Source organism: Sceloporus occidentalis, unplaced genomic scaffold (assembly GCF_023333645.1).
Source record: "Sceloporus occidentalis isolate IW3139 unplaced genomic scaffold, rSceOcc1.0.p SCAF_4, whole genome shotgun sequence".
Taxonomy (NCBI): domain Eukaryota; kingdom Metazoa; phylum Chordata; class Lepidosauria; order Squamata; family Phrynosomatidae; genus Sceloporus; species Sceloporus occidentalis.
Genome location: NW_028316984.1, coordinates 121,207,202 through 121,279,290, shown reverse-complemented (window position 1 = coordinate 121,279,290; position 72,089 = coordinate 121,207,202). Strand labels below are relative to the sequence as shown.

At 41.0% G+C, this 72,089-nt stretch overlaps 1 protein-coding gene across 1 annotated transcript; it reads left to right on the top strand.

Moving 5' to 3' along the window:
- Positions 1-37,752: 37,752 nt before the first annotated feature.
- Positions 37,753-54,494, top strand: FGF3 (fibroblast growth factor 3). The gene is made up of 3 exons (XM_089523113.1): positions 37,753-38,122; positions 47,621-47,724; positions 54,162-54,494. Exons 1-3 carry the CDS (start codon positions 37,753-37,755, stop codon positions 54,492-54,494), a joined length of 807 nt encoding a protein of 268 aa, XP_089379239.1.
- Positions 54,495-72,089: the final 17,595 nt, after the last annotated feature.

Below are 72,089 nucleotides of genomic sequence, written 5' to 3'. Positions count from 1 at the left end.
TTGTCTGTGATATAGTTGGGGCAGACTCTCTAAATCAAGACTACCTTGTTAGGAGAAAGAAGTAAAAGACGGATATGTACAAATCAGAAGAACAATTTGGATTTTGAAGATAGTAGATGTAAAGACACTGTACTCTTGAAAGTAGAAGAGAAAAACTTTACATAGGTCAGTGTAGAAGAGTGACAAAGAAGATCCTGAGCAGAAAAAGAGAGAAAGTAAAAAATCTGGAGAATTTTTGGAAAAGGCAATCATTTGCAAAGACTTTGGCCTAATACAGTGATTCTCAAATGGTGAAGCAGAACCCCAGGGGTGTGTGTGTGGGGGGGGTGGGGGTGGGAGTTGGTATGAGAGTTGCTCAACATGCGTTGAGGTAAATATTGAATTTACTTAAATAAAGCTGTTCTAATTTTGAATTATGCCATTTTCTTATAAATGTTAAAATATGAATATACATGAATGTGTGAATGAAAATATACACACTAAATAAACAAAATATTTTTATTCATATACTCTGTTGCATGTGAGGCAATCTGATGTCCACATGTAGATGTAAAGGGGAGGGTAAAGGGTAAAAAAATTCAGTACCACTAGTCTAATAGATTGTCCCTGATGGCTTCCATGAATAATGGCAAATGCTACATAAACACCTTACTATAATATATTTTGGAGGAGCCCAAATAATATGCTGAATCTTGATGTCTGAATTCTGTTGGACAAATTTGGGTGATCTTCAGTTATTATTATTATTATTATTATTATTATTATTATTATTATTAACCTTTATTTATAAAGCGCTGTAAATTTACACAGCGCTGTACATACAATCTTTTTAATTGGATGGTTCCCTGCCCTCAGGCTTACAATCTAAAAAGACACAACACAAAGGGAGTGGTGGTGGGGAAGAGGCCTCTCTAGTAGGATAATAAATATAGAATACATAGCAATATAGGAAATGATTCAATAAAACAGGCAACAAAAGAACATCAAATAGCAAGTGACAATTATGCAATGCCTGGGAACGCTGCCCTGAACAGGATGGTCTTCAACTCCGTTTTGAAGCTGGTTAAAGAAGTGATGGCTCTTGTTCGCAGGGGAAGAAGGTTCCAGGAGTGAGGGGCAGTGAGTGAAAAGGGGTGAATCCAAGATGGGGCAGAGGAAATCCTGGGCTGGGACAGCAGCCCTTGACTACCAGAACAGAGGGCCTGAGTGGGAAGGTGAGGAGAAATAAGGTCTGATAAGTAAGGAGGGGCCAGTCCATGAAGGGCTTTAAATGTCGACAGCAGGAGCTAACACTGAATGCGGAAAGGGAGGGGGAGCCAGTGAAGGGATGCCAACACAGGAGAGATGTGGTCAGAGCGGTGGGTGGAAGTGATAATGCGTGCAGCTGAATGCTGGACAGAGATTAAAGGATGGAGGTGAGAAAGAGGAAGCCCAGTCAGGAGGACGTTACAGTAATCAAGTCGTGAGATCACTAGGGCATGGACCAGGATCTTGGCAGCAGAGGCGGAGAGATATGGTCGCATTTTAGCAATATTGTACAAAAAGAATCTACAAGCCTTGGCTGTGGTCTGGATCTGAGGGATACACGACAGAGAAGTATCAAGGATAAAACCAAGACTGCGGGCTTGCTGGACTGGTTGAATAGAAATGTTGTCCACAGAGACAGAAAAGGAGTGTTGAAGGGTGGGCTTAGGAGGAAAGACAAGAAGCTCCGTCTTGGACATGTTGAGCTTCAAACGCATGGTATTTCACTTATTAATATAATATTTGTGATGGCGAAAAAAGATGGGCTAGTCTGTTGGTGAGAACCAGTGTGGGGTGTTGTGGTTTGAATGTTGGATTATGAGACCAGGGCTCAATTCCCAACTTGGCCATAAAACCCACCGGGTGACCTTGGGCAAGTCACATGCTCTCAGCCTCAGGGAAGAGCAGTGACAAACCTCCTCTGAACAAAACTTGCCAAGAATACCACATGATAGGTTCACCTTAGGGTTGCAATAAATTGATCACTTTAAGGCATGCAACAGCAAAATGTGTAGTGGTAGCTGGTGCCTGGCATGTCAGCTGCAGTGGCTTCACTTCAGTATGAACTTTAAAGGAGCTATGCCAGGGGCTGAACCTTCCACCTCTCATAGACTGAGCCTCTTGGATAGCTAAAGTTCAGACTACTTTCACCCTGGCCTAATTTTGTGCTGGTACTATACCTGTTTCTCTGACAGGAGGAAGTTTGCATCTGGCTTAACTTGACTTCTCCCTTGCCCCACTCAGTCACTGCCTCCCTTGTGGCTCTTCTGCAAGCAGACCTTAGCCACCACAGCAATTTTGTCCACAGATTCCTCTGTTGGCATATCTTTGAGACTGGCCAGTAGGAGACACTTGTCCTGCAGAAGATGTTTATGCTTAATCCTAATTCCCTACAATAGGGGTGAGAATGATGTGATCTTCCAGATGTTGTTGGATTGCAGCTCCCAGCAGCTTCAGCCAACATGGCCAAGAGTTCTAGGAGTACGGTGCAACAACATATGGAGGGCCATATTATTCCCACTCCTGTCCTACAGCCAGCATAGCAAGGAGTTATGCTTGTAATGTTCATCTTGCTATTTTGTTTGTGATCTAACAGTACATAATTTTAGGAAAAGGGTGAGCTATAATGTACAAACATAAGCTTGCATCCTGTCATGATGTTGTAAATTACACTTAGGTCTTAGCACAAGAGATTTCAGCTAAACATTAAGAACTTCTTGACAGTAAGAACACGCTTCCTCAGAGAGTGGCAATCAGAGATTGGGCTGCCATTTGTTGTGGGTGCTTTGACTGTGTATTCCTGCATGGCAGGAGGGGTTGGACTGGATGGCCCTTGTGTGGCATGACCAGTCATCCTTCTTTTCCTTATGTGCCTGGGAAGAATATCAAAATGTCCTCCATTTTAGGCATGACTAAGAAGCATGAATTTAAATTTATATGAGTGTTTCTAGCTTTTATTTGGGCATGTCTAACATTTTTCTTGAATGTCCTACATTTTACAGTGCCTTGTGCTCCTTTGAGGTCACCCTTCTTTTGTAATCTCTTCCAACTCTATGATTCTATAATATCATAACTGCTTTGTATTCTCATTTGCACTCGTGGTACTATTGCCATGACCACAAATGACCCTGAAACCCACCTTAAAAGCCAATAAGCCATCTGGAGTGATGAAATTTGTGTTGCTGCCAAGCAGAGCACTGCAGAATGATGTGACCAGGCCCATCAGAGAGTGATACTGTGAGGAGCAGGAGCAGGGACCCTTATGGAGACCAGTCACAACCCTTCTTCCCAGTGCCACTCTCTGGTGGAAGGGGAGTGATCACATCCTGCAGCCCCCACTCAACAGCAGCACTGACCTCTGTCACTCCAGATGGCTGACTGGCTTTATGGAGGGTTTTAGGAGCTGGGAGGGATGATAAACACATACAACATTATGGGCTATGTATTTGATGGTGGATCTTGGCAAACATGTTTCACACTGTATATGCAATATAATGAGAACCTGCTCTTAGTATGTTTTGTTTTACACTGGGAATCACAGTTTCATGTTGGTTATTCTATGGTAAGATTACACTACATGTTATTCCCACTTTTAACTATCAGGAATGGTGGTCATAGCCTGTTTTATTTCATCTATTGCCAGCCCCTGTGTTAGCAATGTTTGCATATAATAAATGAATTAATATTAAATTAAAGGATTGTGAAATTGTGACCATCTCCTTCAAATCCATTCATTTGTCTAACCTGCAGAAATAGACCCTTTGCACAGGTGGTTTCATTCTCTGTAAAGTATTTGGATATTATTGTTGGTTGGCAGAGCATTTTTAATGTGTTGTATGCCTTCAAGTAATTTCCAAATTATATGCCCACAAGAGGAACCTATCACTGGGTTTTCTGGGTTGAGAGTATGTGACTCGTCCAGTGGGTTTCAAAACCTGAATGGGGTCATAGTCCAGTGTTCAAACCACTACACCACACTAGCTCAGTTCTTATTCATATTGCTCCCAAAGGGAGTGTGTTATTCCTGCTGTTGTTATCATCATTTTACACTGGTGATGAACTAATCAGACCAGATTGATCTGTTCAGTGTCACACACTGAATCTGTGGTAGAACAGCTATTTAAACCCAGTTCCTGCAAGTCCAACACACTTCCAGATGTCCTGATCCTTCTGTGAGAGAGCAATGAATGGTAATTCTTCAAGGGATCTGCTTCAAAGTTGTATGAATGATCATACAATAAAACACTATTGATGCAGTTCATCAAGAAAAGGTTTTCAGAACCTTTGGTAAACAAGAAATGTGTCCACATCAAAGAGATTATGAACTGTTTGATGGAAAGTAATTGACAAAGCAAAGCAAAACAAATGAAAAATTGTAGTCTCTATGGCTTGGCTTCTTCACATACGGAACTAAATCACTGGTTATATTGGTCAAAATTAAAGGCCTTCATTGCATGCTCACATGATATCAATTATTAGGTACAAAATAAATTATTTTGCTTTAAACCCTGTATTGGTGCTAGTAAACTACAGAATGCATGAGACAAAATAAAATATGCACCTTTTTCATGAATTGGAATTCAACATGTGAAAGTTCTTTTTCAAAGAGCACCAATAGTTGTGGTATTACTACTCAAGAATAATGGTTGCCAACATCTCTTTTATTCCTGCCACAAAATGGCATACCATTTACCCCACTAGAAGTGAGCAATGTAAAGGGATAACCTGTTTATTTGTTAAAACATTTACATGTTTCTTTTGTTTCCAAAATTGGTGATCATCAGAGTAGAAAACAGATAATCATGTTCACTCATATAACATTCAGCTATTCAAACATAACAATCAAGAGACCAATAAAATAAATAAATAAGCCAGTAGTTATAAGTGAGAACCAGTGTGGGATAGTGGTTTCATAATTGGACTAGAACTCTGGAGACTAGGGTTCTATTCCCTGATTGGCCATGGAAACCTGCTGAGTGACCTTCAGTGAGTCACACCTTCTTTGTGTGTTGTCCCCATCTTCAAAAAGGGGAAAAAAGAGGATCCCAACAATTATCGTCCAGTTAGTCTGACATCAATACCAGGAAAGATTCTAGAGCAGATCATTAAACAGAGAGTCTGTGAACATCTAGAAAACAATGCCATAATCACAAAAAGTCAACATGGGTTTCAGAGAAACAAGTCATGCCAGACAAATCTGATCTCTTTCTTTGATAAAATTACCAGCTTGGTAGATGAAGGGAATGCTGTGGATATAGTATATCTTGATTTCAGTAAGGCCTTTGACAAGGTTTCCCATGATATTCTTGCAAACAAGCTTGTAAAATGTGGGCTAGACAAAGTAACTGTTAAATGGATCTGTAATTGGTTGACCGGCCGAACCCAAAGGGTGCTCAACAATGGCTCTTTTTCCTCCTGGAGGGAAGTGACCAGTGGGGTCCCACAGGGCTCTGTCCTGGGCCCAGTGCTATTCAACATCTTTATCAATGACCTGGATGACAGAATTGGGAGCACACTTATCAAATTTGCAGATGACACCAAATTAGGAGGAATAGTTAATACTCCAGAGGACAGGACCAACATTCAAAATGATCTGAATAGACTAGAAAGCTGGGCCAAAGCTAACAAAATAAAATTCAACACAGAGAAATGTAAGGTACTGCACTTAGGGCAGAAAAATGAAATGCACAGATATAGGATGGGAGACACATTGCTGAATGAAAGTACATGTGAAAGAGATCTAGGAGTCCAAGTAGACCATAAGTTGAACATGAGTCAACAGTGTGATGCGGCAGCTAAAAAGGCCAATGCAATTCTAGGCTGCATCAATAAAAGTATAGTGTCTAGATCAAGAGAAGTAATAGTGTCACTGTATTCTGCTCTGGTCAGGCCCCACCTGGAATATTGTGTCCAGTTCTGGGCACCACAATTCAAAAAGGACATTGAGAAACTGGAGCGTGTCCAGAGGAGGGCGACTAAAATGGTGAAAGGTCTGGAAACCTTGCCCTATGAGGAACGACTCAGGGAGCTGGGGATGTTTAGCCTGGAGAAGAGAAGGTTAAGAGGTGATATGATAGCCCTGTTTAAATATTTGAAAGGATGTCACATTGAGGAGGGAGCAAGCTTGTTTTCTGCTGCTCCAGAGAACAGGACCCGGAACAATGGATGCAAGCTACAGGAAAAGAGATTCCACCTCAACATTAGGAAGAACTTCCTGACAGTAAGGGCTGTTCGACAGTGGAACAAACTCCCCCGGAGTGTAGTGGAGTCTCCTTCCTTGGAGGTCTTTAAGCAGAGGCTAGATGGCCATCTGTTGGGAATGCTTTGATTTGGATTTCCTGCATGGCAGGGGGTTGGACTGGATGGCCCTTGTGGTCTCTTCCAACTCTATGATTCTATGATTCTATGATTCTTGGCCCCAGGAAACTCCATGATAGGATCATCTTAGGGTCTCCATGAGTTGGAAATGACTTGCAGGCACATAAGAACAAAGTTATAAAATGGCAGTAAGAGCAATCAGTTAAAAAGACAAAAAGATCCCCTCAAATTACAGAGATCTGCTATTTCTGAGAGCTATCAAGGCTGGGAGATGTATCTTCGCTTGGCACATGATGACAGAAAGAGAAAGAAAACAGTCACATCTTACAGGCACAGAAGTCAACAGATTGGACAGCAGCACTGAAAAGACCCTGGCCAAGATCACACATCCAGCAGGTGCAATGTAATGCCCCCCCCCCCCCGGCACCCGGTGTCCTCCCCTTACCCTAGCAGCTGTCAAGCCCTGTGAGAGGCCACCACTGCTTACCAGCGGTGAGGATAGGTTAGAGAAGGTGGCAAGTCAGGCAATGAAGAAGCAGCTGGACTTAGTTTAGAGTTGGGAAGAAACTTGGGTCTGCTCACAGATGGATTATGGTGAGATGTACTCTATTTCTGTTTAAAAAACAATAAACTAGAATAAGAAAATTTTATGCAAATCTGTCTACTTTTATCCTTTTCTTGGTGATGCATATCCTTTTTTGGGGTGGGGGGATCTGCACATCACTAGCTAAGTACTACTTTAGTTAAGGATCTTACCATTTGGGAATGCTTCCACTGGAGATGTTTTGTGTTTAGCCCATGTTTGACTGACTGACCAATATGTTCAGCAATCTGACAGAGAAGGCTAAATATCTCAGAAAACTACAAATCCCAGAATTCCATAGCACTGAGTCATAGCTGTTAAAGCAGTGTCAAACTGCATTAATTCTATAGTGCAGATTAGACCATAGGAAAGAATCCCCCATTGCTTCAGTCACTGTCCCAGTAGGCACCATGCTAGCTATAGTTTTGAATGTCTGCTAGAACTGAGGAAATGTGGGAAGGAAGACTGAAAAAATTGTATGTGCCATTGCACACGATATATTCCTGTTTCTCCTTTCCACAGTGCCTTTGCTGAGCATGCATTCAATACAAGAGCTGGGCACTTTCACTCTTGAGCCAAATACATATAAATTGAGCAATGCTGTATGTACATGTACATAAACCCTGAAGGCAACTCCTCCTCTGTTCACTGAAACTTCTTCCCTTGTAAGTATTTTACAGGTTGCAATATTAAAACAAGAAGTCTAAATTGGCTGTGCACTGCTGGCAAAGCAATAAATGAGAAATTATTTGACAAGCTTTAGATAACACCAGGTTGTGACAGGGAGGCTGCGTCTAGGTTACATGACTGAAAATGCTTTTTCTATTCTGCCTTTTGTTCTCATTCTTTTGATTTATTAACATAGGCTTCTTTTTGATCAGGCCATACCTTGTCAGTCACTGAGGTCCCACCCATGGACTTTTGATTTCTTTTTCATCGAGTGGCCTTGGCAGAGGACTCTTAAAAAGACAGGGGGAAAGGATTTGGGGCTGTCATATAAAACCTGCGTTTCTTAGCTTTCAATATCTCATTGAGTCTCTCACAGCTTTGATATTTTAAGTAGGGATCACAATAAAGGGACAACAAATGACTGAAAAGGTAATGCAGTATACTGGGCTGGTTAATGGCTCAGTATGTCTCAGGGAAACCTGTTGAAAGAAGTCTCCCTTCCCGGGAGTGCTATTTAATTTCGGCATAAGGGTTTCCCTGATGAATTTAAATTAATATCTGGCCTATGGTTTTAGCATCATTCCTTTGCTTCGTTCTGCTTAGTAAACCACATAGAACTTCAATCCTAGTCTAGGTTTGACACTCTATTTAATTATGTGGATCAAATATAGTGAAAAATACATATTAAAGCATAGTGTGTCTGTGTGCTTGTGTGTGCCTCTCTGTGTGTGCATGTGTGTGTATGTACATAATACCTTATCTTTATAGCTCTATTGTATGCCTCCTCCTTTATATGGCAACTAGTTCAGTCAAGACAAGAGGAAATGACATACTCTATTGCACAACTGCTGTCCCCTGACAGTAATGATATTCTTCCAATTTGTCTCTTTGGTAATGATATACTAAGCCTGGTAAGTATTTTAAATAGTGAATTCCTAATTGCAACATGAAACCTAGAGCACAGCCAGCATTTGCTACTGAGAGTGGTGAAGTGAGGCATTTGTTGGGGCCCTGGGATCAACAGAAGGCTTGCTACATGATAGTACTGACTTTTTTGTTTTGCACAAAACATCACAAGAAACTCAAGGGCACAAAAATACACATGCCTTGGTTTGCATGCATGTCTAATTGCAAATCTGAGGCTCACTCACTGGGGAGGCTTTATCAGAGGGCTCCCAGGACGTTGGAGATAGTACCAGATCTTAGAAATGTTTTTCCAGAAACCCCAGTAGCTATGCTGGCTGGGGGGCTCTGGAAGTTGTATTCCAAGGGCTACTTTTCCCAACTTCAAGTCAATATTGTTCAAATCTTTAAACAACATGACCGTTCACTAATATTCATGCTGTTAGATAAGCACATAATGTTACTTTTTAGGAAATGTACATCTCTCTGTTTTCATACACAAATAGGCTTGTCAAAGCATCAAATAAAAGAAACAGCAATGATCTAATAAAAGATCAGAAATAGTCAAAACATTTTTTTAAAAAACCCAACTGAAATCCAGCCCCTCAAATTATCATCAAAATTACAGAAGTGAGCCACGTTGATGGAATTATCAACAAGATGGACAAAATGGCATTTCACTTGTTGCTGTGTACCTTCAAGACATTTTCCACTTATGGCAACCCTATCACATGGTTTTCTTGGCAGGATTTGTTTAACTCCTCTGAAGTTGACTTAGCTTTCATAAAAAGAAGTGTTGAACGTTATTCCAAATTTCCAGAGATCTAGTTCCATGACAAAGAGGGTGACATCAGTTCCAAATACATGTTATTCAAAGAAGTAGTCATGTTATTCTCTTGCAACACAAAAAAGAGGAAAGGAGAGATGAGGGGGAAATATGGCAGCAAGTTTAAGACTTTATTTAATGGGCATTTGGCCTGTTACAGACTGCCAAAATAAAGCTGCTTCGGGTCTCTTTGGAGGTATGCTATTTAAATGAAGCATGGGTCCTAAGAGTCCAGAGGTCGCGCCAAAGCCACACTCCATTCCTAAGCACAGGAGTGCAGCTTTGGTGCAGCTTCCGGATTCTTAGGGTGCATGCATCATTTAAACAGCATACCTCCAAAGAGACCCGAAGCAGCTTTATTTTGGCAGTCTGGAACAGGCCCTACTTCTTCAGATACAGTACTGAATGATATTAAGATATAAGACATATTTCTACACTTGTGGGGGGGGGATCAGAATGTAATTAGATCCAGAAAGATAGAAATCGTGACCCTTGCCTTAAATTTTCAAAGAGCTGGGCAAAATGATACAAGTCTTTCAGATCTTTACAGTGGTCAATTAGTATTGATGTGTGAAAGCAATAAATAAGCAGATGCATGTTATGGTAGGGTAAGTGAGCACTTAACACATTTTCACATTCATCCTAAATGTCAGGTTGAGCTTATATTTTTTAAAAGATATAAATGTAAGTATATTCATGTTGGAATTGCCAAAGACTCTTAAGAAGCCTATTCCTACCCCAAATGCAAACACTGATATGAGCTATATCTGATAAAAGCTTCATAGGATTGGAATGGCTTTGGTTTAACTGACAGAACTGTGGACTCTAGAATAAAATCCACCAGTCTTACTGAAGCCTCTGGGAACTTTACAGGCACCTTTAGCATCATGAGGAATCAATGAAGCTGCCACCTGTGTTGTTTCATCTGAGACAAGATTGCTCAATTAAGGCACAAAGAGGTGTTTTTCACTTCTATTTTTAAGTGAAAGGGCAAGAAGGGCAAGATGGAGGATAATAGAAATGAGATGGCCTGAGAGATAGATGGCTTAAGATCATATAAATTTTATGCATAAATCTAAGGAAAGGATTCAAAGAAGTGAGTGAAGTCACTGGTGGGTGGCACTATTTCCAGTTGTATGCTTCATAACTTAAGGAAACATCAAGCCATGACTGGCATATCAGCTCTCACCACTCTAAGCACAGTTGTTTTTAGTAAATTCAGTTTAACAGGTTCAGCTGCAGCTCATCATTCACTGAATAACCAAGGAGCCAAATATACATACAGAGAACTCAAGGTATTAGTAGGCAATAAAAAGATTTGGGCTCAGGACACAAATCTTCTTTAAATTTGTTTTTGTGAGGTCCTGTACAAACCAACCTAAAAGGCTGGCCTAGGGACAGAGTCGGGGCGTCATGTCCAAATGATGCATGCCTCGACTCTGCCCACAGGGTGCCATGATGCTGCATGGTGCTCCACATGGTCCATGGCATCATGGCACTCCTCCAGTGCTGTGTCCAGATGATGCAGTGCTGAAAGAGCGCCGTATAGCTGCACTGCCCTTGGACAGGGCCACAAGCTAAAGTTCTGACTTTAGTGATTAGTTGTATGTCTTTGCTCTTCAGTATCTTTTCCACTTCCTTCATAGCTGCCCTTCCCATTCCTAGTCTTCTTCTTATTTGCTAACTGCAGTCTCTATTCTGGTCAATGTTTGATCCTAGATATGAGAAATCTTTAACTATTTCAATTTCTTTAACTTCAATTTCTTTAACTTCAATTTTTAAATACCCCTTCCTAAAATACAAATTCCAGGATTCCATAGACTGTTGTAATGTGTAATTGTGTCAGAGGCCACTTGGACAAATGCTGGGAAACTACCAAACAATTGAATCATGGGAAAGTGTGTGTGGCCATCTGGGACTACAGGAAGGCCAGGACTTGAGGGTTGTCACTTCTGTTCTAAGCGATGATTGACATTTTAAGGAAATGTACGTGGTATGCTGTGATCACAGTGCTTAGCCATGGTATATCATTTGCAGAAATGGCCATCACTCTGGAGGTTTACAGCTTCAGCTGTGCACATTAATCCACCTACAGTGTGCATTAGTGTCATGGCAATGAGAATCATCACCAGCGCTTGATTAATAGAGTATGGAATTTCAGAAATGGAATTTGAACATGCTGCCAGAGTCCAAAACATTAGCTGCCTTATCAAAGCCAAGGGTTTGTTTTTTTAAAATGAGATCTCACAGATCTCTTTCTTTAATGTGATCACTCTATGGAATAATGCATAATAGACAATTTCCAATGGTAACTAGAGACACCAGCTATGTAAAGATCTGAGCAACTTGAGACACTTGCTTAATGCAATGAGATCTTCATCTCCAAAACACCTGTCTAGCCTGTGACTGACAAACAATCATGTCATCATTCATCTCTGAATTTGTCAGGCTAAATTCCAGGAGGTTGATAAGCCAACTACAACACAGGTGTCAGGTTTGGTTAAATAGTTAAACATGTTCTCATATGGAACTCAATTAATTATTCGGTGATGTCACCATCTTTTCCTTGTTGCCCTGTCACTTAGAAATAGAGATTGGAATTTATCATGGTGCAAAGTGAATGTTAAGATTAATTTCTGGTATTAAAGAACCACCATGTGCCTTTGATGCATTCTCTGCTTTCAATCTCCTATCTTTAATTTAAAATGCCAGTGTTTATTAAGATATAATTGGAAATATCCAGAATTCTGTAGAAAATGTATGTATTATGTCCTTCCAGTAATAAAAGATACTCTGAGCACCTTACAATAAGAGAAAATCAATAGCATAAAGTGATTTTTTAAAAATAAAAACCATTATCATGAAGTTTAAATAAAAGATAAAAACTGCCAGCAAAAATAATAAAACAGTTACATACCTTCTGATATTTTTTCACATGAAAATCACGATATGTGTGGCTGAGCAACATCAAACTGTGGTGGAAAGAGGGCTAAGGTTATTAATAAGAGTTTGGCCCAAAACAGATGGGCCAAAAAAAAAAAAAAATGCAGTGGGTCTGCGCTGGTGCTATTTGCACCAGGGCTGCAGCAACTGCATACTCCCAGACCTAATATGGGGAGCTGCCACAGTTTTGAACCAGACTGGCAAAAGAAGCTGTATTGTACTACTCCTTTTTGGCCCAGTTTCCTTTAGAAAGAAGCAGCATTGTCACAGTTTCTAGTTGCACTGAGGGCATGTGTCATCTAAATGCTATGCCCTGATGCCACAGGAAATTGCGTCATTTCGCCCATCTGTTTCAGGCCTTACACAACCAACATTAAATTTAAAATATTATTGTAAAATTAAACTATCTCAGTCACAAAGTGAATTAGTAAATTATGAAAACCAGTAAAACCAAGCCTTAATATATATGGTGTATTTAATAATCCATTAAATGTTGGGGGCAATCTGTGTGTGTGTGTGTGTGTGTGTGTGTGTGTGTGTGTGTGAGAGAGAGAGAGAGAGAGAGAGAGAGAGAGAGAGAGAGAGAGAGAGAGAGAGAGAGAGAGATTTAAAACTTCATGCATAGTTCTAGGAGTGCTATAATTCCAAGGAATCTCAAACAAAGTCCCACTTATCCTGTTTTTTAGAAGGTGTTTTTGTTATTTTTGTTGTTGTGTGCCTTCTGGTCATTTCTGATCGGTGTTGACTCTAATGTGACACTATGAAGGTGGTGACTGGCAGAATTTGATTGTGATTTCTTCTGAGGCTGAGAGAGTGTGACTTGCCCAAAGTCACCCAGTGGGTGTCCATGGCAGAACAGATGGTCTTCCATTGTCCTCATCCAACACTCAAACCATTACACCACACAGACTTTTTGAAAAGGTGTATTTATTCCTTTTCCTTATCAGAAGCAATTAAAGTATGTGATCACACAGCATAGACCTTCCATTTCAAAGTTCTGAGATAGTTGTACTAGCAGCAGTAGCTCTTGCTTTTGTTCGTACGCTATTGCAAAGGCACCCTCTTCTCCCTGAAATGTTGGCTGTTTTCTGCTGACTTGAGAAAGAGGGACATTTTGAAACCAGCAGAGAAACCAGGAAGGAAGTGTGATCATCCCACCAGAACAGCAGTGCATGCTGTTATAACAAATTAATTTGTTTTTAATTTGTTAACACGTTTTTAGCTGTACCAGAGCTTCAGATTTTATACCACATTAAAGAATATTATGATTTAGGTTAAAAATACTGAGACGATGCTGACATGGAAAAGGCCAAGCTCTAGAAGTGGGGAGGTTTCGTGTGGAGGACATTGCATAGTTGGGGAGCCACTGCTGAAAATACTGTGCACCTGCTGTACCTCATTATTTAAGTAAATTACTTGCTTTTCATATATGTTCTTGCATGTATTATGACTATAAATAATTACGGATAGGTGAACAAATTTGTTTACAAAGCAACACTTGGAAAGAACAAAAGAGTAGTCAATAAGAAAAAACAAAAACCTCAGCAAGAATAACAACAGTGCATCATGGCAGCCTGAAAAAATTATATGTGACAAATATTTTGGCCTTCTTGTAGATGTTCCTTTTGACAAGAGTAGGAGGTGAATCTATGGAAACTTAGTAAATCAGCACTTGTGGAAGTTGGGAATTGTGCAGCCCTGGCTGTTTCATTTCACATGTGCATATTGTTTGTTTTGAATAAGAAGTTTTGTGACACATGCTGAACTGCTCTACTTTTTGTGGTGTAAGAATCTATCCCAATCTTTTTAATGTAATTTCTGCCCCTAGAACCAAATTTTCTGTTAAAGAAGTAATATCTATTAATGTCTACTTCATTTAATGAGGTATACCCTTTCCTACATGAACAGGGCTTGGTGTTCTGAGAGAGGGGACTACAACAATCCCACTCAGCTGTGGAAACCCATTGGGTGACCTTGGGCATGTTACACTCGCTCACCTCAGAGGAATGCAAAGGTAAACCCTGTGAACAAATCCTGCCTAGAAAACTCTGCTACAATAAGTCAGAACCAACTTCAAGGCACACAACAACAACAATAACAACACTAAACTATTGCCATGCATTCTAGGGAGTGGCTAATTGCCCCAATAATCTGTTTTCTGAGGACACAAAATGTGTTTTTAATTTGAATAGGGGGTAAAAGATTATGATCTTTTCTTATTACTGTCATGCAGTCTGTGCAAACATGCTCAGATCTGGAATCAAATAAAGATTCTGGAGCATTAAAAAAAAAGGAAAGGGGAAGGCTAGAGAGAAGGAACTGAGCACTAGCTTTAAGACTGATTTGTTTTGGAATAAGTCTTTGTGGATTTCAGTCCACTTCTTTAGTCACACTGACAAGTTGCATGCTTGTGGGAGTTGTGAGAACATAATGGGATACTGAAAGGTGCTAATTGTGACCCTGGCTATAAACCTTCAAAGTGTTGTGTAAGAAGATATAGGTCTATTAAGCTGGTCTGTGGTCCTGAAGTGTGAAAGCAATAAATCTGTTTACTATGCAGAGTCAGTTCCTTTAAGTCAGGAAAGATTCTCTTGCTATATGTGTACTTGTGAGAACATATATGCTAATAATAATAATAATAATAATAATAATAATAATAATATATGTAGCATGCAAAGAAACCATTATCTCTATTCATACCTGTTGAAACACTGGGATTTGTTAATATATCCCAATTCAACTGTTTACTTTTTTGGTCTTTCTTTGACATTTCTCTGTTCCAAAATACTTGAGTGTCATTGTTATTGTCAGGGTTATTGTCATTTCTAATAACAAAATTTGTGTCCATATGTCTTCTTAAATAGACACTGTTCTGTTTGTCTAACATAGATTGCAGACAGGCATTGCGACAGAGGATGGCATATATCACACTGGAACTTCTACTTAAATAAAACTTATAACTACTAGGATGACAGACTGCCAATGAATAACATATGCTATATTTCAGAGGAAGGAACTGGCAAAACCACTTCCGAGTATTCCCTGCCTATGAAATTCATGGGCTCACCATACGTTGACAAGAGACTTGAAGGTGTGTGCGCACATACACATGCACACAACTTCATTGATCCAAATGATTATAATGATTCAGTTATGAAATCCAGTACTCAAAAGTGCTATTGAAGTCAGTGGAATTTACTGCCAGATAAGAGTTTACAGAATTACAACCTAACATACTTGTCTTTTTCAATACTAATTTTATTTAAACTTAAAATGATATTAAAACCAGCCTTTAAAATTCACATTCCTTCTGGACAATTCACTGATATCACACTTTGCAAATGTGTATCAAGGCTAAGATGCGCAATAAAGTTAGTTTTTCTCTATTAGTTGTATATATGGCTGAATCAAGATTACCTCTTTGCTATATTAGTCTCTGGTTTGTGAGAGAATGCTGCAGCTTTCAAAAATCAATTATCTTCAAAGCTCCAAAATGAAAAGGACTGAACAGGGGCCAGTCTCAAGAGCATCCTTTGCATGCTGGAGTTAACATTAGTTAAGTACTTTAAATGATCACTAATTAGAGCCTTCAGTGGGCACTTTAAGGACCACCCGACTGAAACATCTTATTGTGAACATAACTTATTGGGTGAAATAGCCCAAATTAACGCTTTGATATGGCATACCAAAAAAATGTCCACATTTTTGTTTCTGCTTCTTGCAAAGTCTCTACAAGTTGGTTAAAAACCTTTATTAGTTGCTTCTCAGCAAAACAAGAAAGCATATTATTGAATAAAATTGTAATTCACTTCAGCATTTAAAAGAAGAGAAAAATGTGCATTCTCTTTTCAGTCATTTCATCTAAATAGGAGTGCATTAAATAAATTCCTTTATGATTCTTATTGATGTCATGCTTTCAAATCTCACAGTTTAATGCCAGTACTGATTTAGTGGTTTCTTCTAATTCATCTAGTTCAGTTAAAGCTTCTGAGGACAATATTCCCCCGCCCTGCCCCATCCCTACGGATAATGTTGTATTGGATATGAAGGAAGTGATTGGCATCAGGCACCATGCGATCTCTTCCCTCCCTCCCCTTCCCAGCTGGCCCTTAGTAAAGCTCTTCCAATGGGAGATTTATATTTACTTATATTTATTTACCATGAACAGATTGTGCTATTTTTATTTGTTTGCATGATTTGGGACTCAAGGGAGCTCATGAGCTAGTTAAAAGAGAAATATAAATAAAACATAGGTAAAATTTTGAAGCCCAATGTTAAAAGTTAAAATATTAACATATTAATTAAAATATGAACATTTAATAGTAAAATGATGTTGAAACTTAAAACGTAACATTAAAACAAGTGAAGTAAAATCAATTTTAAAAGTACACCAATTACAATTAAAAGTTAATACATACCAAGTCACCTGCCCTGTCTTTAGCAACGAGTCAGTTGCCACTTGAATAGCTAGGTCTGTGCCTGAGAGCAGAAGGGTAACAGGGAAGGCAGAGCTTGGCCTTCTTTGGAAGTGAGTTCCCCAGGCCAGCCCCAGAAGCAGCTACCAAGAAGGCCATGTCTTGCCTTCTCACAAATTAAGTCTCTGGAGACAGCAGAATTGAAGGAAGGGCCTCTTCTGAAGATCTCAGAACCCTGATAGGTTGGTGTGGGAGAATACGGTCTTTAAGATAGCCAAGACACAAGCTGTGTACAACTCTATAAATCATAACCAATGCCCAGAAACAGATCAGAGGTAGAGAGGGACCCCCTCCTTCCACATGCTGAACTCAGAAGGCTGTGCAGAATGATCGTTTAGAAAAGGGTGGCTGAAATGCAGCTGCTCAGATGTTTTTGAACTCTAAGCTCTATTGTGGTGAAATGAAATATACTGTATATTGGTGTGTGAAAGTATTTTATATATATACAGAGAGAGAGAGAGAGAATGTTTTTATACACAGACATTAGTAAACAAATAAAAAAGAATGGTAAAATAATGAATTATAAGTTAATAAACATTTAATTAATAAATGTATATCAGTAAGATATACAAGATAGGCAAGATGAGATCATAGAATGAAACAATCAATATTCAAAATGAGTTTAGATATTTAAAGAGCACTGAAAAGAAAACCAGTTAGGAAGGAAGTCATATTTTTATATATTGTATATATGTATATATTTGTTATATTATGTTTTGTGTGTGTGTGTTGTTGAACAATGTTAATGTCAATATGGGGTTTTACAAAAGAGTGTGTTAAGAGTTGATATATATAGGGATAGATTATTGGTAGGTGCATATATAAATTCTGTACATATTTTCCCTTTTCTTTTTGTTAATACTCTGATTTATGACCATTGTTTTTTACAAAAAATTTGAAGTGATTCCTATCCCTTATTCCATCCTTCTTTCCATTTTCCATTTATTAACCTCATCAGTGTGTTGCATTCTATCATTTCAAGGCTTTTCCTTAACCAGTCTTCTACTGTTGGTGTTTCTTTTTCTTTCCATTTTTTTGCATATGTCAATCTGGTGGCTGTAATCATATACAGGATGAATTTCAAATGCGCTCTTTCTTCTTTGCCTTCTATTATGTTTAGCAGATAACTTTCTGGTTTAAGTTTAATTTGTATTTGTAGGATTTTTTGCATAGAGTTATGTATATTTTCCCAATATTTATTTGCTGAGGGACAGGACCACCAAATGTGATATATATATATATATATATATATATATATATGAGATCTGTAAGTTCTGTCATGTCTCTCTATTGGCTATACTAGTGAGATGCTATCCAACACACACATGTTGTACTTCATTTGTTAGTTCAAACACCTTTGTTATTCAACCTATTCCTTGCAGAAGCAAATAAGTCCCTGGTTCATCTGACAGAAGAAATCCAGTGTCATCACACTTGGGAGTGGTGATATATATTAACCAGTGACTTATACCATTTCCAGGATTCAGAGGACTCCAAATATCTGATTTTATGTAGATTGTGCCACAGCCACATTAGCTGTGGGAATTGATCTGAGGAATCCTTAAAAGTGAAATCGGTAACTTTAAGTTGAATGTCAACTTATGGTGACCTCATGAATGTCACAGAATTTTCTTAGGCAAGGAATACTCAGAAGTAGTTTGCCATTGCCTTCCTCTGAATATATAAAATGCAGCACCTGGCACTCACTGGTGGTCTCCCTTCCAAGCACTAAGCAGACTTTACACTTGTGTAAACAGTGGTGAAAGTTTTGTGAAATTCTTATATCCTACTTTATATCCCATTATATCCAATTTTCCCTCATTCTTCTGAAGTATAGTGCTATAGCTTTTTGACAGTGAATTTTAAGTACCTCACCATACAACACATGATTCTTGGCAGTCTGGCATGTATTGAGAGAATAATTTTTATACAGCAAATGCTAATACCACTGCAATTGATTTTTCCTGGAGCACTTGTGTGAAGATTCCACAGCACACCTGGTCTTAGGAACATGAATCGGTTTAAGTAGAATGCACTAAATGCAAAATCACTACACCAATAGTAAGAATGTAACTTTATATGCCAAAATGAAAACAAATAATAAAAATAAAAATTTTATTTCTACCCTGCTTTTTGTAAAAATAATCAAAGCGGCTTACAATATTAAAAGAATACACCATATATACAAAATATCCCCCCCCCCAAAAAAGAATTAAACAGTTTAAGGTTAAAATTACATGAACAATTAAAACAATAGTGGTAGGCAGAGTCATCAGACATATGTGGGGGTCGCTACATAGCCGAGTATTTTATTCTGGGAAGGCCTGCCTGAAGAGATCTGTCTTAACAGCTTTCTTGAAGCTATCCAGATTGGTGATTTGACGGATCTCATCTGGCAGGCCATTCCATAGTCTGGGTGCGGTTGCAGAAAAAGCCCTCTGGGAGGTCGCAGTCAATCTGGTCTTTATAGGCTGCAGTAAGTTCCTCCCAGAGGACCTGGGAGCATGGGGCGGATTGTATGGAAGTAGGCGCTCCTTTAAATAAGTTGGGCCCAAGCCCTGTAGGGCTTTAAAGGGTACTTTGGGTTGCCCCTAGAGTACACTGACCAGTGTAGACAGGACCCAACTCTTCAATTTCCAGATATACCACACTGCAGTGTCTTTTTTCCCCCTGTGCATTTGGGATGTGTGTTTGGCTTTTTTATATGAGGTCGGTTGGTTTCATGTCTAAATACTACAAAGGCACCAGATTCTATCTGATTTTGGAAGCTTAGCAGGGCCATCCCTGGTTAGTACTTGGATAGGAGACTGCCAATGAATATCAGATGCTATTATTAACATTTGAGGAAGGAACTGGCAAAGTCACCTCTAACTATAACTTGCCTGAGAACACTATGGGAAATTAATGGGGTCACCATAAGTCGCCAGGGCTGTCCCATAATCTTTCAAGACAATACTATTTTCACTGTTATGGCAGCAGCCATTGATGTGGCCACATCAACAGTTGCCATTAAAATTTGGCAGCAACTGCAGTTGTTGAGTGATACAGGGTGGATGCCAAAGTCTACTCTGCACCATAGAGCTCTATGAGAGTATGAGCCAGAGTGTCTCACGGTTTTGTCACAAAGACTCTGAAGCATGCAGACACTAAAAAGCATGGCATGGCCTTGGAAATGATGCTTTGCAGGGGAGAAGCTAGGTAGGAAATTATTTGAATGTCAGTCTTTTCAGAGTGTGCTTGTGGGAAGGAGAAAGGATTAATGGGATGGTTTTGGTGGCAGCTATAATTTTTTATGATTTTGGCAGCAGCAATGCAGACTTCCATGGAGCAGATTTGGTGAAAGTGGCAGAACAATTCAGCAGGAGCAACAAAAATGCCTTTTTTGGAGGAATCCTACAGATATTCAGGTGACTGTGTGTGTCTCCATCCCAAAGTGACAGGAAAAAGTGGCATACCAATATGTCATAACCAAGACTAGTTCTTGGGAAAGATTCAACAGGGGCACTAAATACATCAGTGATTATTTACAATCAGATTAGTTTCATTCATACTGGAGAATATCTATTATGTGTCCATGCTTTATACCCAATCAGCCACATTATTAGAAGGAATTTATTTGCAGCTCCACTGACACCCAACAATATTTTTTGTATTTCCCATTTTCCTCTCCCTGCCCCCAACTTTAGTTGTAGACATTTCTCCCACATGCTATTTCTTCCTATTTTATTCCCTTATCATATTGGCTCATTGCTTCCTGGCACTCTTGGATCAATGAATGGGTTAAAAAAATCTCTATCTCTATCTTGATCTCTGTTGAAATGGTGTGTATGGGAATGAAATGGTTGCCAATTTGTTTGTAATGCATTCTGACTGTACGGGAGTTCTTTTTTCTCTTGACAGGCAGGTGAGATCAAAGTGGTGCAGGACAAAAGGGGCTCAGCAGTGATTTGTCAAGGGACGAAAGGCAGTCTTGTCTGGGAAAGTGGCTGTAGCCCAGAATGAGCCTTCAGATCACTAACACACTAAAGAAATCATGGCATGAGAAAAAGTACAGCAGAAAAGGTTCAAAGGTCAGTTTTATTTGGTTTAGATTGTTGGTGCCTCCTTTTAAACCACAGACCAAGAGGGGAGAAAGAACAGGCTAATAACCACTATTATTGTCCAAGGGAGAAGGAAAACCCCTCTTTTGTACACACACTGTTCAGAGATTGTCTATAATTAAAATGCTGTTGTTCGACCAAAGGTCTGCTTCTTGAAATCTTTGTTCCCTTAAGTAATTCTTAACCACAAGTATAGTCAATTCTTCAGTGGGATTGCTTATGCAAGTCAGGGTTACTTTTACAACAAAGACTTTGCTGGCTCAAGCATTAGGTTTTCTTCTCCACTTGCATGTGTGTGTGTTCAGTCTTTCGAAAATTCATTACTATTCTCATTCTGTTATTGTTATTTAGGAACAGTATATTTTTAAAAAGCAGTCTGCAAAATCTTGGTTCTGAAATGTCTGTGAAACATTTGAATAAAATAGAAAAAAAAACCAGAATAACTTAATTCAAAGGAATTTTGGGTGGCCACACTGAACTTCACCAGGTGCCCTTGAAATGCAAACAGCAGATGCAGGGAAGTGATTTCTGTTGGGATGGAGAGAAAGAATTAAAGGTTCCCTCCCAATGACTATGGTCTGCAGGCTTCTGTATGTTTCTCTGGAGTCAGGGAAGAGCCACACTAATTTTGTGAACACATTTAATCTCCAATTTGGCCTAGGTGCTATGGTCTTTCATCACATTGTTGTTGTTATTATTATTATTATTATTATTATTAACCTTTATTTATGAAGCGCTGTAAATTTACACAGCGCTGTACATACAATCTTTGCTCTGCTTCTTTGTGTTTATTAATACTCATCACAGATTATGAAGATGGGTTGATCATTAAAAAATATATCAGATTGAAAGTAAAATTGTCATTTTTTAAAAAAAATAGTTTTGGATGATCATGAAAACATTTTTCCGAATAGTTTTAAACCAAGAGCTTTTTATTTGGTCTTAAGTTGTCTTTTAACTTAGAATGGGTGTGAATTTTGTTTCTACTCATTTTTAAAAAATCTTAAATGACAAAAAATGGACAATTTTCTTTAAAAAATCAGAATAGAAAGCACTTGAGCTTTGAAAGGTCAAATATGAGACAAAGAGCAATTGACAGATATACCCATCTATGCCTATGAATTGGACTACTTAACTCCTACAAGTGTGGTTTGGAATCTTTGTTCATCCTGGACCTGTGTTGTCCCCATTTTTTGCAACTATATGTCAAGGAGGTACAATACCTGTACCTGCTGAATTTGACTAGTACATTTAGGAAATAAATTTGTTAGAATTTGTTTTGGAAGGATATGGCAAAGTCCACAGTTTTATGGATAGAAAAAAAAAAACTTGAAATTTTAAAAACCCATCTGCAGGAGAAAGATAAACTGACAGATTTTCCCATCCCAACATCCAATAGACCAAACTACTTGTTTGCCCACCTGCTCTTGGGCAGAGGTGTTTCATATCACTCACTGCCAGATCCTTTTTACTGGAGATGGCAAGAACTGAACCTAGGACTACTTACATACAAAACATTTGTTAAAAGCTGTTGACCCTCTCTTCCCCCACTCCACTATACTGTAGTCAATAACTGTGGCCCTGTTTCTCCTATCCTGACTTAACCCCTTTCATAAATTATTAGTAAATAGAATGTCTACTGAAATGCCATATGCCCCTTGAAGACAGAAAGTGGATTATTGATACAATGACCTGGCATTTCAGCTCAGGACTCAGGAAGTATCTTGTTGAGAAGGCAATTTAATGGGGCTATAAATTAGTTATAATTGGGAATAATCAGATGAAGATGCTTAGAGATTTCTTTAAGAGCAAAACCTACACTTTCTCCTATAATTCAAACACTACTGTTTGGTAGATTTACCAACAATTCCCTGGGATCCTGGCACATAATTTCCTACAGTTTTAGAGCAGAAATGCACATTGTCTATATTTTGTTGTTAACATCCCTTCAAACTGATTCCAACTTACGGCAATCCAATTAGAGGGTTATCTTGATAAGATTTCTTCAGAAGATGTTTGTCATTGCCTTCCTCTAATGTTGAGAGAGTGTGGCTAACCCAAAGTTATTCAGTGAGTTTCTGTGGCTGAGCAAGGATTTAAACCTGATCTCTCAGAATTCTAGTCCATTACTCAAACCACTACACCACACTGGCTCTCACATTTTATGTATAGGCTTCTCAATTTCTTTGGTCCTGTTTGGAGCAAGACAACAATTTCTTGGAATGCTTTTATATGAGGTACTCCATGGCAGCCTTGAAGAGCAGTGTGGGTAGACTATGTGGCAGTGTTCAGCATGGGCATAACATGTTGATGTCCTTCATGCCAGCAACCATATAGCTGGACTAGCAGTCCCATGTGCCTCCACAGATTCACTTGAAACTGATACTGTCCATTCTCCCCAATATCTTCTCAATGGCAGTGGCTTTTCCCATCCTGGTATCTGAACACACTGGCTGCCACTATGTCTTATCTCCAGCCTGCTGATCTGTTTGGCAAGAAAGAAAGAAATGGAAGACGTTGTTAAGTTTGTTTCAGCACTTGGCAAAAATGAAAGGGCTACCTGTGGCTAAAGTCTGCCCTTTTCCTTGAAAGAGCTACAGTACTAATTCCTTGTGAATTTAACACAATCCCTGAAATAAACACCATTGACTTTTCCCTAAGAACAAGTTACATTTCAAGGCAAAGATATGAGAATGACAAAGAGTATACACTTGGCCTAGAAACACTTACGATAATACACTGAGTACATCATCAAAGCCAAGAGGTCTGGTATATCTTATCATTATTTTGTTCTCTTTGGTAAAATATTTTAAAAGGGATGCAAATGACCTCATTTGCTAACATGAAGTTACTTTTTGAAGTCACCTCATGTTATGAATCCCCAGAAGACTGAGCAAAACATTTGTGAGCATATATTTCATCCTCCAAGAAGGTTGAACATGATGGGAAATTCAGTCTGTGGTTCGTGATATCCTTTGACACTGCTATGAGCATGTTCAACAACATCCAGGGATTTCTGGAGCTCTATAGCTCTTACTCATTAAAAACCTGGCTATAAGAAACTGGTATCTGTAAGAAAGACAGTGGCTTGGATCCAGATTTTGATGATTGTTATGATAGAAGGTGGCTTCCCCATTTCTTCCTCCCCATTGCTGTGCCTCTGCTTTCACAAAATATTAAACAAGTGTTCAGGCTGGCATGTTGAATGGTGTGAACTGATTTGAAGGAGGGGGATCCGCTCTGAAACTGGACACAGGCACCTTCTATCATGGAAGGGAGGTCCTGGGTCCAGTTCTGTGCATGCTACATTAAAAAGTGATGACAACAGAGAATGAGAAGAAAGGAAATAATATGTGGATTCAGACTTCTAACTCTGTGGGCTGTTTATAAAATGGAAACTTTTAACATATCTTTCTGCACAAAAATATTGCATGAATATGTGTTGTTCTCTATTGACTAAATATTTCTAAGGATCCTAAAACAGAGATAAACATTCACATGAAATTTAGACTAAATTCAGTTCAATATGTGAAGTCTATCTCACCGCCTGCCACCAACTAATATGTGGAGATCACACTCCACTGGGCCTCTCTCTCTCTCTCTCTGATGCCAGCACAATGGATCTTTTGGATTGCACCCACTATCTGAAGTGTCTTTATTATTAAATGTGCTTATTTCTTTTGGTAACATTTTAAAATACTTGGTAGTGTGTTTGATGTTATCTGTAAAACACTTCAGGCTACTCCTTGTTGAACACAAATAAAAGAACTTTATTTATATTGAGGACTTATAACTGTATCTTTCTTAGTGGATGGTACTCAAGTTTATGTAACAGTGTACGGATTACTTCACTTGTTACAAATTTACTACTTTCTCTCACTTGACTATATGTAAATTTCTTTCCTATCTTGGTTCACACAGAACCTATACTCAGCTTCTTTGAAGATTATCACATCGGTGATGGGACATCCCCTTCCGTTCCTTCCCACATAATTATGTGGAGATTTTCAGACAATTTCATCATTACCCTGTTATCCTGTTCTTATCACACAATCTCAATAAGATTTTCAGATGATGTTGTACTTATCCTGTCCTTCTCCCATTCCTGAAGTGTCATGACCCCATCAGTTTGTATTAATGGAAACTTGTGTCAATACAATGACGGGTGCTACTGACAGGAGAAGGACAGGATAAGTGTGCACGCGATAAGGATGGGAGCGATCCCTCCTGCCCCATGTGATAATCTCCTTTAGCTGTTAACTCCTCAGATTATTTGTTACACTAACAATAAACACAGATTAGCTTCCTCAGTTTAGCTCCCTTTTTATAAAGCTGCTCTAGTTTAATTCTTATTGGCTTTTCCCAACTTAATTCCTATTAGCTGTCCCTAACATTCTGTTCTGTCTGTATCAAAATCTGTGGATGCTCACATTATACAGTGATGTAGTTAAATGCTGACTCAAAAGCTTGCTTTTTATTTTATTGTTTTTAAATATTTTTGAGCCAGGCCTAGTTGAATCTGTACATACAGAATCTGTGGAGATGAAGGGCCAACTGTAATAATGGTGCTGTACAGACCGGTGAAAGCACCGGCCTGCATATGTCCTAGGGTTGCCTCGGGGCACTGCTTATATACGCCCCGCAACCCTAGTACATAATCTGTACGTCAAAGTGGCGGCGCCCAGTACACATGGCCACTGCCATTTTGATGTGGTGGACACTTAGCGTCTGCACGTCCCAGCACCATTGTGACACCGCAAGTGTGCCGTTGGCACATTGCGGCATCACAATGGTGCTGCATAAAGAACCCGATTTTGAAGGGTTCTTTTTGCTCCGCGGGGAAGCACCATGGTCTGGAGGCTGCGGCTTCCCCGCGGAGCAAACTAGGGCTGTTTGTATCCCAACAATGACTCCAGCGTAACATATCAGTATGTTCAGAATGGCAACAGCAACAGCAGCAATTGCAATCAACCATTCTTCTGTTTATACTGAAAATAACCAACTTTATAGCAGAGTCAGGAATACCTGTTCCACTGTCCTGGTCCACATCTGTACCCTGGGGCCTTTTTACCAAAATGTCATGAACACAACCACACCACTGGGGGAAAATGATGGAAACAATTGATATTTCTAGTCCTGGAAACTTCCATGAGTTTAAATATTGCTTTAGCAGTTCTCCAAGGGCTCCTGAACTTCCCCCAATTTACCTAATTTTGGGGTGATTCTATTGCCCTCAACTGATCCAAAATGTAAGATAGCTGCTTGCAAACATGACATTTATGTTTTCCCATTCGTAGATAGCCAGTGGGCTGTAGGAGTTTGAGCACTGGACTACAACTCTGGAAACCAGGGTTCCAATCTCCACTCAACCCAAAGGAGTCCACTGGGTGACCTTGAGTAAGTCACACTCTCTCAACTTCAGAGGAAGGCAATCACAAAGTCCTTTGAACAAATCTTGCCAAGAAAATCCATGATAGCACCTTTGGGATGATTTATGTCAGAAGTGGCTTGAAGGCACCCAACAAGAAGAGATGAAAACAGATGTGACTGAACAAACATTATTTTAGACTCCTAAAGGACTGTTTTTCCCTATGAATCTTAATGTATATTTTAAAAATCACAGGTCTTAGAGAAGACATCTAAGAATTTTTTTAAAAAAACCTGATTTTAAAAACTGGAATTAGTTTTAAAATCACAATCAGAATCAAGCAAATCAGATATATGTGATCTTTACACAGATGTGTTATGTTACTAAAACTGCAGCTGCACTGCAGAAATAATGCAGTCTGATACTGCTTTAACTGCCGTGGCTCAATGCTATGGAATTTAGGAGATTCTGGGACCAGACCTCTCTGACAGAGAAGGCTAAATGTCTCACAAAATATACAAATCCTAGACTCCCATAGTGCTGAACCATGGCAGTTAAAGTGGTGTATTCTACAGTGTGGATGCAGCCTTAGAAGGGGCAGCAATGACCAGGGTGGTATAGATGGACAGGAAAAAGAGTCTTGAACCTGCTTTTTCTTAAAGTAGTTCAAATCCCTGCTGTCTGCACCAGCCATTCTCAAGGGTTAGTGTTAGGATAGATGGTTCCTTTCTAAAGGCTCTGGCATCAAGGTGTTTATATGCTGAGTCAAAGGTGAACATTTTTTAGGCTAAATCAGAATATTCTGGGTTCTTTTGGCTCCAGTTTTTAGCCCCAGAGCATGGCTTCAATCTGATTTTTGCCTGCTTTGGGGGCATGCATCATCTAAATGCCACACCTTCAAAGAGGTTTGAAACTGCTTTATTTGGTCCGTGTGTTTTGCCTTCATTTCACACAACTCTCTGACTTGCAGGAATATGCAACTACAGCATTCCTAAAAGCTGCTCATCCAATCTCTGTTTAAAGATTTCCAAAGAAGGCAAGCCCCCCCCCCCCCAAACTTGTGGCAGTCTATTCCACTGTCAAACAGTTCTTACAGTAAAGAAGTTCATCCTGATGTTTAGGTGTAATCTCTTTTCTTGTAATTTGAATCCATTAGTCTCAGGAGCAGCAGAAGACAAGCTCATTCGATGGCATCCCTTCAAATATTTAAAGACAGCTTATCATGTCACCTCTCAGTCTTCTCTTCTCTGTGTTAAACATACTCATAAAGAGGCTTGGCTTCCTTCAGTCATCTTGGTTGCCATTCTCAGGACATATTCCAGCTTGTCAACACATATCCTTTGTGGTGGTATGCAGAAGTGATAGTTGTTACCTAAAGGTGGGGACTGGGGGGGGGAGGTCTCCACCAAATATGACAGTATTTTTTTTAATCGTTGGGGAAATTAGCATTTGCAAGAGGTTGGGTAACCTTTAGGACTGTTTGCACCTGTTTATACCAGTAATAACTGAGGAGGACTTCAGGTTTGGGGTGAATTAAGAGGCTTTTATTTTGAAAACATGCAGAATGAAATCACACACACAATAGCAATTCACACAGATACAGATAACCAAAATGGAAATATGGAAATGGGGTAGCAGATTTTGAGGGGCTTGCAGGGGGCTGATAATTACCTGTCCAATAACTAGATCACAGAAAGCTGGAGTGGCTCAGACTGAGAGGTATGAGGGTGGCACACTTGCATACACAGAGGGCAGCCTGGGACAACTGTATGCATACTGTGAGGATTTCTGAGGTTTCTGAGACCCATATTTAAAATCTAACCCCAAGTGATGGGCTATCTTGTCAGGTAACAAAGGCTGGGTGTCCTTTCCCGGGAATTGACAATTAGATTCCCAACTGTTTGGTGGCTTTATTTTTAGTGTGACAAAAACAGGGATTGGATCAGGCTATCCACAGGATGGATGAACAGGTATGTTTGTCTGGGAGCATAACAGGGAGTAGGCAGAGAAGTTGTCTTTCTGCTTTGGGTACAAAGGGGTCCGTTGTCTCAAATTGCAAGATGAAATGCAGATGACTTGTCGGAAGGTAGGAGCATTTAATACACCTATCTAGATTTTCCTTGGAACCTGACCTAGTGTTTCTGAAATGACATTGATCTGTCAAGAACATGCTGTCTCAGATATGAGATATGAAATATGGGGACCTCAAAGTACCGCGTGGGATATGCAGGGCATGCTAACATAATGTTCCAGGTGAGGTTTTGTAGCTCCATTTCAACTGATATGACAACATCCTACAGAATCCTGGGATTTGCAGTTAAGCCAGGGGTATTTATAATTTTCAGTCAAGAAGCTCTAGTTCCTCACCAAACTACAAAATCTAAGACTGCACAGAATTCAGCCAAAGTGATTAAAATGTAATTGTACTGTAATTGTGTGGCAAATGGGTCTTTTACCTGTTTTAGCTTTAGAAACAGCACAACCCAGGCCCTTCTTGCACTGGGAACAAGATGTGTAAACAGTGAGTCTTATCTAATATAGGGTGCGTCAACACTGTAGAAATGCAGTTTGACACCATTTTAAGTGCTGTTGCTCCATCCTATGGAATCCTGAGATTTGTAGTTTTGCAAGGTCTTTAGCTTTCTTGGTCAAAGTGTGCTGGTGCCTCGTTGTTGTTGTTGTTGTTGTGTGTTTTTAAGTCATTTCTGTAATGGACTACAACTCTGAAGACTAGGGTTTGATTTCCTGGTCAGCCATGAAACCCACTTGGGCTAGTAGGGGGAGGCAATGGCATACATCTGACCAAATCTTGCCAAGAAAACCCCATGATAGGGTTGCCTTAGGGTTGCCATAAGTTGGAATCAACTTGAAGGCACACAATAAAGAACAAAGGGGACCCAGCCCCTCCACATTTCTGGAGAAAGGGAGAGAGAATGGAATCATAGAACCATAGAGTTGGAAGAGACCACAAGGGCCACCAGTCTAACCCCATTCTGCCATGCAGGAAGACACAATCAAAGCACCCCCAATAGATGGCCATCCAGCCTTTGCTTAAAGACCTCCTAGGAGGGAGACTCCACTACACTCCGAGGGAGCGTGTTCCACTGTTGAACAGCCCTTACTGTCAGGAAGTTCCTCCAAATGTTGAGGTGGAATCCCTTTTCCTGTAGCTTGCATCCATTGTTCCAGGTCCTGTTCTCTGGAGCTGCAGAAAACACGTTGACTCCTTCAATATGTCATCCTTTCAAATATTTAAGCATGGCTATCAAGTCACGTCTTAACCTTAAACATGCCCAGCTCTCTAAGTCGTTCCTCATAGAGCATGGTTTCCAGACCCTTCACCATTTTGACTGCCCTCCTCTGGACACACACTCCATCTTCTCGATGCCCCTTTTGAACTGTGGCGCCCCAAATTGGACAGAGTCTTCCAGGTGAGGCCTGATCAAAGCAGAATAGACTGGTACTATTGCTTCCCTCAGTCTAGGCACTATACTTCTAGGAGCTAGGAAAGCAAGCCCCATAAGGCATCTTGGGCCTTGTTCAACTGGAAGGCTGCCTGGAAATAGGCAGCTGCTGTGTGGTCTGGAAAGGCCTTTCAGCTAGATTAGGCTGCTGGTGGGGTGCAGGACTGCCCCTCTGGGGGAATGACAAAGGAAACTGAGGGGGTCCCCTCTTCCTCTGGAATGAATGCCCTTCTACAGAAAGTTAGGCAGGCCCCATCTTTCATCGGCAAGAGAAAAACGTTTTTATTCAGGCAGGCTTTTAATATATAATATAATAACAGGATGGCTTTTTAAACCGGGTGTTTGTTATATGAGGTGGGCATTGTGCTTTTTATTTGATGTTTTTAATTGTTTTTATTGCAATATGCTTTTAAAAAGTTTTGATTTGTGAGCCGCCTTGTGTCCCTTTCTGGGAAACAAACGGACAGACAAACAAAACGTCCCCTCTGCCTCCTCCTGGGCAGCTGTGACCTCTCTGACAGGAACTGGGTCCAAAACACATGGCAGAAATAATCCAGTTCGAGACTGCTTTAAGGAATTGTAGTTTAATGTGGCATCAGAGCTCTCTGACAGAGAAGGTTAAATGATGTCTCACAGACGCTACAGTTCCCAGAATTCCCTAGCACTGAGCCAGGGCAGCTACAGAGGTCTCAAACTGGGTTATTTCCGCAGTGAGTTTTGGACCCAATGCCTCTCAGGTGGGAATTGGGGGAGGCAGAGGGAATGTTTTATTGATTGATTGTAGAAACATATTACAGTGAAGACAATTAAAAACATCAAATGAAAAAACAATATAAAATTGCATACACATTAAATCTAGGGGGCTCAAACCAGGGAGCGGGGGAGTGTTTTTAACAGACTGTAAGCCGCTTTGGGTGCCAGTCTTGGGAGGAAAGCGCGATAGAAATCAATATAATAATGACAATCAATATTATTATTTGCATCCCGCCTCTCCTTCTTTGAGGACCCAGGCGGGCAACACCAAAGTTCAAATACAAATTGCATAATCAATAATAAAAACATTCCTTTATACTCCCCAACCCTCCAACCCCCCCCCCTTCACACATGGCGCTTGGAAACCGCTGGGAGGGATGGCCTGTGAGAATTAATAATAATAATAATAATAATAATAATAATAGTATTATCTGCACGGGGATACTAATACTTTTATTATACTAATACTAATGTTGTTAGTATTATTATTATTATACTGCAAGGGGAGCACATCCCTCCCAGCAGTTTCCAAAAGGCATGTTTCACCAGTAATGGGTTTTTAATGGGCGAAGGCGGGCCTTGTCCCTCCCCTCCCTCCTCCTCCTCCTCCTCCTCCTCCGCTCCAGGTATTGATTGCGGACAAATTGGGGCTTCCTCCCCTCTTTCCGCCCCGCAGCGCCTCCTGTCAATCACTCCCCCAGAAAAAAAAGGAGGGAAAGCGACCCTCAAATAAACACCCCTCAGACCCCCTCCTCACACCTTTCAGGGTGTGTCCCCAAATGTTTCATGCTTCTTCTTCTTCTTTTTTTAATGTTAATTTTATTCTGTTTGAACTGGAACTTTTTTTCCCCAATTTTGGTTGTAGTTTTTTTTTATTTTAATTTTTTTAAAAATCTCAAGGCATATTACTTTAGTGTAAAACATTTTGCCACCCATTTTCATAGTGTAATACCTAATATCTCTCTATCTTCCATTAGTCTTCTTGTATCCACACTGGAGAAATAACTTGGTTTGGCACCGCTCTAACTTGCTGTCTGGCTGAAGGCCGTGGAATTCTAGGAGTTGGCGCGTGTTCTGAGGCCCAGAGCGGAGACAACAAACTCCCATTCCCAGAATCCCACACCTTGAGCCAGACAAAGAGTTAAAGCGGTGCCAAACAGGGTTATTTCTCCAGTGTGGATGCAGCCCACTGGAACTCATCCGGTGCCAGCCAAGACTCCAAAGGGAATGCTGTAAAGATGTCGGAATCCGCTTCCTTTGCTTATTCCTACCTACAAAATAACCCACCCACCTTTATCTCCGTCAATAAGACCCAGTGCTAAGTGGGGCTTCCTTGTCTACATTATAGACTGCTGGTTGTCATCACGAGTTGGCAGTAAGTCTCCAATATAGATCCCCCCCCCCCCCGCAGAGTTCCCTTGACCGCGTCTTCATTTGAAATCGAAAGGTTCAAGGCAAGGAGAAGTAGATGGTCAGCCTGAGGGCATGGCAACGTCTAAGTAACAATTTGTAAACCACTCTGGGAGCCTTTTGGCTGAAGAGTGGGGTATAAATGAATAAATAAACGTCGTTTTCCTGGGGGAGGGGGAGAGGAGGCATTTCTAAACCATTGGACCACAGTTCCCATCATCGGTGGCCACCGTCCTGGCTGGTAGCCGGGGCTCATGGATGTTGTTGGAGGCTCACATCAGCTCTAAGTGATACACACGCACCTATATATGTCTATGTGGTCCAAAACACACGGCAGAAATAGTCCAGCTTGAGACCACTTTAACTGCCCTGGCTCAATGCTAGGGGATTCTGGGAACTGTAGTTTTGTGAGACGTTTAGCCTTCTCTGTCAGAGAGCTCTGGTGCCACAAGGAACTACAGTTCCCAGGATTCCCTAGCACGGAGCCAGGGCAGTTAAAAGCAGTCTCAAACTGGATTATTAATGCTGTGTGCTTTGGACCTCTGTCTGTCTGTCTGTCTGTAGTTTCCCGTTTCCGACACAAAAGGCGAGCCTATCATGGGGTTTCCTTGGCAAGTTCCTTCAGAGGGCGTTTGCCGTTCCATCCTCTGAGGCTGAGAGAGTGTGACTTGCCAAGGGTCACCCACTGGGTTTCATGGCTGAGCCAGGATTAAACCCTGCGTCTCCAGCGTCATACATAGTCGTCCAACACTCAACTGGCTATCCTGTGTGTGTCTGTGTGTGTCTCTGTGTGTGATCGTATTGAATGTATTCTTTGCATTCTATTATGTTGGGTTTTGGCTGAAAATTAGATGATCACTGATGAATGAATTTAGCCCTGTCTATTGTAGACGAAGCCAGCCTGCTGTTGTAGTGGTTTGAGTGTTAGACTCTAGAGACCAGGGTTCGAATCCCGGCTCAGCCATGAAACGCACTGGGGGGGACCTTGGGCAAGTCACACTCTCTCAGCCTCAGGGGAAGGTAATGACAAACCTCCTCTGAAGAAACCCAACCCCAGGATAGGTTCGCCACAGGGTCATCAAGTCAGAAATGACTTGAAGTCACACAACAACAACGACTGTCCTTTGCTTTCCGCTCCATCAAATGCATTTGAGGAAGTAGACAAGACGAAAGCGCATGCTGCCAACTTCTTTCCTTCAGTTAATCTCAAAGGTGCTACAAGATCTCCCAACAAGAACAACTGTAGAGGAAATCTAGACCTGAAATCTAGACCTAGACATCTAATTGCGTCCAACATTTGCTACTTCCAGAAAAGTGGATAGAGGATTGAAGGCTTCAAAACCTGGTTTGGAAAGAGCTCGCTCAGCAAGTGAGGACGAAGAAAAAGACCCACAACGACCTGGTCTTCGTTGACAGTCTCTTATCCAAGTTCTAACCAGGGCTGACCCTGCTTAGCTTCCAAGATCAGACAGGATTCGGTGCCCTTAGGGTTTTTAGGCTCTCTGTGTGTGTGTGTGTGTACACACACACACACACACACACAGAGAGAGAGAGAGAGAGAGAGACCTTTAGAGGCATAATTAAAAATCTTTCCAACAGGAATCTCTGGACCACATCTGACGTCCCGCCCTCAGTTCGAATCCGACCACATCAAAGCGCTCTCTTGGGTTTTATAAAGGAGGAGGAGGAAAAGGGAAGCCCACGCAAAGACGGCCACCAAACTGGCACCAGCCCAGGGTGGCTTTTCCTCCGCAGATGCCCGAGTGGGCAAAAGCAAGGTCTCAGGGCCGGCGGCGGGTCTTTCATCTCGATTCTGTACTAAGCGACCCTGCTGCGAGCACTTGGGTGTTTCCACAGGTTTCTACCAGTCCAGTTGGGATGCTGGGATTTGAAGTATAGAGAGGAGTATATGTGTAGATAGTTTTTTGTGGTTTTTTCGGGCTCTGTGGCCATGTTATAGAAGACTTTATTCCTGATGTTTCGTCAGCATCTATAGCTGGCATCTTCAGACAAGGTGAGAAGAAGAGATTTCTCTGAAGATGCCAGCCACAGATGCTGGTGAAACGTCAGGAAGAAACTCTTCGAGAACATGGCCACAGAGCCCGAAACACCCACAAAAAACTACAGATGCCGGCTAGGAAAGCCTTGGACTTCACAATATGTGTAGACTTTTCGGCCAGAGAGCTATAGTCTTTCCCTAAACTGTCTAATTTACCCATTTGTAGGCTGCTCTGAGAGCATTTCTGAAGAGTGCGGGATAAATACAATACATTTGTAAAAAATAATAAACGACAAACCCTAACAATCTATAGGCTGCAGGTGGTGCAGCTACCGCGGAATTAAAGCGCTATTATAGTTGTGTGTGAAAGGGTTCCCTGGAGGTGATCCTGATTTCTTTTTTAATAAAGACACCCCTAAAGCCAGCTAGCCAACCTGATAAGTTTCCTTCCTCCCTCGTTCTTCCATAGCCCTTGTTTGTATTTTGCGTGGTTGTGTGTATATGAAGGTTAGTGGATGATGGGTGTGTGCCAAACGAGGAAAACTCAAACCATCGTGCCGTCAAAATGGAAGAAACCGAAGTCTGCCTGGTTTGATACGTCACCCTCCGCTAGTTTGCTTCTAAGGCAGGGCTGGAAGACTAGGTATTTGTAGGTTTTCTTCCCTAGAGGAAATGGTTCGGAAACTGCCCATATTTTCCTGCAGTTGCGGCTGGGCTGCATCCACACTGCAGAAATCATCCAGTCTGGCTCCACTTTAACCGCTATGGCTCAGTGCTATGCAATTCAGGGGAATGGGTTTTGTGAGACATTTCGCCTTTCCTGTCAAAGAGCTCTTGTGCCACAACAAACGACAGTTCCCTGAATCCCGTCGCATTGAGACATGGCAGTTAAAGCGGTGTCAAACCGGAATATTTCTGCTGTGTGGATGCAGCCAATTCTTTCGATTCGTTCCGTGTCCCCTTCTCTCTGAAGAAGACAGAAAAGCGATGGGGGCGATATCCTTTTTCAGGACAGGATCCTGGCAAAGTCCTTTCCTCTCGCTGTATTGATTTGTCGCATTCGTTGTGAAAAACCAATACAATATTACGCAATCGTATTGTATTACCAGTGCTGCTTATGTATTTATTTCACACTTTGTTGTATGTTGCTGAACTTTTGAGGATCCGTCCGAAGTCGGAGCGACTTTGGATGGATTCCCCAAAAGTTCAGCAACATGCAGCAAAGTGTGAAATAAATACATAAGCAGCACTGGTAATACAATATGATTGTGTAATATTATCATCTTCTTCTTGTCGGGTTTTCCATGCAGACGATGCGGCTTCTGTCAGATCAAATTCTACCTGCGAAGCCGGAGGGGAGCGTGGGAAAGGGAGGCAGCTTTCAATGCGGGTCGGGTCTTTCGGGGCGGGGGCTTCGGCTTCCCTTTTATTCCCCCTCCCAGGCAGCTGAGAGATGGACTCCCTTGGCCTTCCCAAACGGGATCGTGCCCCCCAGGAGGCAACACACTAGATCCCTTGCTGTTGCATGCCTTCCATTCGTTTCCGACTCAAGGAGACCCTATCAAGGGGGTTTCTTGCCATGATTTGTTCAGAGGAGGCTGGCCATCGTCTTCCCCGAGGCTGGTCACTGGGAATTCGAACCCTGGTCCCCACAATCGGTTTCCAGTTAAGGGTGTGTTGATGCCTGAAAGAGGGATTTTGTCGTTGGTCTTGTTTTGTTTTGTGCTTTCCAAGTCACTTCTGACTCATAGCGAACCAGCCACGGTTTTTTGTTTTATTTTGTTTTGTTTTTGCAAGATTGATTCAGAGGAGGCTTGCCATTGCCTGGCTCCGAGGCTGAGAGAGTGTGGCTTGCCCAAGGTCCCCCAGTGGGTTTTCATGCGGAGATTCGACCCCTGATCTCCACAATCCTAGCCCAAGGTTCAAACCATTACACCACGCTGGCACTACCCTTACGTATTTTTCTATTTTTCGTATTACACCAGAAATTAAAGATCCAAAACACACTGCAGAAATAATCCAGTTCAAGACCGCTTTAAGTGCCCTGGCTCAGTGCTAGGAATCCTGGGAGCTGTAGTTTATTGTGGCAGCAGAGCTCTCTGACAGGGAAGGCCAAATGACTCACAAAACAACCGACAGTTCCCAGAATTCCCTAGCATGGAGCCCGGACAATTAAAGCGGTCTCAAACTGGATTATTCCTGCAATGTGTTTTGGACCTATAATGTTGAGGAAATTAAGCCTCTTCGGTTGCTTTCTTAAAAACCCAATCTATGGCATGCAATCGAATTTCTTTAGCAGTGGTTGTTTTTCTCCGTTCAGAGCAAAAGTTTTACGGTGTCGCAGTTTTCCGTGAGAAAGCCGAAGGAAATCTGGGGGGGGGGGGGGGGGGGGTCGAATTAAGAACAGTGGAGCCTTGGAAACCACAAACCCGATTCCTGGCAGCAGGGCGACGTTTTCCAGGGTCCCGGATCTCCTCTCTGTGGGACTGCATGAGATATAACTGCATGCACACTGGAGAAATAACCCGGTTTGGCACCACTTTAACTCTTTCTGGCTCAAGGCTATGGAATTCTGGGGCCCAGAACGGGGCCCACAACAAACTCCAACTCCCAGAATTCCATAGCCTTGAGACAGACAACTTATAGCGGTGCCAAATCGGGTTATTTTTCCACTGTGGATGCAGCCTTACAGCCTTGGAACTCACTTGGGGACCTTGGGCAAGTCACACTCTCTCAGCCTCAGGGGAAGGCAATGGGAAATCTCCTCGGAACAGATCTTGCCAGGGAAACCTCAGAATAGGTTCACCACTTTAGGGTCGCCATGAGTCGGAAACGATGTCAAGGCGCGCAGCAACCGAGGCCAAGGAGGCGCAATGCATCTCCTTCCCCAGAGCGAGATGAAGAGACACTTGCCTGCGAGGGGACCAGGCCTCCTCCTTTTCCAGGACGGGTCCTCCATTTCCACCTCCCGTCTAGAGTCCGAAACACACGGCATGAATAACTGCTTGAGCTGCCAGGGCTCAATACTTGGGAATTCTGGGAACTGTGGTTTTGTGAGACATTTAGCCTTCTCTGTCAGAGAGCTCTGCTGCCACAATAAACTACAATTCCCAGGATTCCCTAGCGCTGAGCCTAGGGCAGTTAAAGCGGTCTCAAACTGGATTATTTCTGCAATGGGTTTTGGACCTGGGAAGAATTCCAAAACGCCTTCCAGTCGGAGCAGGACTAAGAAGAATGAATTTACCATTTCTAGAAGTGTTTCTTTCTATTCTCTCTCTCTCTCTCTCTCTCTCGATCTGTCTATCTGTCTGTCTGTCTGTCTATCTATCTATCTTGAATTGGGTCATGCCGCCTATTTTTCCCTGGACGGCCCTCGATGCCTCCTCCGAGTCCTCCTTGGTTCTCCCTGCTTGCCTGCCTTCTCCTTTTCGGGGCCGAGAAAGAGGGGGAGAGAGGCGGGGGTCTGGGAAGGTCTCCCTGTTTGTCCCTCGGGGGGCGTGGGGCTGGGGCTGGAGGAGATGCTTGGCAAGGACTCTGGGAGGCTTCCCTCCTCCTCCTCCTCCCCCGATGGCTCTCTTTCCCTCCCTCCCTCCCTCCCTCCTTCTCTCTTTCTGGCAAGGAGGGGGGATGCCTTCCTGGCTGCTGCCGTCGGTTTTGGGCCAGGCGCCCCCTCCCCGCCCCCTCCCTCTCTTCCCCGGCGGCCTTTCGGGGCCCCCCTCTCTCCTTCCTTCCTTCCTTCCGCTCAGCCCAGCCCCTCCAGCTCACTCGCCTTCCCCGCCGTCGGGTCCTTTCCAACCAGGCAAGCCACCCCGATCGCCAAGGAAGGAGGGCAGCCTCGGGCAGCCTCGGGCAGCTGGCCTTCTCCCCTGAGCCCCGGCCCCCTGGGAGCCCTCTGAGGCGGCCTCCGCCATGCCAGGATGCTGAGCCCCTGCCTCGCCCTCCTCCTGCTCAGGCTCCTCAGGCTCCTCCTCAGGCCCCCGGGACGGGAAGGGCTCTCCCTCCTCGGGCTCCTCGGGCTGCTGGCGGCCACCCTCGGGGCTCCCCGCCTCCCCGAGGCTCCCGGGCGCTGCGGCGGCGGAGGCGGAGGGGGGGCCTGGTCCTCGGCGTCGTCGTCGCGGGGCTGCCTTCCCCTTCGGGGCCGGAGGGATGCCGGAGGGCGCGGCGGGGTCTACGAGCATCTCGGCGGAGCCCCCCGACGGCGGAAGCTCTACTGCGCCACCAAGTACCACCTCCAGATCCACGGCAACGGGAAGGTCAACGGCACCCTGGAGAAGAACAGCGTCTTCAGTGAGTAGACGGGGGCGGCCGGGGCTCCCACTCCCACCGAGACCCTGAGATGAACACAGCCTCGGTTGTGGTTAACTGCCCTCGAGTCGGTCTCGGCTCATGGCGAGACTTCTTCAAGGCCCTCTCTCCCCCACTGCTCTGCTAAAGTCTTGCAACCCCATCAAACCCGTGGCCTCCTTAGCAGAGTCCATCCATCTGGCATGCGGCCTCCCTCTCTTCCTGCTTCCCTCCACCTTTCCCAGCATAATGATCTTTTCCAGGGATTCCTGCCTTCTCATGATGGGTCCGAAGTATGACAGCCTCAGTTTGGTCATCTTGTGAAGTCGGAGGCTTTAACGGCTGGCATCCATAGTTTTTTGTGGGTTTTCCGGACTATGTGGCCATGTTCTAGAAGAGTTTCTTCCTGACGTTTCGCCAGCATCTGTGGCTGGCATCTTCAGAGAAAAATACCAGCTACAGATGCAGGCGAAATGTCAGGGATACACTCTTCTAGAACATGGCCACATAGCCCCAAAAACCCACAAAAAACCTTTTGTCATCTTGGCTTCCAGGGAGGTTTCCGGCTTGATCTGCTCTAGGACCCACTGGTTTATCCTTTTGGATGTCAACAGAATCCTCAGCACTCTTCTCCAGTGCCACATCTCCAATGAATGGATTTTCTTCTTTCTTTCTTTCTTTCTTTCTTTCTTTCTTTCTTTCTTTCTTAATGTCCAGCTGTCATCTCCATACATGGTATATAGCATAGGATACAGGTAGAATTCGAAGATATAGCCGTATCCATCTGTAGAAGAGTATGTAGAGAGATCTTGTAGCACCGCTGAGACTAACTGAAAGGAAGAAGTTGGCAGCGTGAGCTTTCCTAGGCTTCAGTCTATTTCCTCTGAGGAAGGGGACTATAGTCTAGAAAGCTCATGCTGGCAACTTCTTTCTTTCAGCCAGTCTATACGGTGCTACAGCCTCTCTCTGCAAGGCCTAGTATAAATTTCATTTTCACCTATCACTTCCTACACATATTAGAAACGCAGTTGCTCCCTACAGGGTTGTTAGGGTTGTTATGGGTCATTCTCAACCCATGGCGACCCTGCGGATGAGACATCTCCAAGGCCCCTGTCCTCCGCTGCTCTCAAGTCAGCCCGGGGCCTCCCTAACAGAGTCCATCCATCTGGCAAGGGGTCTTCCTCTCTTTCTGCATCCCTCCACCTTTCCTAGCATTATTGTTTTTTCCAGTGAGTGGTGCCTTCTCATGATGTGACCAAAGTATGACAACCTCATAGGATCATAGAGTTGGAAGTGACTTCAAGGGCCATCCAGTCCAACCCCTCTGCCATGCAGGAATATATAAAACACTCCCGACAGATGGCCCTCCTGCCTCTGTTTAAAAACCTCGAAAGAAGGAGACTCTACCACTTTTCGAGGGAGTGTGCTCCACTGTCCAACAGCTCAGCATGACCATCTTGGCTTCATCCTTGATCTGTTCTAGGAGTCATTGCTTTGTCTTTTTGGCTGTCCTCGGGATCCTCAGCACTCTCCTCCAGCGTCACATCTCAAAGTGCTGTTCTTCCCGCTTTCTTTCTTTCTTTCTTTCTTTCTTTCTTTCTTTCTTTTCTCTCTACATCTTCATAGGAAATCCAATGGCTTGGACGAATCTAACTCTGGTGCTCCGTTGCCTATCATGCGGGTTTTGTTCCTGGGATGAAATGGCAAGCAACAATTCATTGCATTTGCCTTCCTTTCTGTCCCATCTTCTTCCAAGAAGGCTTGGGGAAGTTTCCATACCAGGCGGACAAGGAGTGAGGCGAGGGGGTTTGTCTTTTCGGCTGCATCTGCACCGCAGAAATAATCCACTTTGACGACACTTTAACTGTCATGGCTCAGTGCTATAGGAACTGTTGTTTATGATGGCAGCAGAGCTCTCTGAAGGCGAAATGTCTCACTTAAAGCTACAAAGCCCAGAATTCTGTAGCCTTGAGCCATGGCAGTTGAAGTGGTGTCAGAGTGGATCATTTCTGCCTTGTGGATGCTCTTAGAGTCCGCTCCTCTCTCGGCCCACAACAAACTCCAACTCCCAGAATTCCATAGCCTTGAGCCAGGCCAGGTAAAGTGGTGCCAAACTGGGTTATTTCTCCAGTATGGATGCAGCCCTTGTTTTAGCTCTGAAATATAAGGAGAGAAGACGTTCACCCTCGGGAATGAACCAAATCAAACCAAGTCCCAGTCCTTTGGCGGGGAGGGACTCAAAGCGATCCCACCAGCAGTTGCTCTTGCTTTGCTGAACCTCAGCGGAGGAGGCTCGCTTCAAGAATGGGCAATGGTGCCCGCTGTCCAGCCTGGATATGCCACCAAAAGAAGGCTTGAGAGAAAGCGGGGATCAGGCACTAGGTGCCTGGCACCCCTGGACTGGCTAGGGCTGATGGGAGTTGCAATCCAGCAACAGCTGGACAGCTACATGCTCCTCGGTGGTGGTGGTGGTGGTGGTGGTGGTGGTAGTAGTGTGTGCCTTCAAGTCCTTTCCAATTTGTTGTGACCCTGTCATGGTGTTTTCTTGGCAAGGTTTCTTCAGTGGGGGGTTGCTATTGCCATCTTCTGAGGCTGAGAGAGTGTGACTTGACCTAGGTCACTTTCCATGGCCGAGGTGGGATTCGAACCCTGGTCTCCAGAGTTGTTGTCCAACCCTCAAACCACTATATGCCACGCTGGCTGTCATACATACTCCTCACCCATGAGATCAAAAAAAGTTCCTTCAGTTTTATTTCTTTTATTTATTTATACTCTGCTTTTCTGCTGCACTTGGACCCAAAGTGGCTTCCGACTTGCCTGGATTAGCAAGAGGATTGTAAAAAAGCCTGACAAGACAGGCCTCTGACTAAAAGAAGAGCCATTTGACCACCTACAAGGCCTTTCTTCCTGGCCTTCTCATGCTGTCTGTACAAAGCTGGAGTGTCTAGGACTTGGAGGTTAGTTGGCAGACAGTCAGAGTCCCAGCAATCCTTTCGTGAGGTGTAGTAGTTGGACTAGGACTTTGATGGACTCTTAGCTTGATGTGGAAACCCACTGGATGACCTTGAGTAAGTCACACACTCTCAGCCTCAGAAGAAGGCCAAGGCAATCCCCATCCCATGAACAAACCCCATTAAAAGACTTTCTTTTTTGGAAGTAAAGGCATAATTTGTTTCATACAAACTCTTTCCAATGATTTCACTTCAGCTTTTGATGCCTCTCTGGACCATACTAAAAAAATTACTGATTGAACAAACCCTGCCAAGGAAATTACCATAAATTAGAAGCGACTTGAAGGCACACACAAACAACAGCAGCAACATCTTGTTTTAAGAAACCAATCCCCTCCACTCCAGCAAAGCAGATGCAGGCAGTGAACCATAAGACATCACAGTGTCTTTTGCTGGGTAGCTCTTTGCCAAACCCGACAGAGCAGGGCAGGTTATCGTTTGCTCCTTTCAAGGTGCTTGTTTCAGGACTTGAGAAGGGTGGTGGTGCTCTTGCATCAGCCTCTTAGTGGCTTTTTAAGGACCTCAGCTCAGTCCCCCCCTCTTTGTTTGTTTTGCTTCTCCCTTCACATAAAAATCTCCTTTGCACAAAAAGGTTGCTGTTGCTGTTGTGTGCCTTCTTTGAGTCACAAAAATATACATGGAAAAAGTTCTCTATGCTGTTGTTGTGGGCCTTCAAGTAGTTTCTGATTTATGGCAAGCCTAAGGCATTGAACCTATCCTGGGGTTTTCTTGGCAAGATTTGTTCAGAGGAGGTTTGTCATTGCCTGTTCCTGAGGCTGAGAGAATATGACTTGCCCAAGGTTACCCAGTGGGTTTATATGACCCACATATAGAAGCACAAATAAATGGCAAATAAATTGTGTGTGTGTGTGTGTGTGTGTGTGTGTGTGTGTGTGTGTGTGTATTTGGGCTCTGTCATATCTGGAAGCAATAGGGCTGTGATCTTCCCCCCTTTTGCCCCTGAACAATACAGAATGGAAAGTTATATGAGGGGCTTTCAAAAGCAGATTTTGAATCTAAACTGACCCACCCAGCAAGCTAGTTTTCCTCCCAGATGGCTAGAAAGTGACAGACACAAAGGAGGAGGCTGCTGAGAATTGCAAGCAAAGGGTTTCTTTTTTTTAAAAGGCTTGCCTTTATTTCACAAAAGAAGAAGTGCCCAGAACCCAGAGGTTTCCCCCCCCCTCTCTCTGTGATATGTCTCCCTTTTTTTGTTTGGGCTCCTAGAACTGCACCCCCGCCATCTCTTTGTTTCCTGGGCTCTTGTCATCCCTCCCAGAAGACATTCCCTGTGTGGGTTGGAGAGAGCATCTCTGAGAGAAGATCTCCAGGGCTGGAATTTGCAAAAGGACCAGCTCAGGGGCTGTCGCTTGGTTTATGCATCTTAAACGGCGTGACTTTCCCAGGATGCTTTCCTCTTTGAATCCCCTGGTTGTAAATGAGATGGTTTTCACACTTAGGTCTGTTCATCTTAGCTGGTTTGTTTGGTTTTCTTTTCCTCCTTCCTCCCTGTTAACCTTGTTTGATTTGTGTTTGAAGGAGGGAAGGTATTTAGGGCAGAGGAAATGACACCTGCTTGCTTTTCTCTGGATAGATTGCCAAGATTATTAAGGAAATAACACCTAGCAGAGAGAGAGAGAGATTAGCCCTGCAAAAGGACGATGTTTACATTCAGGTGAATTCACTCAGGTGTACACCTTCATCCTTTGATAAGGATGGCATTCAGGGGTGGCACACAGGTGTGGATAACAACATGGTAGTCAAGAGTTCTTAAATGCTTTTGATATTCCTTAGATCTTTCCTCTTTGCCTATGGAAACAGTTGACATCTCCAACCGCAAATAGTCCTGTGTGGGGGTCACAAAATCTAGCCCAAGATGAGCCCTTCAGAAGGTCACTGAAACCAGATTGTGTCCCACTCTTAGGAGAAAACAGGGTATAAAGAAAATGATTCAGGGCATATCCACACTGTATAAGTATAGCTGTTTGATGCTACTTTAACTGCCATTGCAGTTAAATAAACAATAGCCCCATCCTATGGAATCCTAAGTTTAGTAGTAGTTGTATTTTTTGGAGATAGTTTGACATTAGTTACTACCTTCCCCAAGCTATTATCTATTTGTTTGTTTATCTCCCACATTTGCCCTGGTATAGGGACTCAAGAGCTCTTTGGTAGTTTATTCTGAATGCCCTAGGAAATTGCAAATCCCAAGTTGCACCCAAATTATGATATATATATATTTGATGAAGAAATATTAACACACATTTATACCCAACCAGCTATTATGTTCACTGTACAAGGGGCTAAGAAAGCTTGCTAAACCTTCCATGGGAGTAGGAAAGGAACTAGGTTTTCATAAATATCTTTTATACCAAGCAATGCCCTTTTCAAAGGTTAGATATATAGAAAATCCCCAATGAATTAAAGCATTCCTCCAGTTCATTTGATCAAATCTCACACGTGTATAGTACAAATGCATCAGAATTCCAGTATCTTTTCTACCATCTGTTGGAAAGAAATGCCCTCCCCCCCCACATTGCTGAAAAAGGATTTTTTTGGCTGCGTTTGCACTACATAAATAATACAGTTTGACATCACTGTACTATAGCTCAAAGTTATGGAATTCTGGGATTTGTAGTTTTGTGAGATATTTAGCCTTCTCTGTCAGAGCTCTGGTGCAAACTACAAATCCCAGGATTCCATAGGATTTGTCCATGGCATTTAAACTGCATTATTTCTGTAGTGCAGATGAAGATACAGCCTTCCAGTCCAAGCAATAAGACAGCTGAACCTAAACTACATTGTCATGACACATGGTTATAAAATCTTTTCCTGAATTCCAAGGAACGGTATTGAATATCTGCTACTGTCACCGAGGTAAGAGAAAGAGAGCCTGAGTTCATTTGGGTTCTTTTTGTCAAAATGTAAGGATGAATTCACACATATAAACACGTGTTAGTGGCCATCTTAAGTGACATCTTCAGTGTGGAAAACTGCCTGGACTGAGGGAACACCGCAAACATGACTTTAACATACAATACTTTAAAATGATGGCATTCAAATATGTTATGGTGCATTAGGCACTTTCATGGTCCTACCATACTGCAAGCCAGTTTATACCAACATAGTATGCTGCTCCACTGGCATTTGGTTCAGGTTGGGGGGGACATGAATCTCAAAATCCATGGATGCTCAAGTCCCATTACATACGATGGCATAGGACATTATCAGACAAGGGAAATTGAAAGTATAATCCAATGGCAATCTGAACATAATCATGGGGTTTAACATTATTGCATGATAAACTACCACACACAATTTCAGGCAATTAGAAGTCAGTCTGAACGCAATCATGGGAACGATGATCACACACAATTTCGGGCAATGGCAAGCTATTTTTGGGCAATGGGAAGTCAGTTCGAATGCAATTCAAATTCACATAAATTCACTGAACTAGCGAATTCATGTGAATGCTTTCTGGCCCCACTTTCTTTTCATTCAAAATTAAGAGAAATTTCTCCCATGTGGTAAACTCCATAGTAAAAAGGTGTCCCTTATACACAATGGCAAAATCAAGGAATATCTTTTTCAAGCTGTGGGTGGTTGAATCCAGGGATGCAGAATCTGATGATATGGAGGTCCAGCTGTATTACTTGTTTGAAGTGGCAAAATTCAGGTGTGGCATGACTTTTGTAGTGGTTGTGTGTTGCATGTGAAAGAGCCAATATGGTATAATGGTTTGTCTGCTGGACTACACACAGTAGACCAGAGTTTGATTCTCTATTTGGCCATGGAAACACTCTGGGTGCCCTTGTGCAAATCATATACTTTCAGTCTCAGAGGAAGGCAAAGGCAAACCCACTCTGAATCCCTGCCAAGAAAAGCCTGTCATAGGTTCATTTTGGGATTACCTTAAATTGTAGACAACCTAAAGGCACACAGCAACAACAATAATAACAACAACACTTGTGAGATTCTGTAGAACCAGGAGCCCTGAAATCTACATGAGTAGGCTTCCCTGGCTAAGATGTCCACACTCAATGGATGGATGTCAGGAGTGGGACAAGGGAAGCCACACAACATCAAGGTGGGATCAGTGGTGTAGCCTGCTGTCTCTTTCTCCACATGAGCCCTCTTCACATGCATGACACATGAAGAGGGTTATACAGTCAAGATCCTGTGCTGTGTTGTGATGGCGTGGAATATGGAAGGAGAATATTTGGGGCAGCATGTCTTGATTTCCATTGGGAATTTTTTGGACTACCTCTTTCATTGGCTTGCCAGTTTAGTTACCAAGAGCTGCGACTAAGGGAGTTTCAGTTTCAGATTCAAACCAGAGCTCAGCCTTTTCTGACAGGACCTCATTTTTTGCAGCCCTTCAGATGAAACAATGGTCCAGGATATGCCAGCATAATGTTTTTCTTGTTGAAGTTACACCATGTAGGGTCCATGGTAGGGTTTCTTTGATCCTACCTGTACAGGTTTACTGCAAAATCTTAAATCATCCCAGTCAATATAAACAGACCATAGGATTGTGCTCTGGGACTTATGCATACATTTGTTGAATTGTCCACAAATCAGTTTCAGTTTATAGCTCTACTATAATATTATTTTGTATAATGATGACTTAAGTGAATGAGAGGGTAGTATCTTTCAAAAAATATTTTAAAAAGTAAAAAAAATCTTTTCCTACAGGAGTTTAAGCATAATGAATATCTTGGTAAGTGATGTATAATTTAGCAAGATATTCATAATATGTCCAATAATAATGCAATACAAAACGTCTATTCTCATAATCAGAAATGCAATGAGTCAGCACATGAATCACAGTAGTGCTTCCTACAGCATTTCCCAGGTGTTTCATTTTATTGGATCCTAGACCTCTATAGATAGATAGAGATCTGTCTGTCTGGATAGATAGATAGATAGATAGATAGATAGATAGATAGATAGATGATAGATACCTGAGATTTGTCACCCTATGTTCACCCCACCTTATGTCTCCTTCTACTTAGAAAACTCTTAAAAATGTAATACACTAACTCCTGTAAGATATTTGAAGTTTTGTCTCATTGTATGTTTTTACATTTCATGTGTGCGTGTGCATGCGTGCATATGTAGCACAATCCTTTATGAGTCCTGGAGAGAAAAGCAGGATATAGATTTTCAAAATAAATATGTGTGCCCTGATCAGAGAGCAAGGCATTCCCTCTTGCTCTCCATTAGATGTACAAGTAGTGGCAAACCTGTATTCATGTCTGTGTGCAACATGTTTTCGGTTTCAGAGAGAAGATAGGCATACCTTTGCCTTTCTTGTCCCACCTGTCTGGGCTATAAGACATTTTCTTTGAAGGGCTGAAATGGTTCTTTCTTTGAATCAGGCCTAGACAACCATATTGTCCTTTCCCCCAAGGACTATGCTGACTTTCTAAATGACAAGACTCTTTTCATGGTTCCACAGTGGCTCTAAGATGCTGCAGCCACTCGGCTTACATCATTTGGCCCTCTGGAGACCTTAGCAAGAGTATTGTCCTGAAATGGGCAGCTTTGTGGTTTGTTTCAATAAGTCAAGCACACTTGAGTCCCTAAGAAAGGCATTAAGGGGGATTTAAACTTTTTATAGACATATAGGATTAGGTGGCTCTCTAGTTCAATGTCAGATCTTTCCCTCTTGAAGCAGTTCAGTCTCAATCAAACAGCTGGGAATTTACTAGTAAGAGTTTGCTTAAGACAGTTCCCAAGCTCTTGTTCGCTTGTATGTTATTATTTTTGATTTTGGTTGTGATTTTAGAAGGAAACCATGCCAGTAGTTTGTGTGATACTGAGCACAATGCTTTCCAGATGAAGAAAGCATTTTACTTATTATCAACTTGAGAGCCAAGAAAAATGTAGGTTATGTATTCTTGCTCAGTTCTGGATTCACCTGATACACTTGAACCAATTATTCTAATTTTTTGTTTCATCTTCTGTTAAAATGGAAATGCTGATATTTGCTAGTGATATGTCAGTTGTGATTCTGCACTAATCTGATGGGTAGGTAGGTCTCTTATCCATCTCAGGCCAGGGGAATCTTACTTGCATGAAATTTGTGTGTCTTCTGTGAATACCAAAGGTACTGTAAAGCATGTAGAAATGTCACCATGAAATCAGCTGGACTTCAGTCTAAGGCTGAATCTGCTTCTGCAAAAATAATGCAGTTTGACACCACTTTACCATACCTCAGTGCTATGGAATTCTGAGATTTGTAGTTTTGTGAGATATTGAGCCTTCTCTAACAGAGAACTTTGGTGTCACAACAAACTACAAATCCCAGGATTCTGTAGGATGGAGCCATGACAGTTACAGTGGTATCAAACAGCGGATTCACCGTAAGTAAACCCATGATGCTCAAGAAGTAAAAGTGCTCTGAAGGTATGAATGAAGAATTATATGCAAAATGGTAAAATGTACATGTGTTACCTACAAAAAACCCTTTGTATTTCTATTTTAGGTATTCTAGAGATAACAGCAGTGGACGTCGGGATTGTTGCTATCAAAGGCTGTTTCTCTGGCAGATACCTGGCCATGAACAAAAGAGGCAGACTTTATGCTTCAGTAAGTGCTATTTAAAAACAGAAGCATTTTAACTCCCTGTAGGAGTTCCAGTCATTTTCAATGTGGATTTAAAGGCCATTGTAATCAAAAGGAGAGAAATTATAGAAGAATCATTCATAGAGAACAAAAATAGGCTTTTTTGTTTTATTTGGGGGATTAAGCAGCAAGTACTTGGAGGCCTCTCACTGGAACATGATGGCAAGTCCTAGGCACACTTGTTTTTCTGTTATGTACACAGTTTATCAAGCAAACCATTGAGTGTGGTTTGCACTCTGGTTTGGCAAAGATGAACATTTAAAATTCCCTATATTTGCATATCAGATATCAGTTTAGATTGAGAATCAGCTTAAAGAGGTGAGGAAGTCTACAACTGACAATATGATTAGGAAGCTTTTCAGAAGAAAAATCTCCCAGGGATGTCAATAGGAGTCCCAGTTGTACAACGTAATGAATGGGCTCTCAGTGTGCATCAAGTAATTTGAGATGTAATGCCAGAGGTACAGCATCAAAGCCACTAACGTTCTGAAAGCATGTGATAAACTGAATCAAGTTTTCTTTCACTTTTTTTATGTAGTAAAAACTTTTATACTTTGATACAACTTCATGGTATGTATGTTATGATACTGTGTTCCAGATCCAAAGCACCACACATTTGAGAGAGATGCTGTATTGCTAATACAGTTGAAGGCTGAATAGGGTTGAAATATACTTTTTCTATAGCACACACTTAACAGAATCCATTGCAGAAGTGAGATACATGTATTAAATAAATAAATGCTTGCAGGTTATTAGCAGGCAAAACTGGGAAATATAGCAGAAGCTTTCATATCTAGCAACACCGGGGGGGGGGGGGGGAGAAACCATTCTTCAAGTAAGGTTTAAAACTTGTGGCTTATGGCTGCATTCATTTCATTTTTGTTTTGATCCCATCCTTCCCCATCCCCTAAGAAACTCAAAGTGGAGCAAATGAGCTTCCCAGGTGGATCTTTGCAGTCAGGCACTGGCCAAGGTTTTGAGAGAGTTTATGGCTTACCATCATTCCATCTAGGACTGGCATTTCAGATTTGTGTAGTTTTAGCAATAAGATGATGTAACTAATAGATCAAGTGACTAAAACTGCAGTTTTTCATTGTCAGAGGACAAACTGAATGAGTGGGGGTTAGTTTTTTTTTCAATAGGCAGTGCAAATAGTTAAGAGCGATGTGTGAATCCTAGGTCTAATCTCCGCTACAGAAGTAATGCAGTTTGGCACTGCTTAAACAGGCGATGTTCTAGGATTTGTAGTTTTGTGAGATAGCCTTCTCTCTCTCAGAGAGATGTGGTGTCACAACAAACTAAAAATCCCAGGATTCACAATATTGAGCCATGGCTGTTAAAGCAGTATCAAACTGTATTATTTCTGCAATGCAAATTAGACCCTGGTCAAGCAGTGAGACTTTCTTCTTTTGTCGCTTTCCCAGAGGCCCTCTGTATCTCTTCAAAATCAGCACCAGAGGATTTCCTCAGAGTAAGTTTGGGAAAGGGTCCTAGCCCCACCACATTGAACATCTTGGCCAAGGATGAGTATGTGTATATATGTGTGTATGTACGTATGTATGTATCTCTAGCTCTCTCTTTTATATTTATTTATTAATTTTAAAATACAGGCAAAACGACTACAATAGAAACATGTGCACATATATTACAAATAATGTTATCGATATTCTCATATATATGATGTCCTTGTTGTCTTCCTGTGAACTAAGAGAGGTCTGTTACATTTACATGCACCTCACATTAATTCCTAATGATATCAATTACACCGTCCACGTGTATTTGGTTTCTTATCTAACATAACCTTTAATTGTCACCTAAAATGACTTTTCATAGTCATCTCCTTTGTTCTCAACGGCTCTTGGCTAAACAAAATCTTAGTCTTCCTACAGTAAAAACTAGTTCTTAACATTATTTTATCTTCTCCTTTAAATTGAAAACTAAATTTATGTATGAACATATACATGATCTATTATTTAAATAAACTCAGTGATACATAAACTCAAAACAATGCCTTGCTTAATATTTATCTGCATTTGCCTAGCTTACGTTTGCTAGATTCAATTTATTTACTTTATTGCAAATGGACACCATTCTTTTTCTAGTTTATGAATTTATTTTTTATTAATCATGTGTGTTAACTTGTCCATATTCCTCATTTCTTCAAACTTAAGTTTCCAGTCCTTTATTTTAGGGGGTTCATCCACCTTCCAACCTTTGGCAATGATTAGTCTCACTGTTGTTACTAAGTAAAGTATAATTTGCCAGTATTTATTTGTGTCTTCTTTACTGATCTTTGATGTCCTATGAGAGACCTTCTAGAGCCCCAGTCATCAACAGCTCTACTCAGGTCTTGTGCTGGTCTGTGACTGTAATAAAGATGAACTGAACTGAACTACATAGGTCTTGCAAACTCAGGGCCATGACTTCCATGACAGAATCAATACACCTTTAATGTGGTCTCTCTGTTTTTCCACAGCCTTCCACTTTGTTAAGCATTATCCTCTTTTCCACTGAGTCACATTTATCTCATATGTACAAAGTACGTCAGCCATAATTTAATAATCTAAGGGTTCAAACAGACAGGCCAAAATAAAGCTGCTTCGGGTCACTTTGGAGGTATGCTGTTTAAATGACACACACATGTTAAGAGGCCAGAAGCTGCATCAAAACTGTGCTCTAGTCCTTAGGACTGGAGTGTGGCTTTGGAGTGCTTCCAGTCTCTTAGGATGCATGCATCATTTAAACAGTATATCTCCAAAGAGACCTGAAGCAGCTTTATTTTGGCCTGTCTGTTTAGGCCCTGAAGGCCCCAAATGTGAAAACCTGTTGTATCTGCACCTTGTACTTCCCAAAAATCTGCCCAGGATAGTCCCCTCCAAATCCTTCCAGTGTGCTGAACAGTGTGCTGAACAGGGAGAAGAATTGTTCCCCTCCTGGTTCTGTTGATGGAAACAGTTCCTCATTCAAATTACCTCACTACATTTCACCTATAGACAACAAACAAAAAATGACAAGCTAACAAATAACCAGCATTTAAATTCTCTTGACTGAGGCCCTACATTAAGCTGATATAACGCAACACTCTACCTACTAGGGTGGGAAGACTATTCAAAAAACATTTTTTTTTTTTAGAATGGTAAAAAACATGATTATTCGGTTTTTGGGACACCTGATAAGAATTGTCACAGTTAGGAGTTACTCTACTCAAAATCTGCTTATGGAATTTTTGCATCAAAAACAATTTTCTATGTAGGCGACAGCACTATATGCCAAAATAAATAAATAAATCTTCTCTTCCCTCATCCTGCTGTCAAATAGCAGGAGCAGCAAACCAAAAAGAAGCCCAAAATGTGGCTGAAACTGAAATTAGAAGTGACACAAAGTCATTTCTGGTTGCGTCAGGCACACGAGTGCAGTCTTCACAAAAGGGGGGGATGGAGACAAGAACTGCCCCTGCCTCCCCTGCAGGTGCCCAACCTTTTTGTAGGTTATGAAAGAAAAGATCCAAGACACTGACCATTCTTCCAGTTGGTGCCTTATACTTGTGTAAGTTCCCAGAGAGAGATAGTTGGGTGCTTTTATCCAATGTGTAAAGTCCACATTCAGATTAAGGTTCCAGAAGCAGGGTTGTGAATTCAGTGCCATAAACATGCATGTTGGCCATGGTTGTGTGTTACACATTGCATGTAGAGATTTACACTGTTATGCAGGATGTTGGCCACTTAACCGCTTCTTTTCAACCAGACTGTACATTGATAACACTGGTACCAAGCTCAGCCTGGTGGACCATCTAGTGTGCTGCTCACTCCCAAGGCCACCTCAGAGCTCTGTCAGCTCTGAGCATATGTTCCATAGTAGCCAATAATATGCTCTCTAGCCTATTTTCAGTCCTTTCATGAAGAATATTCCCCCACCATTGTTCTACTTATCTTCCATTGCTGTGATTTCGTCAGATCAATTAGATCATCTCTTCATCCAGGGAGAGGATGTTCAGGAGGAAGGACATATCCCTACTCCAATAGTTCATCAAAGCTTTAACAGAATTGTGAGGCTGTGTGACAAGAAAGCCCCCAACAAGCCACTAGAAAGTCACCAGTCTCCTAGGGGCAGGCTATCTTTAAAAATCCCCTACAAAGATTTGTTCTCCTCAACAAAGATGGAGGAGGCACTGAGTCTAAACATAACCAGGCAGTGCCCTTTTAATGGCAATGAAACTGTATCAGACTCTCCTTACCTTCAGATCATTCTCATATTACATAACATATATAAAAAATAGGCCACTGTTTGTTCCATTGAATGTGGGGCTTGAAATTAGCCAGGAAAGGCCCATGGTGGCCATGAACATGTCAGACAATAATCAGTATAGAAGTACCCCAAAGTTCTCCAGAAAAACTACCCTCAGTCACCTCCTAGACCATCTCAGCCAGTTCAGACAGGGAAACTGTTGAACAGCAAGGTGTATATTCCAGGATATCAAATTCTATTTCTTAAAGTAAGGTACATGCATTCCCAAAGAAAACTATATGGTGACTCTGCTCTAGTCAATACAATTCGGATATTCTATTGCCCTACTTCCATGTATCACAGCAAATTATTTAGCTGCTAGAAAGCATTCTGACAAGAGCCAAAGTAGCATGGTGGTTTCAGTGTTGGCCTACAACTCTGAAAACTGGGGTTTGATTCCTCACTTGGCCATGGAAATGCACTGGATGACCTAGGGCAAGTCACACTCTCTGAATCCCAGAAAACCTAATGATAGGGTCACTATAAGTCAGAAACTATTTGAAGAGTTCTATATGAAATTATTTGAAACAATAAAAAATATCTTGCTAGTGTTTTGTCTTTGTGTAACATCCCCCCTCCAAAGTGATAAGATCTGCAACTTTTGATTCATAGTTATAGTCATGTCTTGGTCCTTCTATATTGTATTCATGACAGTTGAGAATGAACCTATGGCCTCCCTCTGCTGGGCTAACTGAGAATTCTCTAAAGCCTTTCCTTAACAACATCATGTGAGTTAGTAGCAGTCACATTCCCAGTTGTGACCTAATCAGGACTCAAAGCCTCGAGAGTGTAATGTGTGGAGAACTGTGAAATAGAAGACAGAATGCATCCATGGAAAACTGTTATGCTGAAATCTTTACACCTTTACAGGCAGTAATTTGATGGAACAAAAAAGTGGTTTAAGTTCTCGGGATTATTTCCAGTATCCACCCATCCTATCATTCATTTTATTCTAATTTGTAATAATAAGGTAAATACGGAAGTACACATGTGGCACTCATGTGGTCAGATGAGGAGCACACCAATGTTAGTCAAGGGTTATCTGCCTTCCTCAAAATCACAAAGCAGTGTTAATGAAATCCCTTGAGGTATTTTGAAATAATTGATGCATAGTATCCATTAATTCCAGAGTGATGCAAAAACACTTCACTCCAAAACAATGCACTTCACTCCAGAACAAAGTGCTTGCTTTGAACTTTAGAATATGGAAATCAGAACATAAATTTCTGAGTTAGCAATACACCTTTTTTGTGTGACAAGTTTGTTGTCTCTGTATTTCCCATTCATGAGACTGAACAAAGTTATGGTATAAAAAAGATTCATGATGTAAAAGCTGGAATGTGTCTTTTTATCCTCATATTTGGACAAATGTTAATTTTCCCATGTTTACCAGCTCCAGGGATCTCACACATCTTTTTTTTGTTCATCTATGCAGTTGAGATACAGATCAGATAAACTACAGATTTCATTTGGCAACTGCTTTGATCTCATTTTCAGTGTCACATAAAAGCACAAACTCTGCTTGGCTTTGGTTTAGAAAAAAGGACTCAGAGGTGTGGTCATTATGTTTAAAACAGGTGCATCGAATTCTGACTGAAGGACTTAACATCCAACAGATGCCCAACCTTTTTCAATTTGTATATTTATTATTATTATTATTAACCTTTATTTATAAAGCGCTGTAAATTTACACAGCGCTGTACATATAATCTTTATAATTAGACGGTTCCCTGCCCTCAGGCTTACAATCTAAAAAGACACAACACAAAAGGAGAAGGGAGTGGTGTCTTGCAGATATTTGTCTTCCAGGATACTTCAGGAATAATCTTGTAAAAATATACGAAGAGTGCTTTTGGCACAGTGGGGTTCTGCTGGGCCCAACTGTACTGTCTTTTGTGCAGAGCTTGTAAAGGTTACTTTTGATTTCAGAATCTTTTGGCCAACATGGGTGCTGGCCATGTTAGGCTAGGGGACTCTGGGTAATATAATCCAAAAAATAACTTTTCCAAGCTCTCCTTTTGTGTGCGTACAATATTCATTGCAAATACAATTAGTGCGTAGTTGCATGTTTTACTGTTAAATCTCTGGAACTGATGTTTATTGTTCTTACTTTGCAGGAAACATACAGTTCAGAGTGTGAGTTTGTGGAAAGGATCCATGAGCTGGGCTACAATACATATGCCTCCCGCTTGTATCGGACTGTGCCTAGTGGAACCAGCAGCAAACGCAAAGCTAGTGCTGAGAGACTCTGGTATGTCTCCATCAATGGGAAAGGACGACCCAGAAGGAGTTTCAAAACCCGTAGGACCCAGAAATCTTCTCTGTTTTTGCCTCGGGTGTTGGATAATAAAGACCATGATATGGTCCGACTATTCCATTCAAATACAAAGTACAGAGAAGGCCTACTAAAGCCTCCAAATAAGAACCAGAGGAGAAGAAGGGGACACTAGTAGATACTCTGCCCATGGGGTAGAAACAATGGAGACTGAAGACTAAGCCAGTATTCAAAGTGCTACTAAATACAAATACAATTGTGCAACCAATGTTGACTGAAAGACTAATGTTATAGCGTGTGTATATATTACTGGATTTCTCACCAAACATACTTGTTAATAGATGTTTTAGAATTATAACCCATTGCTGAAACATAAGAAATAATAAATTTAAGCATGTCCAAATGTAAATTAGATTGATGAAATAATGACTCTGAGTATTTGTCATCTTCTTCAGTCAGCATCTCTCTTTTAGTATCCTAGGAGTATTTTTAATTCAGTCCTCTCCAGTTCTCAGTCAATTAATGAAATTAGTTTTAATCAATTAATTTTGCATTCATTTGTCCAACAATCGTTTCAAAGATGGTGTGTATGTATGTCACAGCAGGCACTGTCTTAGAAATAGCATCCCTTCATCTGAAATGATGTTTGACATTTTCAGATTTTATTTACTTTGAAAATAATTCTTAAAATTTAAAATGCATTGTGTAGTTAATCAGGGATGCCTTTTGAGTCAATTGGGAACTGTCCTATAGACACTTACCTGTGAGTAAGCCTCACTGAACTCGGTAGAACTTATATTTAATGATGAGCATAGGATTGCACTGTTAAAGGATTTTTAATAAATTAAAAATCTTTATCTGATTAATGACTAGAGGTTGCAGCCTTCAGACAACTAGCCATAACAAAATACTATGTTTGATCTCCAAATTAACACTAACTGGAGAAATTTAAGAACTGATTTATTTTGTAAACTCTTATTTAACTTATTTTGACTTCCATTTTAATAACAAGTAAGTATCAGATGCCACTCATGACCTTTAATTTTATAAGCTTGAAATGTTAATCAGAAAAGTAATTTGTGCATTTCAGGAGAGGTACATGCTGCTAGACCTGTTATTAGTTGGTCAAAACTTGAAAATATATTTTTCTTAGTTCATGGTCTGTCATCAAGATTAATAGGTTTTGCTTTGTTTTTTAAATCCTGTTGTTTAAATTAAGGCTTTAAGAAAACATGATGGCGCTGACTGAAGGGTAGAAAACTACCTTTTCTGACTTCCTGCATACCCTTCAGCCTTCAAAACACTGCTCCAGAGGGTCACCCCAACCTGCAAGAAAAGAGTAGAAGATGGCACTGGAGCTGTAGAGGGAGTGAGGATTGTTAAAAATCACTAAGACAGTTATAATCTAGTGCATCCCATTCCTGTAATTTTTGACCATTTGAGTGATTGCCTGTAAAGATGAATAAAACAATCGTTTAAATTGAAAATGAAATGAAAGCATCTTGGTCTAGGAACAAAGTCAGCACTGATAAAGTTTCTTTAATAATTACAGTCGGACCCCCATATCCATAGATTCTTTATCCATGGGAAAAAATCACAAATTTTAAAAAGCAAACCTTGGTTTTGCCATTTTATATAAGGGGTATCATTTTATTGCACTGTTGTATTTAATGAGACTTGAGTATCCACAGATTTTGGTATCCACCCGGCAAACCCCAGCAAAGGGCCCAATGGTAATGCAGAACTTCAGAAAATGTATATATATAAGTATCCATTTGTGTGTGTGTGTGTGTGTGTGTGTGTGTGTGTGTGTGTGTGTGTTAGTATCCATCTGTAATTATTCCATTTTAGGTATACCACAGAAAAAAAATGTTGGCTTGATTGAGAAGATTCCTTGTCAAAATAAACAGAAAATCTCCTATTTACAGAGCTCGAAGCATCTGTTTGCTTGCATCATAGACTCTGTCTCTTGAACTAGGATGCCACAAATTAGAGATCTCACCTGTTGAAGGACCTGCCTATTTGCAGGCCTCAGAGCTGTTCCCTGACACAGAACAGAACAGGGATCTTTAATACTTGTCCCTATGGCTGAAAGACAGTGAAGCCTTTGAACCAAGAGGCCTTGCTAATGTTAAAAACTGTTGAACAGTGGAACAGATTCTGTGTTGGGGAAGTTACTGTTCCAATTATTGTACTGTTTAAAAATCCAATTATATGTCAGTGTGTTTAAATGGTAACTGGATTACTTATTGCATTGCTTACTAGGTTTTTTTGTTACTTTTAGTTGCTTTTCAAAGGGATTGATAAGAGAATGGCATAAAATGTGAAAAAGAATCCTGGGAAAATGCCCTTTAAAAGTAATATTTAGTAGTATCCAAGAAAACTTTTACCTAAACATCACAAAGGCTCCAGATCCTGTCTGATCTTGATAGCTAATCAAGTTTAGGCCCAGTTATTACTTGGATGAGGGACCACCAGCAAATACCAGAGGTTTGGGGATATATTTCAGAAGGCAATGGCAAACCATCTCTGGTATTCTTTGCCCAAAAACAACATATGAAATTCCTGGGCTCACCATAAGTTGACAGACAACCCGAAGGCACATATTTTACTTTTAAGAAACCTATATTCATTACCAGTAGGATAACTTTGTTCTCATTCATTATGTTCCTTCTGAAGTATGACTACATTACACTTCCATTAACCCCATACTTGGTAATGACTAACTGCTTGAACATGTTACTTCCAGACTCTGAACAGATTGCATTATGTAGCAAGTGGTAAGCTTTCTCCTCTAGTGGTGTAAGGAAAACTAGACAGCCATCTACTATGGATACTGCAGTGGCACTTTGTATGGACAATGTTACATTGAGTTGGGAATTAGACTAGATGATTTTCAAGGCTCCAACTGCACTATTTTTGGATTCTGTGAAATATGAGGAACACCGATTACTATCCTTGCCTGGTCAAATGGACCATATACCTGCCCATTGTACTTGAGTCTTTATCCCAAGTATTCACTCATATCAGCTCTCCAGCTTCAGCTACACTGCTTAGGGATCTTCCTGAAGCCTGCATTTAAGTTTGACCACCCATGGCCTTAGCCTGACCCTGATGTCATCACAAGGGACAGGACACTGTTGGGTTTAAAGGTTACATAAGGGTGGAAATGTTAAGGTCAGACCTGTCATGAGCAATAGGGAAATTGACAGGTCTTGAACTATTCAGGCTAATAATACAAGGATAATCTGACAATTCTAAAAGGATGAGAAAACAGCAGACTGAAAGGCTACATTGCTTTTCAGACAAATTTAAGAATCTCATAACTACCTGAATTGTCTGGCTGCTGAGACTGAAAAACAAGTGTTGTTCCAAGGAAATATGACCGTAACATTGGCTTTAATAAGGATGCGATTTTATGCTTCCCATTCTACATATTTCCTCTTTCTTTCTTCTTTTTTCTTTTCATTTCCCACTAGTTAAACCCCTTTTTATAGAGAAATAAGTATTGGATGTTTAAGACTTTTCTTTCTCCCTTTGGAAAGGGGGAAAAAAAGAAAAGCCATTTTAAATAGGCCTTTGAAGATTTCGGCAAAGCTCAAGTTCAAATGTCTCCTGTTTCCTTTTGGAAGATCTGAAGGATTTGGGAAGGTGAACAAGCAAAGCTATAATTAAAGAACAGTTGATGGTAACCATCCCCTTCTGGTTAGCATTCTCAGGCCATATCCAAATATAGACTGCAAAAGAAAACTTCATCCCGTTTTAGGTTTGCAATAGTTCAAATACCTCCACTGGAGAGCAGAAACTAAGCCCTTCTGAAACTTTTGAGGGCCCTGTCCACAAGGGAAATGCTTTCTTCAGGGGTGGGATGCAGCCATTAAGAACATCTGATCCCATTAGTCACATATTCCTGATTACATGGTTCCCTGCCCATCAGTATGACAAGTGGAGTCATACTGGGGCCTGCATTCTCTGAATGATTCAAAGTGCACACAACAATAGCATGCTGCTGAGCCTGTGTCCCATCCGGTCTTTTCAGGGGCTCTTCCCTGCTTTAGGGTTAAAAATTAATAATATACATGGAAAAAGTTCTCTCTATGATATTAAATTTGTTGTTGTTGTCGTGGGCCTTCAAGTTGTTTCCAAATTTTATTGACTCTAAGACGAAAAGCACAGGGTTTTCTTGACAGGATTTGTTCATTGGGGGTTTGTATTTACCTTCCTCTGATGCTGAGAAAATGTGAATTGACCAAGTTCATTCCATGATATCAAAGAGATGAAGAGCACAGCATATTAGAAAGTGTTTGTGGACAGGGCTGGTGAAAATGAATGGGGACAGCATTATGGGGCATGCTCAAAATGTGGATTTGACAAAGACACAAGTGACAAGCCCAATGAAGTTTAACACTGAGCTGTGGTGGAAAAGGCAATTTAACTTTTTTTTTCAGGTGAGGTTTGTACAAGTCTGCAAGAGACCATCCCATTGCCTCACCCCTCATTTTAGAGTGGTCTGTCATAATCGTCTGCTTCTACGTGTTTGTCATTTTGGATGTGTGGCTGTGAAAAGCAACACAGTCAAAGTGCTTTTTCTCCACTCAGTGAACTGATATTTTCAGTACACAGTATAAGGGGATTATCACTAGGCACTTACTGCACTGGAATCATTGCCCAAATGCTTCTTAAGTGTGGAAGTGGGATATGTGGTTGCACTTCTGAAGCATCATTGAGGCGTCCTGCTGTTCTCCCGTTGATGAATCGTTCACAGAGCAGCCATTTTTGTAATAACAGAAATTCCTGTTATAGCAGAAATGGCTGCTCTGCAAATGATTCATCAACGGGAGAAGAGCAGGGAGCACTTCAGTGATGCTTCAGAAGCACAACCGGCTATCCCACCTCTGTGCTTCTGAAGTACCTGTGCAATGATTCCGGCATGGTAAGTGCCTCATGTGATAATCCCCTAAGAAACGGCAGGAGTAATATGCATGCCAGGAATAGAAATATATTTATTGGTCTTGATAGAGAAATAGGGATGTATTTTTGGTATTATATTTCCTTGATGACTTCTTCCCTAATTGTCTCTCTCTTAATTTTCAGCTCTCTTGATTATTTAGAAAAGCAGGAGATAAATAATGATCATGAAGTAAAATGCTAGTACTTATATGCATTCAAATCTAGGTTGCCAGGCAGTTGGAAATTTATGACCTGGTAAACCATCTGCCTAAATACCCTATAAGTACCAGATCCCATCTGATCTTGGCAGCTAAGCAGGTTCAACACCGGTTAGTACTTGGATGAGACACTGCCAATGAATACCAGGTGCTGTAGCTATATTCCAGAGAAAGGAACTCACAAAACCACCTCTGAGAATAAGTCAACAGGTGACTTGAAGGCAGATGCATACACAAGACAACTTATGATTGTGCGGTTTAGAATTACAGTGCTGCCCAGTGGTCATATTCCTAGGAGGGGAGCATTGTCATAACTGCACCACTGGGACTATTACAAAGGCAGAGTGAGCAACATGGCCATTGTGTAATATTCACAGTATGAGATTTTGTGGAGCAGTCTGTCTCTACTCAGTTACAAATACTAGTATTCCAGTTGTTTATGTGTAGTGCATAGGATGCACATATAGCTTACCATGAGCTAGTATCATGTAATGGGATGCTCACAGATCAATGGCCTGCCATGACATGGGCACTTAGACTTAAATCTTATTGATAATTTCAAGTGATGTAGACTCAATTGACTCGGGCTCAAGTCAGACTCAAGTTGCTTGAATGACTCAACATGAACTTGACTCAGCGATAAATGACACACGACAGACTTGAATCGACTCAACACTTGTATATATTTAACAACTCGCTTGCTAGTGTCATTCACTTCAAGCAGCAAGCAAGACCTGCTTCATGGGCATGGAGCACATTTCTAGGAGGGGAACAGCAAATTTGTTAGGCAACAGGCTTGAGGTGGAATGACCCTTTTAATGCTTTTGAAAAACTTTAGAAGGTTGCTCCAATGTGCAGCAGAGAGAGGCTGCTGAGTAGATCTCAATGCCAGCCTCAAGTCCGTTGCCTAACACATTTGCCATGCCCTCTGAGAAACAAACTTGTCTCCTTATTTTTCCTGTTAAAGTTGACTCCCAGACTTGAGAGCCAGCTTGAGAGTTGACCCGAAAGTATCATGAAAAAATCTGAGACTTGATTTGGCTTGAAGGTTAAAGACTTAAGACTTACATAAGACTTGGAGTAAAAGACTTGAATACATCACTGATAATTCCAACTAGCGTGGACACATTTAGTCAATGGTAATTTGATAAATCATTCACACTGAAAGTTTGTCTTTCTTCAGCCCTCCTTCGCTATCTTTCCAGTGTCAATGTAACAACAACAAAAAGCTCAAGCTATACAGAAAAAAAAGTGTGGGGGTGGGGGAGAGCCTGGAGTCATTTCCCATAAAAGACTTTGTCTCCAGCAAACGATACAATAAAGCTTGTCCTGGAAACAAACAGGATTTTACTCTAGAGTCCAAAATACACCGCAAAAATAATCCAGTTTGAGTCTACTTTAAATGTCCTGGCTCATTGGTAGGGAATTCTGGGAACTGTAGCTTTGGTGCCACAATAAACTACAATTTCCAGGATTCGCTAGCACTGAGCCAGGCCAGTTCAAAAGGTCTCAAAGCGGATTGTTTCTGCCGTATGCTTTAAGTAAAGGTAAAGGTATTTCTCTTTGACAAGGTTGTCAACTCGTGTCCAATTTTAGGGGGTGGTGCTCACCTCTGTTACTAAACCAAAGAGCCAGCATTATCATGAGGCCAGCATTACTGCACAGAACAGAAAAATATAACAATGAGCCTCTATAACCACACGAGAGAGCCAACATGGTAAAGTAGTTTGAATATTGGACTAGAACTCTGGAAGATGAGAGGTTAAATCTGTGCTCAGCCATGGAAACCCATCAGGCAATGTTAGACACACCACACTGTCTCAGCCTCAGACAAAGGAAACACCAAGCTCTCTCTGAAAAAATCTTGTCAAGGAAACCCTATTATAAGTTGCCACAAGTTGCAAAACAACTTGAGGGCACACAACCACCACCACCTATATGACTAGTTGAATATCTGCTGGCAATAAGATATTTTCAGAGAGAAGAAAAGATGCTGTGGTGGGCTGCATCAGCCCCAGTGATCTCCAGCATGTACATGCTAGCCCTGGTACTGATATCCAGCAGACGATGGTGCATCTAATGGCAGTGGAGTGGTGAATCTGCTGTGGATTTTATCCATCCCTCAAAGGAGCTGTCCAAAGTTCTGAACCTATTTTGGGGATAGCCATCAATCCCTTGGATATCACTTTGAAATCTTAGACTAAAATTTGGAACAGATTCACCACACCACTGGCACTGGACTATGAACTTTTATGTGTGCCACTGCACTTGTTTCTCGTCTCCCTCATCACTTGTCACTGTTTGAATGGTCATTTAGGGCCCTCGTGAGTTCTGAGACCCTGGACTTGGACCTGAGTTCAACCCCTAGCTGCCCCACTGAGGCTTTCCTTTTTATTTTTATTCTCAGGTGGTATGTAAGTACCATGATGGCAGCATTTCACTACACAGGTGAGCACTTAAAACAGTTTCTCAGTCATGCAAAGATATAGCTCTACTCTCTTTTAGAGACTCATTTGGAGTGTTATACCCAATTTGGCATGTCAGAATTTAAGAAGGTTAAGAAGTAAATGTGTTGTGTAATGTGAGATAAATGACTATTCTATTTAGGGCCAAGACAATGTTCAGGAAGTCATTTTACGTTTATGTTTGTGTCTTATGTTTAATTTTGTACTGTTGATTGTGTGCTAATGTATATGTCGATGTTATTGTATGTGGAAATTCAAAATAAATAATTTTTTTTAAAATGTGTGTGCACGTACGATACTTCATATGAATTGGAAAATTGGGAAGTAGGGGGAGAGAGAATGGCCAAGTCAAAATGAAACAATAACCAGCAATGGCATCTCTGACCCATTACATTCAGTAATTTAACACAGTTTTCATATTTTAATTTTAAAGTTTTAGATGTGGATTCCAACTGCTGTCATAATTCTCTGCTCATTGGAAATTTTACAGATTTTGTTGGGTTGGTGTTTTTTCTCTCGTTTCTAATTAGTGGCTAGAGGTAGATTGCCTTTTTGCTGCATGTTTTAAAATTCCAAATAACAATACAAGACAGTGTTTGGATTACACAGGTGATGGGGCCATGGGGGGCTGATTTTGTGTGCTATCCCTTAGCTACTGTGTTTAGAACACTAGGGGGCATGCTATGCTAAAATTGGGTGAGTGGGGAGAGTCAAGGATTCAAACACTGCACTTGTCAGTTTCATTAAGGGCCTCCCTCAATTTCTCCCATAATTCAGTCCTTATTGGATTAAGCAGATTCACTGCTGTCAAGTATATGGCTGTGCACAAATCTTCTAAAATCAATCTGGAATGTATTCTTTTGCCTGTTCTTGGAAAAGTATATGAATCAATGGTGCATTGCTTTGCAGTGATGTTTCGCTGTCATGTATTTGGACTATTTTAATTGTTTTTAAAGGTGTGTGTGTGTGTGTGTAGAGTGACCTGCCTTGGGTTTCAACTTGGGAGAAAAGTAGGATAAAATTTAAAAAATAACAAAATAAATGATAAATAAATAATGAATAAATAACTATAGCCCTCTTCTCCAAAACAATGGCATTTGCAAAAAAACACAAACACAGATTTTGTGTCTTCCCACCTCTAAAACACCAGTGTGAGATCTCACAACTGATGTTTGTGCTAAAAAGCTCAATCACTTGATATGCAGTAGTTAAGGTTACTCTTATCGCTGCTGAGATTCCGTGGTCTGGGGAAACAGTTGCAGTGAAATTAGCAGTGTGACTAAGTTGTTAAGAACAGACCAGCTGTGTCACTTGCTCAGCTGGTCAAGATTGTAATCTATGGGACAGTTATGGCCACTTAAATCTCACTGAAATCAATAATATACAAGTGCTACATGGCAATTCATGTCTTTGCCTTAAGATCCTCTTCTTAGGATTGCTTGACAAAGGAAGTCATTTATATTACAAATGACTGGAATGTTCAGATCTATAAGGCAGGTCCAAATTAATCCATGGTAAATGTGCAAGTAACTCCTGCTGTCATTGTTGCCCTTGCACCAGCTATTTCTTGGTTAATGCCTTCCATTGCCTAGAATCATTACATCACTCTCCCCCAGTGCCTTATTTCCTCCATTCATATCAGGTCTCAGATCTGTTTTCCTCTCTTTGGAATACATTCAACCATGAATTGGATTTTGTTGACATTTGCAATTCATTTCTTACACTTCCCTCCCCCTCTATTGACATCACAACTTTATTTTCAGCTCAGAGGCTTTCTTTGCTTGGAGCAACACTGCCTGCTCTTCAACACTAATGCACAGCTCCTGAGTGAAGGCAAAGCTGTGATCCAAATCAAGAGTTTTGTTGACTCCATAATCCTTAAAACGGCACAACTGGAACATTTCATTAGTAGTAGGCAAAGGCTTCCTATTGATTTATGGCCTTGGTATTCAATCAGGAGTCCATGTTCTGTGTCACTAGTGATAATTTATAGGTTTCTAATTAAGAACATTAACTAGTTGCCTGCCTTGTAAGAGGAGAATATATATATATATATATATATATATATATATATATGGTGTGAGGTTCCTTTTTATGGATTCTTCCTATTTTTACAGCAGATAGGCTCCAGGCATCTAAGACTGTTCAGTGTGTCTGAAGTAAAACATATCTTGTATAAAAGTTTTATCTTCAATCTCAGTATGTTGAAACTACCTGCTGGTTTGAATATGGTCATCACATTAACAAAAGGGTCAGTGTGGTGTAGCAGTTTGAGTGCTGGATAACAACTCTAGGAACTAGGGTTCAAATCCCTGCTTGACCATGGAAACCCACTGGATGAACTTGGGCAAGTCATACTCTCTCAGCCTCAGAGGAAAGTAAAGGTAAACCCCCTTTGAACAAATCTTGCCAAGAAAATCCCATGATAGAGTTATCATAAGAAAGAAACCAGTTGAAAGCACACAACAATAGCAACAATCATACTAATATTGGCCCTTCTATGCCTTTAACAGTAGCCGGAGAGACATAAAATTAGTATGTGAGGCTTTCTCCCTCTTACCTCCAAGCCAGATAACTTTTTTTTGCACACCAAGCTGCTGTTAAAAGCAGATGACAAGATTTGGTGTGTGTGTTGGGGGGGGGGGGGGAGAGTGGTAACTTTTTCACACAATCAAGATCTGATTTATCATTTTATCCTGAAATACAATTCCTTATGTACAAAAACAGGGAATTCTACGTAGTTCCACAATCCCGAGTTTCCTGGCAATCTTGTGTTATTATTCATGGATTTTTGTACAGAACTGTGAATTTCATTTGTTAGTGATAACAAGTTATCCTGCTGTTATTTGCATGGTAAGCAATAGCAGTTGGTGGCTCTGATGTCTGTGAGCTGGTGAATCCAACTTAAGAACCAAATTTTTGCCCATGGTGTTTGGCTCTCTTTTAAGCAGTGTGGCCAGGTTGCATCATGGAGATTTGTGTCATAGCTCTGATAGTATCAAAGATGTGTGAGATAAGATAGATGCGGCATCCTTTGACTGTTTCTTACATCTATTGGATCCCCCAATTTTCTCTGTGGTCCATGTGATCACTTTGCATATTAGTCATTGCTTTATAAATCATATTTTATGAAACCAATGATAAACACTGTAACACACTTCTCTCTCTCATCCCTCCCTTTCACATTTGCTGCCACATGCCAGTTTCAGTGGAGTTTGAAGCTTGCATTAAGACAGGGTTCCCTGTTACATGTGAAGCAGGAAATTAGGTCTTAATACTCATTAATAAACCAGGATAATATGACACAATTATTAGCTGACATCAAGCATGTGCACCCTGGTTCAAAAGCAATGGTTTAATTTATGCCAGAATCACCATGATGGAAAGAAATGAAGGACCAGGAAGATTGTATAGCTATGACACTTTGTCCATTGCTTATGAAGGCATGGTCAAAGGTTTGAAAGGTTTGTTGGAATCCTGGTCATTACTGCATGCAAGGGATAGTTGGGGATAAAAGGATTACAGAAGGGGTGGCAAATGAGGGTGATGAATGAAAGGACTGGAGAAAGAACAGATGAAGAAACTCACCATTGTCTTATCTCATACTTTCTCCATGAGTTTAAGCCTAAGATGTGCGTTGCAACATGCCGGTAGTCTTAACATTCTGTTCACTTCACCACTGAGTTGTCTTTGAATCTAAATTGGATTTGAACTAAATTGGAAACTGAAAATATGCTAGGTGTTTTTAACTCTGGAGAACTGGTTAACGTAAACAGTTTTTGTCATGCTAGTGCCCACTCTGAAATAAGGTGTGTGAATTTATGTTGTTACTCAACTTCATATTCCAATATAAAGAGAAGGTGCTACAGAGTGAGGCAACAAATATACCTTTCTTTGCTTAGAGAATGCCAGAACATGGTATGAAGTTCAACGTGTTTTTTTCCCCAACTCTGGATTGGAACATACCATAAATGTATCATCTGGATCCATGTCAAGAAGTGTACCAAATGTATGTCAAATTGGCATTTGTATCTATGGCAAATGATTCAGACCACCCATTCAGGCGCATTTCAATATGAAATGGCACATAGCTGTTCTTATTCAGCAGCCAAGTAGTTTTAAAAAGCCTACAACCTGTAGCTGCTGTGCCCTCTAAGCGTGGTCAGGGCATCCATTTTCATTGATGGTGAGGACCTGTCAATGGCCACTCAATCACTCTAGTCATCAGGTGGCAAATGTTGCTGTCAGGGCAGTTGTAATATTAGCAGTCACATGGTGTTAGTGTCTTCTTGTCTCTCTCTGTCCCCCCTCCCCTTCACTAATCCCAAGCAAGTTAATCGCTTTTAAATTTTTTTCCTACTTCCTCTCTCCCTCTCTCTCCCTCCCCCCCCCCCCTCTTTCTCTTTAAAAAATAACTCACAGTAGCAAAGCTCTGGAATAGCATGAAAAAGTAAAAATAAAACTAAAAACCTGGAAGGCATACTGGGTAGTATAGGGCAGGGAGCAGGATTAAGGAGGAGTCAGGAAGAGAGTGTGATGGCAGCATTCGCCTGAGATGTACAATTTCAAAGACGTGTGAGAATGGCTGTTCTGAAACCAGGATTTTCTTTCTTTATTTTTAAATGATGTGATTGTGGTGAGAATGGGGCTCATGTAGTAATGTTAGAGTTATCTAATGACACCCTTCCTCCACAGAGCAATCTGCCATTGCTCCCCCCTGACCTGGAGTTCTCTAGATTGTTTCCAAGCCTGCATTGCTAACCCCACTGAGCCAATAGTATTTGTAGTATTTTGGGGGTGGTGACTCACAAGACAGCTATGAAGGCTCCTTAAGGGACTCTTGGAAACCTTAGTGTAAGCAGCAGTCTCTTTTGGCCACAGCTGTAAGCTGCCCATACATTTGAGAGCTCCCTCCCTCCCTCTTTTTTTGGCAGGTGTGTGCTTCTTTACCAATAGTTCTTTCATTTTCTCTTTCTTTATTGTTCTGTGCTCAGTTGCTTAAGTTGTGAAGATGCTCACTGGGTACATTTTGAAAGTCAGAGAGATAGGGAGGGTCCCTTTTTATACTTATAAGGTGCACATTGGTTTGTACAGTTAGGATCCAAAGAAGCCATATATTATATCCCTATATACACTTGAGCTTTTCACTCCCCCTCCTCATTCAGGTTGCAACTGCAAGTCCTTCTTATTATATAAACCCACAGGTGGTTTCCATGTCAGTGGAGTAGCGAATCTGGTCTGGGTTTTAGTATGTACTCACTGAACTATGCAAGCTGCTGAAGCCTATCATCCAAAATAGTTTCAGTACCCTGGATAGCTCCTTTCCAGTTCAGCCTAAAACTTGTCGTGGATTTGCCACCCTACTGCAATAGAAAGCACTGGTCCCTGCATAGCTAACTCTTGAATGCAAGGTCCAATTAAGGTTAAGAGGCCCTTTAGCATTATCTATCTATCATCTATCTATCTATCTATCTATCTATCTATCTATCTATCTATCTATCTATCTACCTCCATCCTGTGTGTGTGTGTGTTCTGACAAAACTCGAAATGTGGTGGGTTTCAAAATGAATTTTCCTTTAGAAGTTTATCATAATTGAAAGCCATAAATATTAGTGGAAATCTGGCACTGCTGGAAGGTCCCTTCAGTGACTGCCAGTATACAATGGTAAGCTATACCCAGAGGATTGTGCACATGGAACTCTTTAGATCACAGCCTTATAAGTAAAAGGGTGGGTGTGGGAAATTTAGTTTCCTTTTTGCTCTCCAATTCCTTGTTGGTAACAATGATAACACACCGTGAAGTGATATAGAAATGCAAGTCTTAGGCATGACTGCCTTTTCCATTTCCCATGCCAGTCCTACCAAAAACTGGATCAAATGCCCCTACAGCCTGGTGCTTTAGCGAAATGCTACATCTGTAATTGCAATGCACCAAGAACAGGCAAAACTGAGCATGTTCATTATCCAATCCCAAAGAGCAGGAACAGTTTACAAAGCACCCTTCCTTTTGGTTTAGTGATTATCACTGACTTTCTATGGAACCTACAGATATCTTTAAAATGATTCAAATGATCCAATTTGATTCAATGATTTAAATGATCCAGTCCAAAGATAAGACACATTATTAGATAGACAGAATGTCAAAGCAGAACGTTTATTGTAGAGAGAGTTACAACTTGTGTTAAAAAGGAGGAAGGGATGGGCAGGGGGAAAGGAGTGTAGCAGCACCTTTAAGACTAACTGATTTTTATTTTTGTGTGAGCTTACAGGGATATAAACTTACTTCTCTGGATGCTCACAAGAGACTAACATGGCTACTTCCTTGCAAAACACTGAGGAGTTTATCGCACAGCAAAATAAAGCTTCTTACCACTCCTGAAGTCAAGCCAAATTTGGGCTGCCCCCAATGTTATTGCGCAGCTTTTATCCCCAAAACCAACATCCGTGTACAGACTGGCTCCAATACTGGTTCCTGAACTTGCTTCAGTGGTCATTTTTCAAAGTTGGAAAGTTCTTTGAAAATTGACTTTGAAAAATGGCCACCAAAGCAAGTTCAGCAATGTTCCTCTCCAAATATTGGGGGATACTGTCCTTCAAATTCTATCACAACCAGCATTAAGACATTTTTCTTCTTCTCTAGATCTATCATAAGTAGGGGAAATTTCACTTATGTAAGAAAGCTGAAGAAATTATTATCACAAATGTTTAGACAGGTTAATTTTCATATGTGAAATAGATATATTAATCATTTTTCTGTTGTGCTTTCCATGATTTGATATTATCATGATATAGAATATCTGAAGCTACATAAGATAATGTCAAGGTGTGATATTTTGTACTCTGAGGATTTTAACTGCCATTATTTCTATAAATTGTTGCATTTTATTGGCTGTTAAATGACAAGTGCAACTTTTGTCAAAAATACATGAAAAGTTTGAGTGGTCCGAATATGAACATATCCCTTCCGCTATATTATACAGCTCTGGCTTGGGTATGCTCCTCTCCTTGATATACCAGGACTAGTTTCAACACATTTTTGATCATTAGCATGAAGTCAATGTACAATTCTTTTGGGCTGGTGCAATTGATCCTTCAAGAGCATTGCTAAATGCAGACAATTCTCCTCAAAGTTCACCTCTCTCCTTACAGAAAAGATGTTGTGGGGAAGTAAGTTCAGCATCAAAACATCCTGACATATAAAACAGTATGTACATATGTGGAGCAGAGAGGATGTAATCAAGGGATATACCCTTTATTATTTTAAAATTTCAAAATGATTAAACATCAATTATATGCCCCACCAGCCAAAACTGAATCCAGGAAAGTTTGTCTCATTTATATCTTTATTGGTTTAATTAGAAAATAGTTCTCTTTCATCACTTCACTTTCAGTAACAACTTTTTCCTTGTTCTAGAAATGGATAGTAAACACTTGGAATGTCTTCCATCTCCATAATTTAAGTGAACATCTGCCTTCTTCCATTGCTGAGGGGTTTTTTTCTTTGTTCCTTCTGTGCCAGGTCTTATAAAACAAGATACCCCAGGATTTCATTCTAAAAATCTTATATTACTGCCTTGTGGAATACTGGACACGACAGATTCCTGCGTAATAATACTGTCTTATGGAATTCCTGCATGGTAATTGAATCCCAAAGGATTCCTTCCTGGTAACCATATCTCTCTGGACTTCAGTAGTAATGCTTCCCCACAGGATATCCCTAGCTCCAGCAGATGACAAGTTATGAACCTTGCCTAGTATCGTAAAGATAGTTTAACAAGCTAAGTAATGTGCAATTGCATCATGACCATATTCTTTCATTACTCTTGCTTTTAGATGGTAGTGTTCATTCAAATGCTCTTCTATTTTAATTACAGATAGAGCAATGGATAGGGGATCAGCACACAGGGAAAATATACTTGTGGAAAGTAAGCAGGTAGATTTGGTTCCAGAAGCTTGCAGAGTTTAGCAGCTTTTACATACATGCAAGGATTTCTGTGCTCATGCTTAATTCATGTGGGATGGGCTTATGAGGATTCAGCAATAGTCTGGCTTGCATCCTGTTGGTGTCTCATTTATCTGCAAGTTCACTTATGGCAAGCGGGGCTGATGCATAACGGTTGTATTCAGTTGCATTAGGTTACCAAAGTGGAGTAATACAAGGTCATGTATGGCACATCAATGCACAACACACATTTGGCTGTGTAATGTCAGCTTATATAACAATACAATATTCCAAAGGGAAGAAAAAGAAAAAGACATGTCTGATTATCTTGAAATTCAACTTCTTCTTGCCCTTCCCTTGTCTATCGCCTATGTATAGTTTCATTGTAATATTCATAACAAACTAAACAGCCTTCTTAGTTTTTCCTCCTTCTCGTCTTATTTCCTACCCTTATCTCACAATCTTTTATTCTTCTTTTTCCTTTAAAAAGTTACCAAAATGGAGTAATACATGGTCATGCATGGCACATCAATCCACAATACACTTTTGGCTGTGTAATGTCACAATTCTGTAAAGAGGTGGTGTGGTGCAACTGAGGGGTGACTCAATGAGCATAAAGTTACACTATATCTCCTTTTGGAAAGATCTTGCTCATAGCATCCAATCATATATGTATGCTCAGAATTATCATCTTAGCATTATTTGTGGACTTTATCACACAAGGCTGTGAAAGTGGAATTACAGCAGGATAGCTGTGGCTGTACCTTATCAAATGATGTCATGTCTGTCCTGTAGCTGCTTCTTATTCCATCCATTCCTGGAATGTTCCTTCTCATTGACAGCAAAAAACAGTCAATGCATCCCAATTACACTTTTCCACTATTGATTCCTGTATGATAAGTCCTCTCCACTGCAGGCAGTCATGTGGTGTGAGTGGGCATGATTATGCTTCTCTCCCCCTCTTCCCCTCCTGCTTACTATTCCCAAGCAGGCTTTTTTTTTTTCATTTTTTCCTAAATTCTTTTTTCTCTTTTCAAAAACCTAATTGCTATGTCTGCCAACTGATTTAAAAAAAAATAATACAGACAAAAAGGTATGTTGAGAAGGGCATGGGCCAGAAAGGCAGGGTTATGAAGGCTGCCATACAGAAGACAGAGCCTGGGACTATAGCAGTCCTATGGCACTTTAAAAGAAATGGAACAATGTGTGAAAGTGACTGTCCCTAAACTTTTATGTTTGTGTTTCCTACACTAACATGGTTGTGATGTCTTAGCAGCTTTGTGTGATGTGTGATTGCAAAATGCAGTGAAGAGAGTGTGAACATTAATCACTTTAAACTGCAGTGGGGCTCCGGCTCACCTGGATCCATGCTCAGATGACACTGAATAGAAGTTTTCACACAAACCAATATAAAGGTATTGTCATGTCCAACAGGATACCAAGTTCATAAATCCAGGCTTCAATAGTTAAAACTCAAAAGAGCTTTATTAAGAAACTATAGATCTAGTGCAGTGACAGAAAAGACCAGCAAGTGTTAAAATAGCCTAACTACAACTTTCAAATTTCAGGTAGGTTTAATTCTTGTTTGTTATAATTAATAAACACATTTTTCCTCTCTTCCCCATACTGCCTTTTTTCTTTGTTGTTAAAACTCTTTCACAGATAATACCTTGAACAGACGTGGCCCAAGATTTCCTCCATTCTGGTATTATCTCGGCACCTGAGATCACCATGGCTTAGCAATACCATTTCTACTGTATGTCTCATCACATCTACTTCCCAACATTTTATAGCAGGCAAGTTGCCTATGCAACTTCAGACATGTGTGCAGTGAAATCTGATAAAGCAGGATTGGAAATTGTGCAGCCATTTTCCCCCATGCTGTTTTGGGGACCCCAGACACAAAACAGCAAGCCACAGTGTAAAGCAGCACATGCACATTAGGCCATTGCATGGCTGTACTGGGCATGGCACTGTGGTCCACCAGTGGGCTGAAAGAAGTGAAATGCCTCTCCAGTGTATTGAACTACATGCCCACGAACAGCTATATACCAATTGTTTTTTTTTTTAAAAAATCTTTCATTTAAAGGTATTTTGATCAAAAATTATTCCTTTAAATAGAAAAAAATGATACCTATGTGATTTTATGTAACAGAGTTGATACTGTCAAAATAAAAAGACAGAGACATGTGCTT

Coding starts and splice junctions, on each gene's coding strand:
- FGF3 (XM_089523113.1), top strand. CDS start 37,753: ATGCTGAGCCCCTGCCTCGCCCTCCTCCTGCTCAGGCTCCTCAGGCTC. Junction 38,123..47,620: donor GGAGAAGAACAGCGTCTTCA/GTGAGTAGACGG, acceptor TTTCTATTTTAG/GTATTCTAGAGATAACAGCA. Junction 47,725..54,161: donor GAGGCAGACTTTATGCTTCA/GTAAGTGCTATT, acceptor CTTACTTTGCAG/GAAACATACAGTTCAGAGTG.